At 42.1% G+C, this 72089-nt stretch overlaps 1 protein-coding gene across 3 annotated transcripts; it reads left to right on the top strand.

The window, feature by feature from the left end:
* The first annotated feature begins 21204 nt into the window (after window positions 1-21204).
* DSP (desmoplakin) lies at window positions 21205-60535 on the top strand. 3 transcript variants are annotated; one of them, XM_015619770.3, is made up of 24 exons: window positions 21205-21606; window positions 30503-30605; window positions 32298-32446; window positions 32782-32956; window positions 35559-35687; window positions 36836-36886; window positions 37891-38052; window positions 38985-39089; window positions 40271-40366; window positions 40580-40705; window positions 41532-41684; window positions 42771-42925; window positions 43326-43452; window positions 44019-44223; window positions 44731-44948; window positions 45683-45849; window positions 46161-46299; window positions 48334-48527; window positions 49372-49534; window positions 50125-50208; window positions 51114-51221; window positions 51859-51957; window positions 52808-53305; window positions 56631-60535. In XM_015619770.3, exons 1-24 carry the CDS (start codon window positions 21398-21400, stop codon window positions 59823-59825), a joined length of 6810 nt encoding a protein of 2269 aa, XP_015475256.1. In that variant the 5' UTR covers window positions 21205-21397; the 3' UTR covers window positions 59826-60535. The 3 variants fall into 3 exon arrangements, with proteins under 3 accessions (XP_015475256.1, XP_015475255.1, XP_015475253.1); XM_015619769.3 differs by having other exon boundaries at window positions 21398-21606; window positions 52808-53773; XM_015619767.1 differs by having other exon boundaries at window positions 21398-21606; window positions 52808-55099.
* The last annotated feature ends 11554 nt before the right edge of the window (window positions 60536-72089 follow it).

Below are 72089 nucleotides of genomic sequence, written 5' to 3'. Positions count from 1 at the left end.
CAGGACTAGTTGTAAAAGAGTGTGTTCATCCATACCAAAATGTACCATCCTAGTGAAAATATTCTTGTAGCAAAGATTTATCTGGCCAGCTTAACTAGGAGGACCTTACTGGGAATTGCAGTAAGCATGGATTTTCCCTTCTTCCCCCTTTTATCTGTTGTGTCACTTGTAATCTTTACAGGCAAGAGACAATGTCTAGCTTGGCTGAGATCCCTCTGTGATATAAAAGCTATTATTCAGTGCTCATTTTCAGTATTGTTTGCTTGGATTATATTGTATTTTCAGGTTGAATACACTGTACATTTGTAAGTACACAGTAATAAAAAATAACAAATAGTGGAACTATAAATATATTTTGGACTCTTCAGCTGCTGTAAATTATTCTGTATGTACTGAAAACTCCTGATACAGTGCTGCCTTTAGACATGGCATAGTAAAATATATTTTAAGCAGGTTTAGGAAGAGACATCATTAATAAAGCTAAAACCATGTGACAGGCAGTTTGATAAAGTAGCTTTGAATAAAAAGCTTTCAACAGAGGTATTCAGCAGGATGGGTTTATGAGCTCTCTTTCTGTGCTGATTACTGCATGAGTTTTTTGAGTCAGAAGGAAGGCAGGATTAAAACCAGAGCTTGTCTGAGAACCATGTTGAAGGATGACATTTGGTATTGGCAGGAGGCAGCAACATTAAATTCCATTAAACACCTCACACCAACCGTGTTGCTTCACACAGAACTCCTTGGCGTTGGTTACAAGGCACGAATTGGGCACAGAGTCCTTCCCTGAGCTTCTTACCTTTTTTTCCTTGTCCTGGTATGCTAATGAAAGCCCTGGCCCTGCTCTTTCATCTTGTCCCACATTTTCCTTTGTTGATGTGGAAAAGGAGCAAGGGAGGGGGCCTGGACTGGAGAAGGAGAGATAAAGCAAGTTTGTTTTTGGCTGAGTCAGAGGACAGTCAGATGAAGAGTTTTCTTTGTAACTTAATAGCTGCATTAATCACTGGGACTGCAGCTACTCCCACTGATGGCCAGAGAAGGGCTTCAATTCCTCACAACTTGGCTGATACCAAACGAGTTCTCTGCAAAAGTGCTCTCCTAGCAGGTACAGTTAGAGTGCTTTAATAGGCATGCAGGACATGTGGAAAGATTTTTTAATTATATTGCATTAAATACAGCCCAACCTCACAACAGGAACAATCTCTTTATGTCATTTCAGATTAAGTGAAATTATTTTGTATAGTAGTGATGTAATGAGAGCATCCCTGGGCAACTGGCTAAGATTGGCTGTTTCTTTAAAGGAAATAAGGTCTGGATTTGGCAGTGCTAGGTTCATGGTTGGACTTCATGATCTAAGAGGTCTTTTACAACCTAAATTAGTCTGTCATTCCATGATAATGCTAATGCTTTATCACGCTGCATGTACTGACAAGGGGCTTAGTGAGAAGCAATCATTTTGGCATTTTGGGTGAAATCATGGGTTGAACTTGCAGAAGATTTTGACTGTGTGTTGTGGTTTAAAACTAATAACTAAGAAAATTACTTATTTCTTGCTGTGAGATATGGATTAGAATAAGGGCAAAACAGGCATAAAACTTAAAAGGAATAAAGAAAGTTTATTGACAAACAACAATAATAAGAACACCAGAATAAACTTCCAGAAAAACCTTTTCATTTCCTATCTACTCACTATTCTCTCGTTCACATGACAACAGAGACAAAAACTTTGGAACTTTGGTGGTTAAAACAGTCTCAATTCTTGCTACAGTCTTTTCACCTGTCTTTGTAGAGAAACAGAAGTTTCTTCCTGTTAATTTATGGAGTTTCTCACACGAAAACTATTTTTGTTATAGTTTTCCATTGCCCTGATGTCAGCTGCCCAGAGCTGCTGTTATCAGAGCCCACCCCTCCCATTTTCACATCACTCTGAGGTGTGTATGGGTCATGAGTCGAGGGATAGCATTTTTAAGGATGAGTATTCAAAGGTAAAAAAGTCTTCTTCATCTGTTTCTGTGAGCTTCACTAGACAACAGTTTTCTCATTGCCTCTCAAGGCTTCAAATCTCTCAGCACTTCACTATACCATAATTACTCAAGTTTACACTTTGAACACTTTATTCCTCCCTACATACTTATCATGAATTAAAGGAGTTCTTTCCAAGACTTCATTGTCCATCTCCATAATCTAACAGAAAGATATTTCAGCTAAATTAAAGCATCTTCTTAATTCTCTACTTTTCTTGAAGCTTCTTTTCTTTCTTGTCACTGGTAGTTTATAAAGTCTCTTTTCATGTTGATCACTCTCCTTTTCTCTCTCTGGATAAAAAAATTAATCCGCAAGTCTCATCTGGGTAATGAAAGAGTTAAAATCTTGCCCAGGCTGTTGTAGGTAGTTCTGTGGTCTCGGCTGGTGCAGGAACTGGAGCCGTCTGTGATGGAAAGTTCCTCATGGCTGCTCTGGAAAGTGTGGTCACCGTCTCTGCTTGCTGCAGGCTCAGAGCCCCTCTCCTTCTTCACTCGGCAGTTTCTGGTGAATTCCATCACGGCAAAACCTGCAGCCAAGCCAGGAACCGGCCCGGCCCAGACAGGGCTCGGGACAAGCCCCCCGCAGGCCCCATCTCCCAGCCGGGAGATGCAGCAGGCCCGGCCCGGCCCCCGCCCGGCCGCATGGCCGGGCAGAGAGCGAGAGGCCGGACCTCTGCTACCTTTCACCGCCAGGAAACAAAGAGAACTCAGAGAGTTCTGGTTTTACACTTTAAGGTAGGGTCCACAAGTTGATCCCACTTTTCAATAGCCTAAACTGCTGTCAATTCTCAGCAATGACCGATAATTGGTCAGAGAAAAGACTCTAGGCAGTTCTCAGAAACTTTAACTTTCTTAAAGGTAAAGTAACTCCATGACACTGTGTTTAAACATACTTGTGTCAGGATAATGTAAATTTTTCCCCCTGTTTTCCTTTATGAAGAAAAGAAGGGAGAGGTAAGATTTCTTTGATGAACAGTTTATCCCAGTAGAAGGAAATTCAGCACTTTACCCTGCCGGGCTTGCCTGTCTGAAGATTTTTTGGCCCCTAACTTTCATCTGGATCCATATCCCTGGTTTCCAAGCAAAGCTTCTCTAAAATAGCTGTCTGAGTAATTATAAAACCTAGTGAAAACAAATGGGACTCACTAAGGCATCTCTGAAAACTTTCTTTTTAAACATAGGAACACTTTCCTGGAGGAACAAAATAAACAGATTATTCATTTTTCTGAATGAAAATAGCACAAGAATAAGGAAAAGTGGAGTAAAAGATCACAACCCGCTGAATTATCCTGAAGTCCTACTCTTTTTGCCAATGCTACCAGCATTAGATCCCCAAGGGCTCAATTGTCCCAGTTTCTTTTTGGGTGTGCTCAGCCTCTGCTGTGGGCAGGGATAAGTTCAGAGCCTCTATAACCAGTTCCTTTAATTTCTCCCCACTGGGTCTCCTGTCAGTGCTCACACAGGGGGCCAGGTTGCAGCAGAATCTTCCCAGGTTGACCCTCCCTCACCTCTTTGGAGCTTACCCTCTTCTCCCTGGCACTGCTGAGAGTTCTCACCTAAAAAAGCCTTAAGGCTTTTCTTTCTGTCTGCCCTGTGTTTGCTGGAGCTGATGTAAAGTGAATATGCACAGCACACAGGCTCTAGTTCCTATCTGCCTGATTGTCCAGAGCATGTGGGGCTTTATATCGCCCTGTAAAATTTATATCTTCTCAATCTCCTTGGGTCCCACAGATGAAGGCAGGAAATCCCACCTGCTCCTAGCACCACAGTCTGGCAGTGCAGGCATCACTCCTATCCAGCCCCATTGCTGCAGGGTCTGTTTTATATCACCACAGGCTTTTTTGGTTTTTTCACCCCTCTCTGTCTCTCTCTCCTTTTTGTTGTTGGCAGTATGATTGCTAACCTGGGCAGTGATTTTCAGTCTGGAAGGCAAGTGAATGTCAGGGAGGAGCTGGAGAGTGTGCAAATAGAGAGTGGCATACGTTCCTGGCTCGCTGGTACAACACTGAGGCAGAAAGGACCTGTAGCTGCCAAGGGAAGTGGGCATTTCCTCGAGTGTGGAAAATGGAAAGCTGACTGGATCCATGCTGCAAAGAACTCCCTTTCCACTGGTGGTTGTCCATGTGGGTTTATTTTCAACATTTATTGTGGTCCCTTCATAATCACAGCTTGCTAGACCTGTAAAAACAGCACCTTGTGCTCTCTGCAGGGCAGGCTGATAATTACTCGCAGCCACCAGTGGCAAAACCGAGGCAGGCAGCCAGCAAGGGGGCATGTTCCTACCTGTAAGTCATCCAGGGGATCTGTTCCTACCTGTAACTCATCCAGGGGATCTGTTCCTACCTGTAACTCATCCAGGGGACATGTTCCTACCTGCTACTCAGTGTGGAGGATGGTTTATTGATAGTGAGGGGATGGGAGGGTAGGAGCTGCCTGCCTCCCACACCCATTGCTTGTGCTAGGGCAGCTCCACGGCAATTGTGTCAGGGATGCATGTGAGAGGCAAATTCTCTCCTCCTGGCCCAGGAAAAGTCAGATGCAGTGTGACTTTGGAAAGAGTCAGTGGGAAATATCTCCTGGGGGAGTCTGTTTGGCATGTTGATGTGGTTTCTTGTAAAGGTGGCTATACTCTGAGACAAAACTCTTGGCTGGTCAGTTGAAAGTCCTTCACAACTAAATGTGATGGGAATACCTGTGAACAGCCTGTGCTTTAAGGTAAAGACTTGGAATACATGAAAACTTGTATGTGTAACCTGTTCATCTATTCTTTGCAAGCTTACACTGTAGGTTCTCAAATATCACCTACCAGAGGATTGGCAAGATTCCTTTCAAAAGATGGATTTCTAGACCATGGACAGTTTCAGATCACTTCTCATTAACAGAGAGGAGAAAAGGAAAATGATTCCTTCTGTTCTCTTGAAAAAACACAGGATTCTTAGCACTGTTGCAATCATATTCACCATAACATTATCCAAACTTATTTTTCATGAGCAATGTTTCTTTATGAGGATCACTGCTGGAAGAAGAGAGCTGGAACTGGATGAACAGAAAGTCTGGGCAAAATTTGAAGCCTCTATGCTTCTTTCCCCATTGAATGTGCTCACCCAAGCTTTCTACTTTCCACACTGATGTACTTTCCTAGCCTGGCAATTCCACATGGGGATGATGCTCAATAGCATCACTCCAGCAATCACATGAAGAAGGGAGGTGGGCCAAGGCCAGCAGGGCCAGGACAGTATAGACATAAAGGAGATAAACCCACACATATTTGAAACCAGCAATTTCTGCTATTCAGTGGTTAGCTGCAGTGCAGCAAATCCATTCCTTGTGCACAGCTACTGATATCAACAGATTTAAATGCAAGATGTGTTGGGCTCAGTGTGTGGAATCAAACGTTCCTCTAATCTGGTGTTTTTCAGATTAGCATCAAGGATCACAAGTTGCAGAGAGAGAACCCTATCCTTCTTGGACCTCCCAAGCAAGTTGCAGGAACCTGGGGAACAGGGCAGGGGCCTCAGCTCTCCCAGGTGATGCAAGAGGGGGCAGAGGATCAGATCCCTACCCTCTTCTCATGCCTTTTAATTAGCTGGAAATCAAACAAACTAACTGAAGAGTGGGATAATTTCATTTCATATGTTGGGGGGTGCAAACCTGCCTGTATTTCCCAATTCTTTAGGACATGTGTAAAAATAACAGATGTAACAGAAGGGGCCATGGATTGAACATCCTGTGAAAAAAAGGTAATTGTCTTGATGAGATTGCAGTTTATAAATATAGCAACTCCATCATCTAAAAGGGAGTTTCTGTGCCAAAGCCTTATATGTTAGAAACAAACCTATTTCATCATAAATCAAATATTTCTCCAGGCATCATATTTGTACAAACTGAACTTATTTGCCAGTCACTAAAATTAGTCTGCTGTTCTTTTGCACCTCAGGAGACCTTGGTTCTACTGTGCATAAGTGGAAGAACTAAAAATTCTGCCTGCAATGTGGATGGACACTTATATTTCTTAGTCTAAGTCAAGAGATTTAGGTACAAGAATTCCTAGCTGGTGTCAGACAACACTTAATCTTCTGCTTAATCCTCCAAGGCACCATAAGCATGGAGTGCTATTTCACAGGATGAAATTAATTTCCTTTTCTTATGCCAAACCAATCCTGCTTGTTTCAGTCAGAGCTCCTGGAGGCAAAGGGATCATGCCACAAGAGGACCACTGCGAGGATTTCTCAGTTCTGGCCATGCCCCATGTTATTACCACTTTTCTTTTCAGGAGGTGAGTTTGGCAAGAGCCAGTTTTCCAGTGTGCCAGGCCTCCCTCAGGATATGCCGCCTGGCAGGGTTGTGAGGGGAGGGGAAAGGCACAGCAGCTCTCTGTTGAGGCAGCACCACTTGAATGAAGCATGCCTGAAAAATTCCTAACCACAGATCTGCTGTTAGCTGCAGCAAGATAAAAGGCATATTTTGTGAAAGTAACACATTCCAGTGTTGCGCGTGTGAGTCAGGAGATGGACAGCACGCGCATGAGTGCTTGCTCTGTTTGTTTGAGTCCACCATTTTGCATCTGTAGGATCAAATGTCTATTATTTCTGCTTAATAACATATCTTGAGACCATCCTACCTGGCTGTGAGCCACATAATAAGGGTTTAATGTGCTTTGTTATTTTACTGTGGTTTTCTCTTTTGTTGAAAGGTATTTTTTTGATTATGTTATTTTTCTGAGGTCAAATGCAAAATGCAGTAGTAGAACTGTGGTAGCTGGGATGATTTAAGGGTAAAAGAGAAAAAAGCTTTGTTTTTTTGATTAAAAATATTTTGTCAGGTCAAGTAATGTGGCTGGAAATATAGACAAGATTTCCACCTCAGTATCCCTTTGTCATGTCTCTTTCTTTCCCACCTCAGCTTTCCTAGCTGGTCCCATACAAGGTGCCAATTCTCCCATAGCAGAGCAGGACTCAAGTGCTGTCACACTATTTGCTAATCCAGGGATAAGGGGAAGTCAAACTGTCATCTCCATAGACCTGTGATCCAAAATGATCCTTTAAAGATGATCTTTCCCTTTTGAACTTGTTAACCACCCAACATACAGTTATCCGAAGTAAAAGCGGAATTGCCTATCTTTCCAAAAGTTATGCTTTAACTCAGCCACGGAATGTAGGTTTGATAAAAGATTAGATTTACAAGGTGAGATTGCATAGTTTGCCCTGTGCCAGGGACCAATTATATTATCAAACTGGTTCCTTCTGGATTTAAAATTTAATCTCTGTGAAAAGTAGCCCACTGTTTTAAGCTATGGCTGTATTCAGGGTAGAGCATACTTAGAAAATGGTCTTTGTTGCATCTCTTTCAGCCATCTCATGCTGGCATATCCATCTGTTTGTTGTGTTTCCTGTGTTCCTGCAAGGCAGTGCTTTGCTGGCCTTCTGACGGTGTCTGAGTGCATTCACAGATGAGAAGAAGGTGTGGAAAAAAAATACCCTTTACCTGAAGCAGACCGAGATTCCTGCAGTTGCAGGGCTGGCAGTCCACAGCTGGATGAATTTCCCCATTCTCTTGTGCTGGAGGCACAAGCTGCATTTTTGCAGGCTGTGGGAGCCATGGGATCGTGGGTCTCTGTAAACCTGCTGGGTTTCAAGCAGCAATAAAGTCCACTTTGAGCCATGTCTATCCATGCCTGCATTGCTCCTGAACATCCATGTTGCCTTACAAAGTTTTGCTGCCAAAGCTCACACTGTACCAATTTCACTGAAGTAAATCCTTAATACAGGACCAAATTGACCTCTGTTAAAAAAATTATAACATTCACAGAAAATATGTATATTGTATGTAGAAATATGTCACTCTTTTTTCAAGAAGTGACCAGCCCTCTTCTTTGCAGGTATTAAAGAGAAAGATAATATCAATAGGTCTGGAGAGGTAAGGTCTGTAACTTGTACACAGACATTTTTCCTTGAATCCCTTAAAAAATGACAAAATGTATTCTTCAAGCAGAAATCATCAGTGTTTAAAACTTGCAGGAAAAAAACCAAAATGGTATTTTTGTAAATCCTTGCTTCACATCATGGATTATCCTAAGTGCATCTATTGCTGAAGTCAATCTTCCCTCCTGCCACGCTGCCCCCTCACAACCCCCTCTCCAGGTTTTCCTGTCTCTCTGCACTGAGTTTGAGCCTCTTGCTTTCACAAGTGATGCCCTTCCTGACCCCTGTCTCTGTATCTGCTCACACATTCCTCTCTTATCTTGCTCTCAGGCTGCTCCAGATTCCCCCCAGACCATAGACCATACTAGACCACATGTGTTTACAGAGCCTAGCTTGGTGCCTTCTAACAAAACTGGCTTTCATCCTGACACTGAGTCATATGACCTTCCCCTCTTTTTTCCAAAACCTTCTGTATATGTATGAACCCTTTAAACAGCGGCATCTGAAATGTTTCTCCATCCATCTCCATATTTGTAAGTCTGCATATATGATCAATGTTTATATTAGGTAGCTGTTATGCTGTTCTGAGTCTGTTCTAGCTTTATTTTACCTAGACTGTGGTGACCTCTGGGCAAAGGCTCTGCTGTGCATGTTTCTAAATCATTAAATACGCCATTGATGCTCAAAAAATAAGCACATTATTCATCTTTGAAAAGACTTTGAAATTAATTTTATGTGTGGAAGCAGCTTAAGAAAAATCTGTGGGGTGAGAATTTAGTCAATAAAGTCAATGGGAATTACGCTGCAGGGTGTTTCTGAGTACAGTCTTAAAATTATTGTTATCCTCTTGCAGGTTTAGGTTATTAGTTTGCTTTGACTTTATTTTAATATTGATAAATACATGAAGTTCCCTTTCTCTCTTAAATGTCATAGATTCAAATGTCTTCTGGCTTTGTAAAATTGAAAAATTGACTACATTTTGTTTGTTAAAATAATGTGGCCTCAGTGAAGCATATTTTTTTCCCCAAATGGGTCACATGGGGCAACAACTCCTCTTTTAGGGCGATACCCAGCTCCAGGGAGAGAAGACTCTAAAACGCACCGAATGTGTGTTGCTATAACACGCCTATGCCTAAATATGTGGTGCTGTTACAAACTTCAGCCCTGTAGAAATCCTATTGTTTATCATTGTGAGAGGCTCCACCCAAAACAGTAATTAGGGCAAAGCTCCTGTCATAAACCCGCTGGCATCCCAAGTGAAGTCGGTGTTCTCTGGAAACAGAGGTTATCTCCTCCTTTTGCTGCTGGTCCTTTGAACTTCCTGTGGTCAGGGAATCCTCCTGGTTTCAGCTAGAATAACAATTATGAAACTATGCCTGCTCTCCTGGCTGGGGTTCGTGTCTAATTAACTTTAACAGGAGTCATAATTTTAAGAGTGATTTCTCAAAAGCCTTATAACTCAAGACAATTAAGGCTTGAGAGAGAGCGCGCGAGACAGGGAAGGGAGGAAAACAGAGGCACTCCTTGGGGCAGGGCACTTCATGCGTACTAAGGAGACATGACTCATTCCTGCCTCTAGTCCCAGCAGAAGTAATACCTTCTGAATAAGTTCTGCATGCTAGATAAAAACTTGTTTGCTGCTGCAAAAATTGTATCGCGCTTGTTAGAACAAGCACCCTGATGGGCTATTCCCATCAAAAACAAGGGCACGCAGCAGTGGGTTTTTCAGTATGTTGGTGTAAATTTTGCACACAGTTTTCAGCTCATCAAAGTCTGCAGAAAAAAGGGATTAAAGGGAAGGAAATGCAGATGAATGAATGAATGAATGAATGCAGTCGCTCTTCTGGAGAAGGATGTTTTTATTCTTGTTATGCATGAAATATGTGGTAGTGCATATAGAATACACCCATCAGTCAATTTGATAGGCAAAACCTGATTTTCTTGAGGACATGTGAAACTAGAAGGGAAATTATGGCAAAGCAGAACATGAAAATCCTGGGGACCTCTAGGTCTGACTTTTTGTGTGTTTATTTAAAAGTAGCTCTGCATGCAGTACTGTATACATGATAGATGTTATCTTAAACCAGGGCATCCCACAGACCTCTCACAGAATCACAAAATCTCTCATGGGCATGATGCCAAGGAGGATAACGTGCGTGAAGGATGTATGTTCTGCAAACATACAGGAAATCAGGTTTTGTGACAGAAATCTGAAATGCTTGTTTGAAATCTGAAACGGTTTTAAGGAAAACTCCTGCTGCTACTACAGGGGTGATCCCTCTCATTACTAGTAGCATGATAATTCTAGAGGAAACAGGGTGCTTTTTTACTACAAAATTGGCTCAGAGCAGGTTTAACCAAACAGAGCCAGCCAGAGTACAAAAAAATCCTAACTGATGTTCCTGGGGATGGACTGTTGCTAAATCCACATGGACTATTTCACTGAAGGACTGTATCCACAGTTGTCCCTAGAGCAGCCTTCCAGTATCCCTGCAGAAAGCTGTTCATCTGCTCCAGATGAAGCAACACAGCAAAATTCATATCTCAGGATGACAAGAGACTACGAGCAAGCCTTCACAACCCGTGGTCTGCTCAGGAAAGAAACCCTGACCGCCTTGGGAAGAAAAGTCTGACCTAGGCAGCGGAGTATCTTGTGTCCTTGGAGCTGAGAGCTGGGAATTTTGTGCCCTCTGGGAGGGAGAGAGTTGATTTTCTCAGTGTAGAAGCCTGGGGGCAAACCAGCATATAAGTGGTATGGACAATCAGGGGCCCAGGAGTGAAAGAGGGAGCAAACCACAATGACAGTGTAGATGTGTCCTAAGGATGATGTCTAATGGTTTTACAACATATTGTTGTAAACAATGAACATTAATCTTCGTCTGTAAATCGGCTTGTTTGCCATTTACTCATAATAATTTTGCATTGTTTTCTGCTTGTTATATTTCTAATGTTAGCACAGCTGTTATGTTGTCTCATCTCATTAGATTTTTGGCTCATTTAGCACCTCCCAGAGATGCCAAAATACAGGGGAGATTTTTGGAAAGTATTTCATCACTATTGTTACTGGCAAAATTATGACCAGCTCTAATGTTTTAGCATGCTTGAATGTGAATATCACTAACACTTGAACACTTGGACACATCTATGTCCCTTATTCTTCCATCATAAAAACAACGCTGACAGCTCCACCTTCTCCTAGCTGCTATCATCCAGCAGCATTTAAAAGGAAAATGAAAGGAAGGCTAGGAAAAGCCTTGTCTTTTTCCACCCAAAAGGCAGAAGTATCAGGGTCTCTACTGAATCTGGCAGAATTTGTGTGTATGCTACTGAATGACAAAGAAGGTGATTTATAACCTTTGGAACGAGGACATTCCAGGGCAGATTGGTGTGCTCAGGCTGCTAGCAAACCTTTTTGAGGGATGGTGGTGAATGCAAAAGCTTTGTTACTTGAATGAGAAGGTGTTGTTTTGGAATAGTCGACATGGATTTACCAAGGCTGGATCATCAGATCACACAGGCTTTGCAGGACCTCTAGAGGTCTCTCATCCCACCCCTCCACAAAGTAGTTCCAGGTAAAGCAGGTTGCTCAGGGTCTTGCCCGGCTGGATTTAGAGTTATCTCCAGGGTGGAAACTCCACAGCCTCCCTGGGCACCTGCTCCAGTGTTTACCCTCATGGTAAATTTATTTTCCCTAATATTGACTGGGAATTTCCCCTGCTTGACAAAACTGATTGCTCTGTGTGATAAGGGAAGAAGAGTGGTTGTTATCTGCTCTGAGTTTAACTTAATGTTAGGCATGATTTCCTAGAGAACCCTCATATCTAGGTTGGAACATTCTGGTCTGAACAGGTGGATAAATAGGTGGGTGAAAAACTGCCTTGTTTCTTGAGCTTAAAGGGTTCATATTCTACCTAGAGGTTTTTATAAGCAGAATTCCTCGGGGATCTGTTCAGGCAATTTAATATCTTTGTCAGTGATGTGAAAGTGGAGACAGTGTGCACCCTCACCAAGCCTGGAGCTGACACCAGACTCACCAAAGGAGAGCAAATAACACGTGCCAGGACCTCAGACTCAGAGACCTGAGCAGCTGGAGGAAGGGACCAACAGGAACCTCATGACATCTGACAAGGACAAATGTGAGGTCCTGCAACTAGGGTGAAGCTGCTCCTTGCAGCAGTACAGGCCTCTGCTGAGCTCTGCAGGCAAAACTCCACAGCCAAATATGTCCAATACACATGAAAGTCCCTTCCTCCTCCTGTCCAGCGCCGCTGCATAGGAGCTCTCCTTGGGCACAGCTTCTCTCTCAAGCCGCTTTCCGTGTGCCCTTTGCCCAGCTCACAGGAAGGTGGAGCAAGCCCTGAGTGCTCCCACCTCTCCCAGGAGAGCCAGGTTGTGCTTCCTCTTGTTCTTGTCTGCATCAACAAGGTGTATTAGCTACAGGAGCATAAGAAAGCACAGTCTAGTTCATAATTATTATTTTATTGCTTTCTTGCAGACAAAACTTTTTTCAAGGATGTGGCTAGAGTCTGTCCTGCAGGTGAGGCCATACCAGTCATGCAACTGGCAGGACTGGACTTCTGCACTTGCTCTTAATTGAAACTCATGCTACATTTAACAGCGTGGCATGGGCAAGTCAAGTTTCTGCTTATATTGAAGGAAATATATACAGTATATATTATATTATGTATACAGTGTATATATTATATAATTGTACAGTGCATATATATACACTATATATATGGTATAGTATATATAGTATATATTATATATGTATACAGTGCATTACATAGTCTTTCATATTGAGTGGTTTTATGGTATCTGTTCACAGGCATTTTAAACCCTACTTGAGCACACTTTTGTCCCTGATACCTATGCAAATGGCATAGGAGGCATCATCATACAGTGAGCTGATCTGAATTCCTACAATGCCATTTGGAAGTAATTTCCTAGGAATCCATGCAGAAAAAAATTAAAACTCTTGACCCCTCAGTGCCAGCATAGATGCTCAGAGCTATGCCAAGAAAGTTAACACAAAGTAATAATATTTTTTCCTTGTTTCCCATAGAAGTTGTTTTGTATGTAGAGGGTTGATTCTGGCTGGATGCCAGGCACCCACCAAAGCCATTCTACCACTACCCTCCACAAGTGGACAGGAGAGAGAAAACAGAACGAAAGGTCATGAATTGAGATAAGGACCAGGAGAGAGATGTCTCACTGAATATTATCATGGGCAAAACAGATTCAGCTTGGGGATATTAATTGAATTTATTACCAACAAAATCAAAATAGGATAATGAGAAGTAAAATAAATTTTTAGAACACTTTCCTCCGTCCCTCCCTCCTTCCCATTTCTACTTCTTCTGCCATGGTGGCACAGGGAGACAGAGAACAGGGTTTATGGTCAGGCCATCACAGGATGTTCCTACTGCTGCTCAGTGAGTAGCTTTCCCTGCTCCAGCTTGGTGTCCTCCTAGAGGAAACAGCTCTGCATGAACTTCTCCAGTGTGAATCCATCCCATGGTAACAGCTCTCTACAAAGTGCTCCTACAGGGGTCACCTTTCCACAGGGTGCAGTCAGTCCTTCAGGCACAGCCTGCTCCAGCATGGGTCCCCTATGGGGTCACAAGTCCTTCCAGGAGACCTGCACCAGTGTGGGCTCCTCTTTCTACAGGTCTACAGGTGGAAAGAGGAGTCTGCTCCAGGGGGCTTCCCACAGGTTCACGGGCATCCACCTGCTCTGGTGTGGGCTCCTGCATGAGCTGCAGGTGGATCTCTGCATGTCTGTGGTCCTCCATGGGCTGTAGGGGCACAGCTGCTTCACCATGGTCTGCACCACAGGCTGCAGGGGAATTTCAGCTCCTGGAACACATCCTCCTCCTCCTCCTCCTTCTACACTGATCTTGGTGTCTGTAGGGCTGTTCCTCTCACATATTCTGACTCTGCTCTTCTCTGGCTGCAAATTACTTCTGCAATACATTTTTCCTCCTTAAATGTTATCACAGAGGTGTTATGGTCACTCCTGATTAACTCAGCCTTGGCCAGTGATGGGTCTGTCCTGGAGCTTTCTGGCACTGGTTCTGGAGAAACTTTTGGCAGTTTCTTGTAGAAGTCACCCCTGCAGCCCATCTGCTACTGAAACAGGCCATGCAAACTCAACATAGTTATCAGCCTTGCTGGTTCTTGTGCTGCTAATCATGCAAAAAATGAGTATTTTTATGGAGACAGCTGATGTTTCCTAAAGGGAGCTAAATCACCCTAGCAGAAAAGTGGATCTAAACAGAAAAAGAGGAAATTAAACAGTAATTTTATTTCCTATATATCTTACTCAGACCTACTTACATAGAGAAGATATTGTAGATACCCAACACATCCAAATCAGATGGAGAACTGGAAAGAAAACACTGATGCAAAGTAGCTTCTTTAGCATCTCATCATATTAGGACTTTAATTTTCTGGTCCCTTTATCAGACTTTTATAATTACATGGAGCAGAGAATGAGAAGGCAGAAAATTAAATGCAATTGATTCTGCTATTTGAACTACAGGGTTTGTGTAGGTGTTTGGGGGGAAGAAGCAAAGCACAGCAGCTCCTGAATGCTGAGCAGCAGAACTACAGCGATAAGTGAGGAGGAGGAGAAGGAGGAGAATATTGCAAGTCTGAGAGAATCTTAGGCAGCACTGGAATTTGGTCTAGACTGGAGAACACTTCCACATTTACATCGCCACAACTTGAAAGCTGCAGAAATCACAGATGTTTCATGATTCCCAGTGGCTGCCTTGTAGTATTCTTGTCCCTCTGATGACAACTGCTTGAGGTTTAAATGAGTTCTAGCAATGGTTGTGCTTTTATAATGGAGGAAAATACAACTGGAATAAAAGAGATCCCATTTCTGATCGACATGACTCAGCTGGAGGGAGGAAAGAGGCTGACTTCAACTTCTCGCTTCTGAATTTGTCATTAGAGAGTTAAGGGTCATGCGTGAGAGAAGGCTGCCTCTTTTTCCTTTCTTTTCTCACTGGTAATGCAAACTTGATAGTAATAAAATCCCCTGTTGAATGATGAGAATAAAAAGGACTCTTAGGAAACTTTCTGAAGTCAAGTTTTATTTATTTGGAAAGGTTTTTTCTGCACCCATCAATTCTTAAAGCTGCCTTTGCCAAGTAGTGCAAGGTTCCTTTGGTGTGGTGAGCTCTTGCTGGCTGGGTGAACAAGCACGCACAGCTGGAGCACGCAACACTGCGATAACATCTGGAATTTGTACAGCAGGTATCTTGGTAAGGAGGTTTCCAATTCTACCAGAACATAAATTGCCCTCCATAGCCTCAGGGTTTTGGAGAACAAAATATTCCTTTAAGGATGACACCTCCACTCCTCAGCTGTGAGAAGCAGAGTTTTTGGCACAGTAAAGAACTGAATCTTTACTTTCCTTGGTTGTTATCAAAGTAGTTGTGGTATGACCCACAAATTGAACATGAAATGACAGGTCTGCTTGCAAAAACTAGTGCAAAGTGAGTTAATTGGCATTCCTTTATATTAGATCCAATATATATATTCCTATATATTAGATCCAATTCTCCATTATCCTCCACAGTCTTGGATGTACTATAAAAGTTCAGCATAGGGGAGTTGTACATGAAAACCTCTTCATGAAGTTTTACCCTTCCCTCTTCCATTAAGTTGCTAAAGATGCTTGGAACCTTTATAGCTGCTCTGAACTGGTATTCCCTCTTAAAAGGTGTTTTAAATTATGGTGGTTACATTTTAATAAGGCTATCAGTGCCTCAGGCCAGTGCCATAACCCACAGTTATTTGAGATGCTGGGATGACAAACATCTGTTACGATGTGCAACTTTGCTGATGGAAGATTCACTCTAATGAGGGGGAACCCTGGGTGTCTACAGGGCAGCTGTAGAGGCTCCCATTTGATCCTTCACTTTCATTTCAAAGAATGAAGGCACAAGCAGAAGAAAGGGATGGGTGTCAATAAAATCATGGTGCTCCTTATCCCCTTGGGCTTGAAGACACCTGGGTGTAAATTAGAGCAGCCTCAGTGTGAAGCAAGTGTCAAGATCCCTTGAGAGCTTCTACTGTCCTACTTCTCACCTTTTGCTGTGTGTGGCTGAACAGCTCTGTGGTATCTAACAACAATTATCAAAATGTCTGAATAATGAGGAGCAGATGCACCTTGCCAAAAGTTCATATTTTTAAAAAATAATTAATCTTCGTAAATGAATGCATTTTGCATGCATGGTATATGACTGAAAAGATTGCTGCCCAACTACTAAAGAATAATTAGTCAGAAATAGCCTGGTATTGCTCTCAGCACTATTAAGTATCTTGAGATATGTTAACTTTTCAAGCTCTAGCAAACATCACCAGGTGTTGGTGAAAGAAACAGAATGGTGAAGTGAGACTTTAAAGGAACCATAATAATGTAACATTAATATTTGACCTTGTGCAGTCACTGTTTGAGTGCTCTACTTGTAGCAACATGAAATCAAGAGCTGTGTAGAAATGCTGTGTGCATGCTCTGTGGGTCATGGTAGGACCATGCTGGGAAAACAATGTCCCATGCTGGTCTCCTCCAACTGAAGCTGAAGAGTGAGGCATCCTGAAACTTTTTGTCTGAGTAGTCAGTCAGGTTTGACAAGACTGACACATCCCTTACCACACCCTCTACTTTTGCATGGTATAGAAGGAATTGTGCAGTCCTAAGCTTCATTCCTCTTGATTAATTCAAAGGCTTTTTTTTTTTTTTAACCCTGCCAGAGACTTGAGATGGTAATATTCCAGGGACTGTCAGAAAGGAACACAGAGGCTGTTCAGGGACCTGGAAATGACAGCTTTCAGCAGTCAGTCCTGGACTTGGCTGGACACAAGCTCACAGTGAGCACACTGTATCAATTGTACCCTGCCCTCCAAAAACTCTCCAAACATTCACTGGGGCATATCTGCATTTTAAAGTGAATTTTGCTGCAGGGCCCTTTAAGTCATAATTAGACACTATTTGAGTGTATTTAAGATGTATCTTCCCTGTGACAGGGATACAGCTAAATAAGATGTCTGACCCCTCTCAGTTTGTTATTAATGACATTTTGGACCACGTCTACTGTTGCTCAGAGGTCTTCCTACTGGCACCAGCCTCGCTTCACATGCATGGAACAGCTCAGACTGTGGAGTGCTAACTGTCAGTTTTCTGGGGAGAATTCTGCCTGAGCAAAGGAAGGAAGTTGAAATTCCCAGGACTGGCTTTCACGTCATCACAGACATGGACTTTGAGAATGCTGCCACTCAGTCCAAGCTGCCTCTTCCCAGGCAGCCCCTGCACAAGAGGAGTGGTGCACATCAAGCGCCTTACAAAGACACAAGGCTAGATTAGTGGCTTGCACGTGAAAACTTGTCCTTACTGCCTAAAACCGTGGGAGTTAGGAACACAAGAGTCACATACTGGTTTATCTGGATGATTTGATCTGTTTGGAAGGCCAGAGATGATTTTTTTGCAAGCTACAATAATGGAAATCAGTTATCAAGTCATATTCAGATTTGTACTTTGAATGCCAGATGTCACTGGTTATCAATGTATTTCAACAACTTTAAATTTATTTGGTTCCTATCCAGGCAAGGAGAGCATTAAAGAGAGGATGCCATTAGATAAGCTCAGAGGAGGCCACGTGAAGTAGGAGGGGCTGGCAACTACTGCCAAAAGCAATGAATTAAGCCACTGAGGGGAAATTCAGTGTGCCCCCAGGAATTCAGTTCTTAAGTAACATACAGAGGTTTCCCTGGTACAGACAGGGACCGACACAGCGTGTTAAGTTCAGTTCAGGTAGTGTCCCGGGTAAAGACCCACTATCCAGCAGCCTAAGCCCTAACCCTAAAATAGGGCTTTTGGGTCTACCATTTGGGGTTGGAAATGAGGCTTTCATTAAAATTAAAGAGATATTCTAAATAAAACTCTGTTTACTGAAGCAGTCATCAGCTGCTGACATTTTCCCTCTTTGGAACTGCTGTCTCCCAATTCCCTCATAGTGTCTGTAGTTCTAAGGGAGGCACATTAGGAGACAGGGCTGCAGTGTGGACACTAGCTCTGGCTTGGGTTCAGGTGCTTGTAGGGAATATTATATCTCCTTTAGCCTAACTAGTTTAAAGAGGGGCTCCTAAGATCTAAGCAATTTTAATAGAGCCTTACCTTAGGAGACAGAACTCTGCTAAAGGAGATGAGCTATAAACACCAAATTACCACATTTTATTCTCTCCTGCATGGAGTTTTCCTCGGGAGGAAAATTATGGTTTGGTTTGAGTGGGAAGGGACCCTAAAGATCATCTACTTCCATCCTCACTGCCATGGAGAGGGACACTATGAGACTGCGGTTTGCAGTTCACTGGACATTTGCACTCAAAAACTCCTTGATGCCAAAGAAAGTCGAGTAACTTAGGACGTGGCCTTAGGTGTATCAGGACTGGGCCTTTCCAGGAATAGCAGAGTGAGGTTTAAGTGAGGTCATCCAGCTATTACACTGATATTTCCATGCATTTAGATGAATTTCAAGCAATACCTATGTGACTTCAAGATAACTGAGTCCAGCTAGGGTAAGGACCCAAGAAACACTGACTGTTTCAGCAAATTTAATTATTTGTATCTATTTCTTTAATTTCTCTATGTATTAAAACATCTAAGATAGGAGAACTGTGCTGCTCCAAGTATCATCTCAGTCTTATCCTCTCATCCTCATTTTGGTGGGGCTAATTGTGCAAGTAGGACCACCAGAACCCAGTGATTATTTAAGTATTTAAGGATTTTTTTCTACCTGTCCGGGTAGCAGTGACTCATCCAGGCCTCTGGGTGTATCTCACACACTCTGTCTCCATCACAGATAATGGTGTGTCTCACTGAGCTGGCACACCAGTCCAAGCTGAAGGGTGAGGCTGATTGGGGGTGGTGCTAAAACTCAGCAAGAACCTCAAATCACTGTAATACTTTTGGATCTCTAAATATACATAAATATAAATGGACAGCTTTCAAAGGGACTTGCTGGGAAAAAAAAAAAAAGAAAAAGAAAAAGAAAAAGCTTTATGTTTGTATGTCTAAATACAAATTCCTGGCTTGATACACCACCATGCAAAAATCTGACTTTTATGTATAGTGGTGGAACTGATTCAGAGATCTGTATTTATGTTTCAAAAAGTTTGAACTGGAGTATCAAAGCACAAAGTTCAAGTTTCCCTCATTTTGCATTTCCTGCCTATTCTACATCTGTTTTCTACTATTTTCCTTCCTTCTTTACAGCATTAAGCCTCTATATTTGTTTTTCTTACTCATCCTTATTTTGTATTCTGCTCCCTTATGGCTTTGAAATGTAATGCCAAACCATCCAATCGTGCAGATGTAATCTGTATTCAAAACAGCATCCCAAATCCACATATTTACACAAATATATATGTATGTCTGCATACATATATATTTGCACTCATATGTAATGATTCACATTACATATAATACAGCATATATATTACAATATAAAAGTCACTGTATGACTTCACATATAATAAGCCACCTTGCATTCTGCCTCTTCGTAGTGCTCTTTACAGCTCCAGGCGGTGCCACCAGGATGCCCTTCAGGACCAAGCAACCCCACGTTTGCTTGGAGGAGCTCTTATGCCTCCTCTACACCACACTTTGCCCATCACCTCCAGCAGCAGGACAGGTTCTCATGTCACCTGTGCCATGGTGCTCCCACAGAGTCCCAGCAGTTTCAGTGGCACTGCGGAGAACTGCACTTGTTCGGTTTTCTTTGGAATAGTTTAGGAAGTCTTGTCCTTTAATGTGTTTACCTAGTTGTTACTTACTGTCCCATGACCTATCACTTGGATTTGAAATGCCAGGGAAACGAGGAGTGCAGAAAAGACAGGAACAGGCCCAAGAATTTATGCATGGTGTGGACTGCTAGTAATCTCACACAAGTTTAAAAACCTTCCAGCAGGCGTGTTGTCACAGAGCATCAGGTGGCTATACGGCTGGCTCATGTACTACATGGCGGGGTGAAAGCCTCAGGATCACCTCAGAAAAGCCTGGCACGGTTATTCATGAGTGGCTGCTGCTTCTAAAAACCTGGCCATCTTTGTTTTCCCACACATGGACGAGTGGCCAGACCAGCTGAGGCAGTGCCACTGAGACTAGCTGGGAAACGGTGCTCAGTTGACACTTGAGACTAATCCGATGGTCACCGGCTGGCAACAAAGGCCCCTCTGGGCATCCTACGGCAAACTGCCTTTGCCGACACCCTCTACACGCATGAATGTGTTAAAATTACTTTGTCCCCTAAGATACAGCCTATTTGAAAATTAAACACAACTTTCAGAGCACCAGAGGGCGGGAATCAAGAAAATCTGAGGAGAAAAGACAAGTTTAAATGCCGTTTAAATGCCTGTTTCTGAGTATATTCTTTCTCAGGCACAAACGCAGCCAGCGCATGGCACTAGTCCAACATTCACGCACTGAGGCACAAGTTTCAGCCCTGCTTCAGAAATGCATTGGGCTTGGAGTGCCCAAAGCCCTCCTGAATGTGGGACCCTGTGTATTTTGGAATTGATGAAAGACGCACGTCGTTTTCCCGAAGTGTATCACCACCCTGTGATGTGCAGGGCAGAGGGCAGCTGCCAGCGGACCAGAGCCATCCTCGACGGAGTGGTGCCGATTTGGCCAGCGCTGCCTTGCTCAGGTGCCGGGCTCTTTCCGGAGAGGCACGAAGGTGTTTGGTGTCCAGGGCACGCTGGCCCCGTCCATGTTCCCCAGCCCTCGGGCGAGCCGCCCCCCGCCCCGCGGCTTCGGCCGCAACTCCAGGCAAGCGCCAGCCCGCGAACACTGTACAGGTCGGGAGGAAGTTCCAGCGGGCTCCAGCCTCCGCTGGCGACTCCGGAGGACAGCACACGCACCGGGAAAGGTGGTGGAAACACCGGTGCGACGGTGACAGAGGCCGTGCGGTGCCCGGGCGGCCACCGGGGAGCGATACGGCTGCGGGCGGGGGGCCAGGGCGGCGGAGGAACCCGGGGCGGCCGCCGAGGAGGCGCGGAGGACGCAGGCGAGGCGCGGCTCCACGCCCAGGAGCGCCGCTTAAAACCACCACAGAAAGGTGTGGCCTCGCCTTTCCTCTGCCGGCGGGGAGGGGACGGGACGGGACCTCCGCTCTTGCCGCCGCCGCCAGCAGCCCTCGCCGCCCGCCCGGCTCCGCAGCGCGCTCCTGCCCTGCCCTGCCCTGCCCTGCCCTCCCCTCACCTGCGGGCCGCCCCGACCCCCGGCTCCCGGCCCTTCCCCGGCCCTCGGCCGACTGCGAGGGAGCGGCGGCACCGCGGCGGGCGCTGCCGGCCGTGAATGCCTTTCGTGCCGTCGGGTCCGGCTCGGTGTCCCGGTCGCTTTGCCCCTCGCCCCGCGTGGTCCCGGGCGGCTCCCCCGCTGCCATGAGCATCAACGGCGGGTCCCACCCGCGCATCAACACCCTGGGCCGGATGGCCAGGGCAGAGTCGGGCACCGACCTGCGCTACGAGATGAGCTCCCATGTCGTGGGGGGCGGCGGCGGCGGCGGTGGCGGCGGCACCACCACTCACACCCACAAGACCTACTACTACCAGAAGACCTACGGGGGGGACTACGCCTCCGACGGATACGGGTAGGTGCGGGTCCAGCCGGCCCCCGGCCCCGCTCCCTCGGGGCCGCCTTCGGACAGCTGCCGTGAGCCCGCTCGCGGCGGGATTCCCTAGGTGCGAGCTCGAAAGTTTCTTTTTCCTGTTCCTCCCTGAGGCGTCTTAACTTCTAAAAGGCTTTTAAATGCAAGCGAAGAACTCACTTTTCAAAAACCGCTGTTGGTGTTGACTCTCCTTGAAGAGAGTAGCAGGACTAAAAACAACGATTCCCATTTGCACCGAGGGCTGTAAATGGGTCTGTGCCGGCCGTGTTGACCCAACAGTTCCGTGCTGATAAACCCCCACTCTGCTCAGTGACGCAAAACAAGCTGAACTGAAGCGAATTGCTTTATACCCCATACACCCAGGCTCTGCCTTCCCCAGCTAGTTGCATGGCTAGGGCTATAAAACCATTTTAACTAGTGGGAAATATTCTCTTGTTAATTTTTGAGTTTGTTTCTAGTTTGTGCGCGGCCTTGGAGTTTAAGCCGTGATCTTTTACAGAGCAATCCCTGACATTTGGTGGCAGGGGGCAGAGATACATGACAAGCAACATCGGTCTGCTCTCCTTGCCTCTTACCTTTCTAACTTTCCACTAGCCCTGGCGCTGTGAGCGCAGTCAAGATCTTGTAGGCTGAGTGCCAGTTGTGAATCCTGGCTTGGGGAATGCCTGTTCTCATGGATGCAGCAATCTGTGCACATCAAGTCTGACAAGGACCTTCTGCAGAGTGCAATAAACATGAAGACTTCTCCATTTATCTCCTTGTCTGGGAGTTCACAGGACTGAAAGCAGGCAGCAGTTACAGTCACTGAAGGAAGAAGTGCTGGTGTATGGTACAGCACCATCACAAAGCACAGCTGGTGATGACTGGTTTCTGTGTGTGGAATGGCTGTATTAAGTCTCTTTGGTCTAATTATGGATGGCACTGACTCAGGAATTGATGCAGAAGCCCTGTCATGTATTTTGTGTTAGAATTTAAGGCTTAGATTTATGTATAGTACACAATTAGATTGCAAAGGGGTGAGAATTAAATGTACATCATAAATAAACAGCTGATGAGAAAAGGCTTTTATATCAAACAGATCTATTAGTGGCTGTAGAGAATTAGGGCTATCCTAGAAAGTGCAGTGTGCTCTGCTTAGGTATGTCAGAGCAGTTGCTAGAGGACCACTGAATGAATGACAAAACTTGCATTCTATGGACTTTTTGTTTATTACTTTGCCCAGTTCTTAGTTTTAGTTCTTTGTTTGACTTTCGGTTTGTTGCGTGCATAGGTAAGTTAGTTACAATGAATTGCAGCTAGAACACATCCAGTTACCAATACGGTAGTATGAAAATATCTATTTATTGCTATATCATAAGAACAATTCAGTCCTGTAGCATTGGGGAGTGCACACACTAGGACTCCAAAATGCCATTGCTGTGCTGCCTGTGTGAGGATTTGTTTTGCTAGTGGTGCTTCATTGCAAATACCTTTACTATTTACAGGAGACAGCCATGAAAAATGAATGGCAGTGAATGTTACTTCCTGGCCATGCTCTTTTTCCTCACTTTACACTGACGCAGCTCTATTTGGATTCACTAGGGTGATTTCCATATCACTCCTGACTTTCACTAGAGGAGAAATGCTTTCCTTTAATTTAGCATTCTTTGGCTATAGTTACATGTTTTAAGCCAGTCTGTAGTTCATTGGGCTCTTTCTGTAGCATTCAGTGGTGCTGTAGCAAGAGTGGAAAGGACAAGCCTGATCAAGTGGTTACAACCTCATATGAACATTCTTTCATTTGCTTTTTGTAACATAATATTCATATCTCCTTTCTGGGAAGGTATGTCTTGCAAAGGAGGTTGCAATGAAACTTCCTATTCACTTTATTGTGAGATTTCTGAGTGGAACTAATGACAATTATTATTGAGATTAAAAAAAAAATAGTAGGTATTTACGTATTTTTTTAATGTGAAAAAATCTGACCATACCAAAGACTTTTAACTATTTTTTTACAACAGAGTATGTGTGTTTCCCACCTTATTGAGTTGCATAGGTTTGTTTTTTTTTTAAGCAGTGATGATGTGAATTAAAATGTGTCTCAGAACAAGTGATTTATTGTCAGTTAATGAAAAAAGAAGTTTTGCCTGACTTTGCACATGTTTGTGTGCAGAAAATCCACTAAATGCTCTGCATGCTGTGCTATTTGGATCAGGACTGTCATCTATGGAACTAGTTTTATTAATTGCATTTAGCCTGACATTTTCAGTGCCGAAGCTTAGTGGCATCTACTGAACTCAGAAAATGGAGGCTTCTTTTTAGGGAAGATCACTCTACCCTAATTTTTAAATGCAGCAGGATTCAAGTTAGGGTCTAGTCTTGTAAGTTTTGGGGCGTATTCTGCCGAACAAGTCTGTGCTGAGTATTACATTACTCACAGAGCAATATGAGACGCTCCCTACCCTGAGGGCTCAGCAAGGTGCTTTTACAACATTCCCGGTTTCTTCTGGCTTGGGAACTCAGGATGAGCTTGGCCCGGAGTACAGATACTCAGCTTGACAGTGACTCACACGCTGCTAAACTGCCAATTCATCAGTCAAATATTTATCAATGTCTTTGCTATGGAGATAGAAATTCTGATAAACCATGAGAGAAAAGAAAAGAAAAAAAATATGCAAACTTGTGCAGTTCTATTTGTCATTGCTGAGATCAGGGCAAAAATAGCCTAGGATTCATGGTCACGAACATAAATTAATTTACACAGTTCTGCTTAAGGATTCATGTAACTTCTGCGCTTCAAGTTAGAAAAGGAGTTAGAAAATTACCTCCCCTGCCCTGAACACTACTTTGAGGAACCAAGAAACAAAGTAAACGTGGAGAAAACCGACTCAAAGCCACACTTTTGACTTTCCCGTCGGTCTCGCAAGGATCTGTAGAGTCCTGGCTGAGCTGAGTGCTGGTAGAGCTGGCGTGGTAACTTGTCCTTTGAGCCTCTCGGGCGGCGAGGGAGGAATGTGTGTGAATTGCTGCGGAATACCTGCCCTGCTCGGGCGGGCAGCGAAGCGGGGACGCTGCCAGGCCGTGGGAAGAGACTCCGGCTGTTCCTTTCCCAGGGCTCTGTTCCGTGGCGACGAGCAGCTGTGAAAGCCTCTGGCAGGAGAAGGGGGCTTGCTGCGTTTGGAGCGGCTGCTCTCCAGCCGAGGTGTATTTCCATGGTCCAGAGCCGGTGTTTGGCACCTCCCTCTCCCAGAGGCGAAGGTGGGAGAGGCAGCAGATCTGCCTGCATGGGGCAGGTACGGCCTTTGGGAACTGTTCTGCTGCTCCTGGTGATTCATTCCAGTGGGAAAAAGCATGAGGACTTTCTGTGAACAGGTGTGGCACTATCCCTCGTGAAACCCTGCCTGCTGCGATGGCACTAAGCCTCGGGGGTCCTAATAATTCAGTAATTCACTTGTGACTACTGGATTTTTGCACATTTTTGATGCTATTTAGAGCCTGATTGTGCCAGATGCAGAGGTCTTTTGAGGTTTCCAGCCATCACGGAAACCCCAGTCTATGTGCATCCCTTGGCAGATGGGACTGGTTTGGTGAGGCTGTGGTGTGCCAGAACAGGTCCTAGTTAGAGCAGCAGAGACACATGGGGAGAACTCTTGATGGTTTGACAGTTTGTATTCACCTTCTTTGAGGTGGGAGAGGGAAAGCTGGACTGTAGCATTTTAGCTCTGGTAATATTCTTATGGATGTCGTGATTCACCACCTTTCTGCAGTTGCGTTTTGCAGCGCACACACACCCAGCTGGCAGGTGGTGGCGGATGGGCGGTGGTATGTGCAGGCTCTGTGCTGGGAATGCAGATTCCAGGTCAGGTTTTTCTTCTGACTTGCCTACCCTGGGCATACCAGGTAATCCCTTTATGAATCTTTTGCTTGTTCAAACAAGTTTGTGTGGAGGGGGATGGGAAGTGTGAAGAAAAAGAAGCGCTATTTTTTTTTTTTTTTTCTCTTGTTGAGTTATGGGAATCATTCAGTATTCTGGATCTGCTAAAAGACATTCTTTTAAAACTTCATCCATTTTTTGAGTTGATAAAAAATATTTTAAAACTTTGAATTTTTAAAAAGATGGAAGTTTTGTGGAGGGCTTGGAAAATCTAACAAGGATTTTTCTAATTTGTTTTAAATAGTATCTTCGGGACAAGAGCAACCTCTTTGTGCTCCCAAAGCTTTAGGGAGCTGTGAAGCTGTGGGAAGTCTCCTCAGAGTTGCTGGATATGTTTCTGTGTCTCCTTTGCCCTGCTTCTGTGGGCACAGATGACACCCTGGACAACTCAGCAGCCTCTGGATGTGCAGTAGCAAAGACAGACACCAGAGCAGCCCCCACAGTCCAGCGTTTGTGCTGGGGGTGTGCAGGTTTTGCAGCAACAGGAGGCAGATGGGAAAGCAGAAGGTAGCTTCCGTGCCCCTTGGGTTCTGCAGTGATGACATCAGCTCCCACAGTGGGTCTGTGGGGGTGCAAGCTCAGTGTCTAGAGAAGGTATTCGGTTTCTTTGAAATGCATCACTTGGGATGATTTTTTGACTGCTTGAGTAAGTTTGTGCCGGCAGTACTCAGCCCTGCTGTGTTCAGGGGACGTGGGCACCTCTGACATGTCTGTATCTACTCTCATAACTCATCATATGGCCTTGAGCGTGTTTCTCAGTCCCTTTCAGGAAAAGCAGGAATAGTTCTTTCCTGTCTCAGTAGAGCTGGGGGTCTTGTAAGGACCATGGGTACTGCTCAGCAGTTAAAATCCTGGTTCAGACATTGAGGATTCAACACTAAAGTAATGGCTGGATTTAGGTCAGTTGGAGTGTATTCCAGCAGGGAGGTGTTGCCTGAGCTGCTATCCTGCCCAAATCCCAGTGGCAGCAGGGGTTGGGCTGTCCTCTCATTTCTCAGGAAGAGCAGGAGGGTAGTGCAGTATAGCAAAGGAGCAATGTGTTCTGCCTTGACACGCACTGAAAAGGGTGTCTCCTGAAGAGAATGACGACAGGGACATGCTATGCCTTTCCTAGGGCTTTCCTGACAGTGGAGAGCAACAGGCCTGCATTTCAACATCCCAAACAAAAGCAATTCATCTGTGTTTTGAAGTGTTTTCATAATTTTAAAATAAAGACTCTATCCCCTTTTGTTTTCCTTTGTTCCTTTAACAGCTAATGACCATTAAGTTATTTTAATAAAGAGCTCTGCATAGTAGGATCTTTTTGAAATTCATGAGTTGCCTTCCAAATAAGTGCCATGGTCTAAAATGAGTTGTCAGGACAAATACATAGTTAAGGTCTGAAGCAGTCCAGTCTGTTTCACTCAGCACTGTTCTGCAGGGTTTACAAAACCAAAGCAGCAAATAGTCAGGTTATTGCAAATGTATATATTTGTTAGTAGTGGACCCTCCACTCTTTTGTTACGAGTCCTGCTAAAAGACCAGCCTCCAGTTCTTCCCATTTCTGCTGGAATGGTTGATAACATACACTGCATCTGCAGGGGTGCAGTAAAACAAATGAAAAATCTGTTTGTATTTTCACTGCATGGTGTGCCTACAGTGTTGGATACAACAGGATCCCATTCATAGGTTGGAGGTTTAGATGCTGTCAGAGTTAAATCAAATTGTCATAGCAGCAGTAGATGTTACAATGACCAAATGTTACACTAAACTCATTCAGTTTCATGTAAACAAAATCAGACAAAACAAGAGAGACGCTGCCAAAATACCATGTAAAGTAATCCACTTAATCTGTGTTCTCTGTGATACCTGTTGTTATCCAACATTTTTCTAAAGGACATAAATACATTTTTATGTAGCACATAGGTTACATGTTTTTTAAAAGTTCAGCTTTGTTCTTGCCTCCATGCTATGATGCTGTCCAGCATGTTCAGGGTTTGCCTCATTGGTCAGTATTTTCTGGGTTTGGTATGGTTTTACTTTGGCTGTCTGTTTCCCACTGCCTCAAGCCTGATTGTCTTATTAATCTGGAGTTTCTGCTTTGATCTGCTTATCCCCATTAAAGGCCTGTTGGCTTCATTAAGAGGTAGATAATACTGAAGGACTTTGAAACTGCTGATGAAGTACCTTCCTGTCACATGGGTGAAAAGTATTGAAGATGTGTCCATGTGAGATTGTGCTAGTGCCATCCCATGTATCAACATCAGTATATTTCTGTTGAGGTATTGTCTTGCTAAGTATTTTTATTTTTAAAGTTCAGAGATTGATTTATGCCCTTGGGCATGTTTGTACAGCTAAATCCCCTTCAGATTTGAAGTTCTTGATTCCTGTTGGCTTGGTGGAGCTATGCCATCAAACATCAGCTCCTATGCTGGCATCTGCTTTTTCTGATTGTGCACCAATAACTCCATGTAGCTCTGTTTGGTCTTCTGACAGATTTGAAAGCCAGTGCCTCTAACTGGCCATGACCTTTTTAACGTTATCATAGGATTTATCTCTATACTTTTCACTCCCAAAACTGGTTACATTTTTAACAACAAAGGAAGCATTAATAAAATTTCTCTTTTCAATTTGTTTAGCTCTGGCTTCTGCCATTATTTTGGTTATATCTTTATCTGCTGGACTGGCGAGCCTTAAATATGTGCTGCTTTCTTCTTGTGAAGGTCCCTGTGAACTGTAAACAAGTAACTTGTTGTTACTATGTTTGAAGACCTAGATAGGGTGTACTTAAGACTCTCATTTCAAGGCCTCTCCTCCTGCTTTTGAAACAGTTTTGTTCATTAAAATTTAGCCATTTTAAGGTTTTCAATTTTTTTAATTATTTAGGCAATAATTATAAACGTGGCATTCAAACATCATTAGAATGTACACAAAATGCTCGTATTTCTGCTTCTCTATATTTTAAATTAATAGTTTGATTTATTTGAAAACAGCTTTTCTTCACAGTTTCTTGCCATGTTAACTATAATAGCTATTGTTTAGACCTCTTGTCATGGTGGAGTAATGTCTTTGAGTTCAGCAAAGTTAAACTGAAGCCACTGGAGGTAGAGTGACTGCTTACACTATAAATCTGGTCACCATCTATACTTCATTTGGCTTTAATGGACACCCAGCATTTGTAGCTGCCAGAACATGATGGAAGAATTGATTCAAGAAAAAATACTCTTCCAAGGTTCTAAAAAGAGAAAATTGCTCAGAAGGTTCCTCTCTCTTCTTTTTTATGTTTCATTCATGAGAATAATTGTGGGTGTAATTAAATGTAAATTTCAGATGCAGTCAGATATTTCTATATCTAAACACAGCAGTGATGCCTAAGGAGAAGGAATGATTTAGAAAAGGAAGCTGACACAAAGCCTGGCACAAAATCAGGCCCATATGTTATTTTTCATAATTGTTCTCTTTAAGCCGTTTCCAAGATACACAGGGGTGCATAGCACAGTGGGGCGCAGCGTTTGTGCAGCCAAAGGGTCACAGTACAAGCCGGGGGCTGCATGTGTACAGCTTGTTTTATGTCACCCAGTGACTCTGTAGTTTTGCCTCTACTCCTCTGAGGGTCTGTTCCCTGGTATTGGGGAAGCTGCTGAAAAGTTGCTCAAACCTTTTCTATTCGTTCCAGATGAGCTGATAGGAGAACGGCAGGCTGCTGATGCATCAAAAACACATACTGCAGAAGGGCTCTTAAAAATATTGAATATTTCTCACCACTCCAGTGATTTTGCCAAGGACAGTTCTGCTTTTTCATTGTCACAATTCCTTTTTTGAAGGATGGTCAGAGTCTGTTTGAGTCAGAGGAAAGATTTCCATTGAATCCAGATTACTTGCTGGTTCTGAGTTGGGCAGGTTCGCACTGGTACTCTTGTTGGCATTAGTGTTGTAAGGAATGTTTGTCTCTTCAGTGATTTGTAATGGAAAAGGTTACCTACTGTGAGCACAGGAGTTAGAAAACCAGGCAAGGCTTGGAAACACCTTAGCTCCTACTGTCTGTTAGCGGTTTATTTTAGTTTCAGGTGTTTGGGTTTAGGAGCCGTCTGGGCTTGCTTGGGATGTCTGATCCCATCACCATGGAATGGTTCCTCACTTGAAGCACCTCACCCCCATCCGACTACAGTGGCTCACTTTGATGGCTGAATCCTAAATGCTGGAAAAGGCAACATTCTGGCAGTATGGATGCTGTAGATTATGTGTAAGACAACAATAATAACCCTGTTACCTGCCTTGTTTTTTCCCCCCACTAGTGTTTTTAGTTCAGGAGTTTTACTTGGAGACTCCAAATTCACACTTTATGTATTTGTAAGAAAGCATGTCCTCTGACTCCAGGCCCTACATCTATTTTTGTAGTAGCTTGTGTATCTTGCAATGAATTCCTAAGACACTGTACTAGCTTTTTTACATTTCTGCTGATAAAAGGGCCTTTCTTACACTTGTGTGGACTTGTGTGCTCCAGTGCTTGCCTCGCTGAGGATCCTGCTTTCCTTGTGTGCCCTGACATTTGATGGCTGGTGTGATAACATGAACAATTACATCACACAAAGGCTATGCTCTAATGTATTGACTTTAACAAAGATTGTGAATAATTTATTCTCACTGTAATGATGCCAAAGTTTTGTCTATCAAAGCCACAGATACCTGAAGAGGAAGAAAAACTTTCTCCTTTATGGCATGCCAATTTCCATGTTTTACTTTATCCTGTGGCAAAATCAGTCCATGCCTGCTGTTGCAGGACTATGAAGTGGCTCTGTCATCTTGGAATTGTCATTAAAATTTCACAGTGCAGTTAATGTGTGTGTGTGTCTCTCTGTGAACCTGTACGAGGTGGATTATTCCGTGTAACTTCTCTTAACTGTTCTGAATTTGTGTTTCTTGTATTTCTTCAAAACATGCAATTGCTCTGTATTTACATCATCTTCTTCTTCTCCCTCACAACAGCCAGAATGGGACCTGTACCATGTCCAGACGCCAGAACACCATCCAGGAGCTTTTGCAAAACTGTTCGGATTGCCTGACGCGAGCTGAGCTCATAGTACAGCCCGTGAGTGCTTCTCGTTCTTCTTATCCAAAGTGATTATGAATATTATATACATATTCTGTGTTGTTATCTGGACTCACAGGCTTTGCTTCTTCATCTCCTTTATCCCTTTCAGCTGTTTGTGTGAGGAAACAGGGAGTGGAATATCATGCATCCTTCGTAGGTGTCCTTCTTCCCACTGCACTCTGTTCAGTAAAACTGATTGAAATCTGTCTGATTAATAAAAGAGGTCTTCTTGATATAAAAAAAACCCCACAAAACCTACCCTCAAACAGATTCTACTGGATCTTATTTTTCAGTTTTAGACAGGACCACTGTCAGTATTAGCACCTGCTGCTAATGGCTACTTATACTCTCTTAGTGTGTTCTGTAGGATATTATCATCATTTTCAGGGCCATAATGACCTGAGCCACCTTAGGAAATACCTTCATTACCGCTATTTCATTTTTCCAGATGATTCTAAAGAGGTAAATGAAACTAGACTAAAGTCTTCCTGGCTGTTTCAGCTCAAATACATACAGATAATCTCTGCAGTATGCTACTCTGGTACAAAGCCAGAGTGCCTGGGGGAGGGTTACTCACTGATCCCAAATTCATTCCTGGCGAACATGGGGTGTCCTCTGTTCCTGCTGAAGCCAGAGGAGGTGCAGGGTGGTGAGTGCATCCTGCTGTTGAGGCCACTGAGATGTGAAATGCTTTCTCAGTTCTGGCAGTAGATGTGATTTAATGTGCACTTTTGGACCCTCTGTGGACAGAAAATTCTTTCAGAAATGAACTCTGTGGTTAGGAGTTCATTTCCTTTTCAGAGATACAGGACGTGTGAGCGTGTTTATATAAAAATCAATGCCAGAATAAATACTGCCTTTTGTTCAGGATTAATATTATTCCAGTGAAGTTGAAAGAAAGAGATGTTTAGTTCCAGCTTGGTGCCACAACATGCATTGCTTGCTTTGTTTCTTTCTTTTCTTTCTAAGGGACAGAGCAATGAGGTCCATAATATTTTATTTGCAAAATCAGGTCACAGCTGCATTATGTGCTGCCCATAATGGCTATGTCAGTGTGGGATGAGGTCAAAGAGCCTGATTTGATCTTCCTGGTTGAAAGACCATGATCATGCTGGTCCAACTGCACTGAGAGGATGCGTGGAGAATTTGCCTAGACTTTGGGTGATAAGGTGGGATGCAAATGTGATGGGGCATGGAGCTGGGCCCAGGCAGACGGTACTGCTCGTGTTTTTGCAGGAGGGGAAATTCTAGAACCTCAGGGAACCTTGTGGAAAATCAGGAACAGTATCTACCATCTCCTACTAGTGTTTCCTTCTCATCTTCTAAACACAAAAGCATAATGTCTTAAGAAGTTAGCACACCATGCGAAGCCTGGGCTCCACTGAAATAAACATTAAGATGTTTTATGGAAACATAACTTATGTTTCATTTATGGAAAGTTTTGTTTGATACTACATTTTAATAATTTTCTTCTGTATTTTATTTTAATAAGGACTTTCCAGTGACTGTGGATCCTTTGCTAGTCAAAGTTAAAACTGGCAGTCAGAGACATGGCAGTTGAAACTTATCATGCTTCCTGAAAAAAAAACAACCTGTCCTCACATCTCTTTTAAGACAACCAAAGGAAGCTTATAGATGATGAATATTTAATTTAATCTCCCATTCTTTTTTTTTTTTTTTTTTCATTAGGAATTGAAATATGGGGATGGTGTCCCACTCAGAGGGAACAGGGATCTGGAAGATTGTTTTGCACAGGCAAATGACCAAATGGACATCCTGGATGGGCTGATCAGAGAGATGAGGCAGATGGGCCAGCCCTGTGACATGTATCAGAAAAGGTATTGTCAGGGAAGGATTGGGGTCAGGAATGTGACTGATAAAAGTTTGTGGTACCTCAAGTGCTCACCTTCCCTGGTGTTGCAGGATGTAATAGAAATCAATAAGGTGGGACTAAATCTGGTTCACACTAACGTGGAGAAGGGTCTTGCAGTAACATATTTCTAATAGAAATTCACACCTTAGTTGTCTCCATTAAATCTTAGTATATTTTTTTCCATAGTCTGTGCTATTTAGTTTTGAATAGTTGGTGGTTCATTAGGAGAGATGAATTGCATTGTTTGTGTGTTTTCTGGGTGTTTTGCTCGCAGGCACTAAGTGGTTCCTTCTCTTTCAGGCTGCTTCAGCTCCAGGAGCAAATGCGTGCCCTGTACAAAGCCATCAGTGTTCCCCGTGCCAGGAGGGCCAGCTCCAAAGGTGGTGGCTGCTTCTCCTCTCAGAGTGGCTCAGGCTGGGATGAGTACACGAAACGTGTCACAAGTGAATGTTTAAGCTGGATGAGGCAGCAGAAGGTAAGTCTGTGCAAAACCCAGGGACAATGCTAAAACTTGGTGTTGTTTCTGAACGTCACCTCATATGTAGTAATGTTTTAAATGCCAGTAGAAAAGTAATGGTACACATGAATGCTTGCATGCTATTCCAAGTTCCTTTTTTTCCCTCCCACTATTGTACACATAGTGAATTCTCACTGAGATACAAACATGGATTGGGGTCTTCTTTTGCAGAGGAAAAGGTGTGGAAGTTAGATTTGAAAGCTAAATGAAACACAGGTGTTAACATGACAAAAGGCATATTTGTGTTAGAGATTATTGTGCTCAATATTTCCCTCCTTCCTTCCTTGCACAGATTTCCTTTGATTCATATTTATTTTAACCCTTTACACAGACAGGACAATTTTCACAGATTTAACCATTGTCCAGTGTTTTGCAGTTGTTCTCCCCCTCTAGTCTGTCTTTATCACACAGAGCTGATTGTCACGGGACTAGGCTTTCAGAAGTCAGTGGTGAAATGTACACAGAAGTGCTGAAGCTACTGTTTGTTGCATTCTGAGAACAAATTTACCAGTTCACAGCTGTTTGTGATGTAACCTGGAGTGGAAAATAAACACTATTTTTGTGCTGAGGTGAAAGTTGTGTGTTGAAGTGAAAGTTGTGAATTTGTGGTTGGACAGCCTTTTCTGAGAGACAGGTAGGGAGGATGGAACAAGGTGGCTGAATTCACACTTTGCACAATCCTTGTAAATTGAAATTGCATTTTTTTAATCTATTTTTATTAGGTTGTTGCTTTGCGATTCTGTCATTACTATCTGCATATGGCATTTGCCAGGTGGTTCTTATGCAAACCAAATGAGGAGGGTAGGGCTTTGTAGAGTTGCAGTATTTTTAAGTGAGCCCTACTTATAATCTAGTCTTTCATTGTGGCATGCTTTAGAGGAGGAAGGGGAAGTGGAGATGCACTCTCTGAGTGGCAGTGTGTGTAAGCATTGTGCCTGGACAGTAACAGCCAACATTATTGCCCTACACATGCTGTGGGAGAGGAGGCTGATTGTCAGAGCTGCCATGGCTTGAGGAGTGATGTTAGACAGACTCTGGGCATGCTTCCAGCGATGAAAGATGGTGAACAGGCTGCACCTCGCAAAGACACCACGTGACGCCCTGCTCAGACACCCCTCGCTAAACACAGGGAGCATAAGCAAGTGCTTCATAGCTGTGTTCCCACACTAAACCTCCTGTGAAAGTAAAAGGCTCTCTCTCTTCCCCTTCATCCCTACAGCAAAGCTGAGGTGGGGCCAGTAAGCACTTACCTCACTGGGAAAATTTATTTTGAACTTGCCACTTGCTTCTTTCCGTTGTGCCTTGCTGTGTCCCTTTACTTGCTCACATTGAGACTAAGATAATGTTTCCCCTAGTAATGTGGTGAGAGATGTGGGAAAAAGTTCTGAGCAGCTGCAGTTCTTGCTGTTTTTCTGGTTTTTGTCTTGATGGTTTGCTGGCAGGAGAATCAGGTGGTAGAGAGGGCTGGTCAAATTTCCAGTGCAGAACTGGGGAAAGTGCAGTGAAATCCCAACAGCCTTTGTTTGCACATGGCAGCCAGCCACGATTGCCACTGTTGCTACAGTCTCTTTAGACTGTTTAAATATAACGAGAAGGGTCAAAGTCCTCTAACTTAAATGGCTGAATGAAAAATGGTTTTGTTTCTTGGATCGTTTTCAGCACTGCCTTTGAACCCCTACGCTTGAGTTCTAGCTTTATTGTCATCTGTTGACTCATAGCGATCTGACTCCAGGCTGGTAATTACCAAATTCAGTCCCAACCCAAGATTAGGATACCTGTTTCTTTACTGGGCATGTACACAGACAGGCATTCAGACAGAGCTGTAGTGTGTCTTTGCAGCATAAAAGAGGATTTGGAGTTTGAGGAGATGAGTTTAAAGTTAGGTGGCTTTTAGTATTTGAAAAAAATGAAACAAGGAACTGCAGTCAGTTTTTGGGTTAGTGATTAGCAGGCGTATTACTGTTTTTCAAGGCTGTTTCTAGACATTTTCACTTGGCATCCTACAATGAATGTTGCCAAAATGCAAGACAAACAACATGTTTTCTAATAATTTAATTTTATCTTCTGGAGTTTTTTTTTAGCGTAACTGCATTTAACTGAGGTTGTTGAAGTTTACATGAGCAAAATGAAAATGGAAGTCTGGTGTACTGGGCTATAGAACTTAACTGGGCATTTTTACATGAATTGCATGAATAGCATTGTTTGATAAAGTCATGGTTTGTTTTCAGAGTGATAAGAAAGTAATTTTACTGTAGAACATAAAATAACAGTTTGGTCCAAAGTAAACCAGATGAAAATACACTACTGAGTCTGCTTCATCTAGTGTAACTATAAACAACTGAAATATTTTTCCTATTTTTCCTTTCTTCTGCTTTGGGAGCCTCTCACACAGTTTAATTGTTGTCAATTTAAAGAAACTGTAACCCACTATCCTGATCTTCTCTTTATTTCAGTTTTACTCTCTACCGCATACTCTGTTTCCTTCAGTTCAATTCCTTTATGCTTCAATTTTGGCAGTAACCTTGGAAATGAAAGTACCAGTCCTGTTTCTTGTTCCTAGGTTGAAATGGAGCAAGTAAAGTGGGGGTTCGAGGCAGCATCCATTGAACAACAAATTGCTGAGCACAGGAGAACTCACAATGCCATCGGAGACTATCGTTGGCACCTGGACAAAGTCAAAACAGATCTGGTAATTACTGTCCTCCCTTACACATTGCTTGGTCTAGGTATACAGCATTGGCTTACTGGTGTTCCACTACAGAAAAGGAATGTTGAAAAGTTCATCCTCTCTTCAGAAAAGACTGGTGTCATGATAGCAACTTTCAGCCCTTAATTCCTTGATAATTTTGTGCTTCCTTTCTTTCCTCAGAGTTTTAAAATAAAAATTTAGTAGCTATTTAGCTTTTTGTTGTGCACCAAGGCTGGCAAATAAATATTGCCATATTATTTGTGAGACAAATGACCAAGAATGATTATTCTCATTTGCTGTCTCAGTATATTGACAAGGTGGAAGAATCAGGTGGGTGCTCAGATGCAGCCTTGAGCCATCAGGGTTTTTTTTCTGTGAAAAATGACCAAATTCTGTGCTATGATTTAAGCTTTTCTTAAGTGTTGATACTACTTTTCTTTATTTTTCCTCTGAGACTTCTTTTGATCTCTGAATTTTGGGACTGGACTACAGAAGTGACTGAAAATGCAGTATTAACTTCCTCTCCTATCAGCCCAGCAGTTAGGTATAGGAGAGACAAAGCTTTTTTTATTTCCATTCAGCTTTTCTCCTAACTGGGAGGAGAGAGCTCAATCTAAAGAAAAGGTAGTCTGTTCTGGAGCCCTGATCTCTCAACCTGAACCTGAGGAGTGAAAAGGATTTTACTCTCTTTTCCCTCCTGCTTCAAATAGGAAATGTGATAATCAGCCCTGTGGAATACCAGTTCCAAGACTGGGCAGATTCTCAACCATAGAAATGAGGATGAAGACTGGAGCTGTCTGCTCACATCGTAATTTATACTAGTTCATAATCTCCAAAGCTAGCTCTAGGACTGATCTAGGAGTTTGGTGCAGAAAGAAGTCCAGTTTCGAGTGCTGTTTTGGTATTACAGATTATGTGCAGACTTGGTTGTATACAAAGCATCCCTGAGCATAGGGTAAGTTTTTCCAAGCCGTGGTTTTATACTTCCTGAGTCATCCAGGGGAGCAAATCTGCTATTGACAGATGTCTACTGCAGGCATTTGCAAGTTACCACCTGCAATTATTATGATATTGACACTGTAAAGGAAATACCAGCAAATAGGCAACTTGTAAAAGGCTCACTAAGTATTTTGCTGTCTCTGTTCCAGCGGGAGAAGGCTGCTGTTCATCAGCTGGAGGAAGAATATGAAGGCCTGCTGGTAAGCATGGAATGTGGTCATTTCTTAGACCCTGTTTTCCTTATTAACACCTGCATGATTGCCAAGGGACACTTCAGGTTTTGACAGAGTGACAGAGGCACATTTAAATAATATTATTCAGCACTGAAATGCTGAATAGAATTATTTAAAATAATGAAAATGAAAATGCTTTGTAGTTTCTGAAAGATTCTTATTGAGTCATGGACTTGAGATGAATTCATTGCCTGGTGTGTAATTGACTTATTCAGACAAGGAAGTTTCTAGTTTGCACCTGGTGAAGGGAGTTGGTCACTAAGCAGGTGAAGAGTAGAATTCTACTTCCTTAATGGGAGTAAATGTAGTGATGAAATTTGGCTGTATATGAAGCTTAAAAAGTTATTCAAAGGTGGGACTAGAACCAAATTCTGTGTAGGGCTGTGCATCTTCCCTGCTGCGGATCTTCATCTAAAACACAGCGAGAATCCTTTGCAAATGGTTTATTTAACACTTGGGATCAGAATCAGATTCCTGGCAAATCAGATTTCAAGCAACAGGATGTGTATTTTGATGTGAAGACAAAGAATTTTTTCATGAAGTATCAACTGTGCATAAGATGATGCTATAACATCAAGATGAGCAGAAAATGCAAGTAAAAATGATGTTAAATATTCAGACATTTCTTGTACTCCCCTCCATACATTTTTTTTGCTTTTTTTGCTTGCCTGCCTACATGTCTGCTGCACATGTGCTTGAAATAACTTTGAGAAGCTGCTGACATTGGGTTCCCATTGTTCTATAAATCCTGACACGTTGTCCACTGTCCCTTGCCAACAGGTTTCATGGTTCGATAAACCCAGGCACATCTGCAGTCCATTGCAACAGGTTTTACAGACATGTGGGTTTTACTGGTATTTCATTAAAAACAAAAACAACCAAAAAACCATGCTGTGCTATTGGCTTCCCTTCCTCCACCCAGCTAAGGCATTTATGTGTTTATACCATCTCACTTCTGTACTTCCTTGCAGAAATATTCCTTTGAGAGAATGGATCAGCTTCGCCAATTCCAGAACCTCATCCAGGCCACCAGCAGAGAGATCATGTGGATCAATGACTGTGAGGAAGAGGAGCTCCTCTATGACTGGAGTGACAGGAATACTGATATTGCCAGGAAGCAGGAGTCCTTCTCTGTAAGATAGCTCAACCTCCCCGTGCTTTCTGTTGACCCTCTCTTGGAATAGTCAGGGAGGAACAGCCTCTCTTTGGAGAGACTCATCACCGGGTGTTTCTTCTCTCTTTTGAAGTTCCTGGGGGTTTTCATCAACCGTTTTCAATAAAGTACTGTGTAATAACTTTTGACTAATGACTTTTGAGTCAGGACAGGACATTTTTTGGAGGATTTTGCTCCCATTCAGTGAGTTATCATAGTTTATTTTGACCTTGGAATGTGGCCTTCTTGGTATATTCCACTACAGGCCAGCGACCACCTACAGCTTGTGCACACAGTCATTGTGCTGGCATGCCAAACTAAGGGGGCTTAAATCAAGCAGTTTTAATTCTCCCTGTTGGGACTATGCAGGGGCCAGAGGTCTCTGTGTTTGGCCCTGATTATCTGCCACCAGTAAGTAGAGCTATGCTCTCTTCCTCTGATGGTTCTGCCAGCAGCACAGTGCGTGCACAGTGAGATGTAGTTTGCCCTGCTCCTTGTTGTCTGTGGGTGTGTAGGGAAGTGGAGCATGTGTTTGTTTAACTAGAATTGGTGCTGACTGCCAAATTGAAAAAGGAATGAAAGTTCACAGTATTATGGAGATGCCTATTTCTTTAGTTCAGTTGTTCTGGATGTTGCCAGATGCAGTCATTTTTGCTTCCATCATTCTTAAAAACGGTGGAACTTTGTGTGCTTTGCTTGCTGAAACAGCAAGCCTAGACACTGAAATTGAGATGATTGCACCTTCTTTGATTCTGCTGTCTTAATAATTAACTTCAGTACATCTAATGGAAACACTTGATAATGTTAGAGGCGAGAGTTTTACATTATCACATCTATCTGGGAAATTTTAAGCAAGTCATCCTGTGCAGTGTACCTTTGGAGTTTGTTTAATGCTGTGTTTTGGTTATTTAGAAACGTATGAGTGAACTGGAGGTTAAAGAAAAAGAACTCAACAAGCTAAAACAAGAAAGTGACCAGCTAGTGCTCAATCAGCATCCTGCTTCAGACAAAATCGAGGTGAGTTAGACTTAGTGCGATTTCACTTGTTCATTTAGTTGCTACATGGGAAAAGTTCTCAGTGAAAGTTCATGTAAAAAGTGCTGCATTTGGGCTCAAGAAGGGTTTGCCTGCCCAAAATCATGTCCATTTTACCCAGATGTATGAACTGCTCTAATAAATGTTACTACCTTCCTCTACAAACCTGGCCATTAACAACTGCATGGTGACGGATGTAAGTAAAAATTAATTCTAAACTTAGGGAGTTACCTGAGTGTGTTGAGATTGCTGTATCTCCTTTGGGCTGACTACAGTGCAGCAGAATTTATAGTAGGAAGGCATGTCATTGCTGTTCTGCCATCTTAGTAAGCATGTTTTGAAAAAAGCCACACCCTTTGTTGAGGGTTTATGTTTTATCCAGGTGTAAATACTTTCTGCAGCTGAAATTTATAGTGCCTTTCTACAGCTCAGCAAAGATACTTTTGCTTTCACAGGTACGCTTACTTTTTAGTTGAAAAGGCTGCAACAATTTGGAAGACTTCATTTTCTTAGGAAATGCTGTAGTTGTTGCAGTTTCAAGAGTGCATAAGAACTCTGCAACTGAAGAAGCTAAAAGGAAAAAAAAAAAAAAAGAAACCTTTCTGCCTTTCAGTGTGTTTACTTGGTTAACTGTTACCATATTCTGTAAAATCCTATTTCTCCTGTAGTCAGTTTCTCTCTTGAAGGAAAGATTCTTTTAAGCTCCAGCAGTAAAATGAAAGTTGTGTGTAGTTTCTTTAAAGAATATACATTATGGCTGCTTGAGTACTTTGAATCTAAAAACAACCAGCATAAAATATCATGTTTGGAGGTGTTCTCTGAAAGAAGGAGAACATGGCCATTTGCAGTTGAAATACTTTATTTGCACTACTGTTTGCACATTTTGCCCCTTTTTGTTAACACACCTGGAGGTTTATATTGATCAAACAAATTCAGATTTCTCTTTGTTTCTCACAAGCAGATATTTAACTCATTTCAGTTAGGTGGGTGCTTAGAAGTTGTGAAACCATTTTCATGAATTACACTGCTCTGGTGTGCACGGATTTGTTTTAGCAGATTTTTCACTTGTATTTGTGTGGAGCGTAGATGATTTTGCTTGCGTCTAGGTGTGGGAGAGAGATCAGTGTGGTGGCCTGAATTCTGTATATTACTGTTTTCCTTAGGCCTACATGGATACATTGCAAACACAGTGGAGCTGGATTCTTCAGATCACCAAATGTATCGATGTTCATCTGAAGGAGAATGCAGCTTACTTTCAGGTGAGTAGTGATGTGGAGAATTTACACTACTTTTAAAAAGAGTGTGAATCCCATCAAAGATATATTTATTGTGCATAGTACACTGTTGCCATCTTACAAATTCTACCACTGTGCTGGAGGTAAACTGGGATTTCTTATTAAAGGAGTCCATAAATTTTTAGCAGACAGTTTTAAGAGCTACACACAGCCAAATTCACAACTTTTCTCCCACAGTTCTTTGAAGAGGCCCAAGCCACAGAGTGCTACCTGAAAAACTTACAAGACTCTATCAGAAAGAAGTTCATCTGTGATAAGAGCATGTCACTGCAGACTTTGCTGGAGCAGATCAAAGAGCTGGAGGTACTGCCACACTTGCCTGACAGGTTATGTTCTGCTTTTCTGGGAAATCAGCTGCCCTCTTTAGATACCAAATGTAAAACCAAGTGCACTGCAATGTTTAAGTACATTACTGTATGAACTTGAGACCATTATATTTTTAAGTCTGGAATGAGTCCAACAAATTCCCAAGTTTCTGACATGCTAACAAATGAAAAAAAAAAAAAAAAAGAATACTTTTATTCCTTTTTATTCCTTTTAATTTTATTTATATTTATTTAGGTGGTAGAATAGATTTTAACTCAAAGGATAAATGCATTTGATAAATGATTCATCATGTCACTCTATAACTGTAATCTCTTTGAAAGGATAGAAGTCAGCTTTTTTAGCTTGTTTTCTTATCATGAATTAAGCACTACAGTCCCAAGTTGGAGAAAAAATGGTCAGTGTTGTAAAATTGATGAAGTCAGGTTTGAAAGTGTAATTCTTCCCTTTTTTGTTAGTATTCATTTCGTTAGATTCTTTCAATTTTTGCCTGTGTTTTTTAAACACCACTTTAACCACATTGAATATCTGTATGAAAAACCTGCTGTTTTTCAAACAGCAAAAAGTTTGCAAAAGTTTTGCAAACTTTGCATCTTTGCAGAGCTGGAAAGATACTTAGTTAGATGTTTTTCTACTCTTTTTAAAATTGAAGTTTTGCATTGTAGGCCAAAGACTTTATCCCACTGGAGCTAAAGTAAGTTTTGCCGACTATAAACTCCAGATTTATCCTGCTCTTAATAAAATAGTAGGAACTAGATGCCTTTTCTTTTTAGAATAAACTTGTAACTATAATTAATCTTTGCAGAATGAACGAGAGAGAATTCTTGAGTACAAGAGGCAAGTGCAGAGTTTGGTGAATAAATCCAGGAAGATTGTTCAGCTGAAGCCACGTAACCCAGACTATCGAAGTAACAAGCCCATTATCCTCAAGGCTCTGTGTGACTACAAACAGGATCTGGTATTGTATCCCTTTTTGGCTGAGAATGAACATCATGTAAACTAGAACATTGCAAATTACTTAGTGAGCAAACCATTGAGCTGATAGGTGTAACCCCTTTATCTGCTTTTGATCAGCTTGAATTTCTTTGGCAGAAGAAGCTCTGCCTTTCTTGCCATTATGAATAAACAAGTAGGTTCTTACTGGTTAATAAATCGAGTCAAAATTACTACTATTAATCTATTAAATAGTATTTTATTATATAAAATCTAGAAATAGTATTAAATAGCAATACTCATATTCCAAATTAGAACATAAAAGTCTTGTTGATAATAGGATTGAAATTGTTGTACAGATGCCTCTCAGCATCCACACCTTTTTTTTTGGTGACTGCTCAATTTTCCAGTGCCTCTCTGGATCCTTAGGTGAACAATTCATCTAACAAAAGTCAGGAATATACAGTTATTCATTGGTATTCCCATTTCTTTTCTGGATGGGCAATGAAATAAATGGTGATTTTTTTTTTCCTTCTTCCTCAGTACTGAGGCTGCTTGGGTTTATTTCTGTATTTTTTCCTTAACAGTAAACTTAGGTATGCTTTCTGCTTATGCACTTTTTCCTGCACCATGGCCACACCCATGGCTGCCTGGTGTCAGGATTTCTGGCATTTGGAGCTGGTGAATCTGGCTCTGCCACACTCAGTCCCAGTCCCTTTGCAAATATGGATGCAGCACCAAATATCCTCATGCCTTCAGCTCACTGGCTTAAAGCCATGCATGGTTGCATAGCTTACCGGGCCATGTGTCCACATTCAGTCTTTGCTGGGGCAAGCCCCAGGTCTGATGATCCACCAGACTGGCAACTGCTCAGAGTGTTCCCTGGCTCACTCTTGGGCTTTCTTGGGTTTTCTTTATGTGGAAACCAGATTCAGGGAGAAGGGGTTGATCTGTACTGATCTACTGCCCCAATATGAAGCTGAGATGCACACCCAGGCCCAGCAGCTGGGAAGCACTCCTGCTTCTGTGATTTAGGACTATCTTCCTTGTCTGTCTCTCCTGGAATCCCCACGTTACTTAATTAAGGAAAGATGTTCTGCATCCCTTACAGAAAACGGTGCGCAAAGGAGATGAATGTATCCTGAAGGACAACAATGAGCGCAGCAAGTGGCTGGTGACCGGCCCTGGAGGAGTGGATATGCTGGTGCCGTCTGTCAGTCTTATCATACCACCCCCCAATCCACTGGCAGTGGATCTTGCTTCCAAGTGAGTTTCTGCCTGAGTTTGGACACTTGCCACTGGGATTAGAGCTCAAGCAAAATAGAAACCAGTCACAAAATATGTCCTGTGCCTTGATCAGAGTTCACTCCCCCTGCCCCTAAAGGTGGGGTATTAAGGACAAGACACTTGACTTGAAGAAACTCACTTTTTTGAAACTTGCTGGGATCTAGGTTGGGGCCTAGAAATTTTAAATTTTAATGTCTACGGGGTTTTTCCTCATCTGTACTAATGAAAGTCATGTATAAATTAATTTCCAAGATTTTTTCAAGTAGAGAATGAGCCTGAACACACTCCACATCTGGTGGATGTTTCTTGGGATGTTTTGTAGCTGTGCTACAAGGACAGATGCATTTTGATCATGCCTATTTTTTTTCTCTCATGCCAGAATTGAGCAATACTATGAAGCTATTTTAGCTTTGTGGAACCAGCTGTATATCAACATGAAGAGCCTGGTGTCCTGGCATTACTGCATGATTGACATTGAGAAAATCAGAGCCATGACTATTGCCAAGGTAAGACACCAGTTGGCCTTTCCTGCAGACCAGAGATGACCTGATTCAGACCGTCCATGACCTGATGTCTGCTGTCCCAAGCAGACCCTGCAGTATCCTGTGCACAGTATCCTGTGCACATGTATGTTTTACAAAACCATGAGCCTTCCTTTTGCTAGGTTGCACAAAACCTCACACATATAGAAGTTGTAATTTTATTAAAGGAGAGACAAAGTGCTTTCCTACTCAAACACAATGCAGATAAGCAGGAAGATTAGCTAAGAGAATTTATTACATACTTGCTGTACTTGTTCCCAATGTACAAGGGCATGGATAAACAGAGTAAGAGGTAGAATTTCAAACTGCTCTTAAGGTATGAAATGATGGTAACAGTGATTGAATAACTCAGATGGTACTCAGCACTATACTTTTAGAGGCAGCCTAGTTAGGATTTATTCCAAAGTGTGATTACTGTGGGTTTTTTGTAGGTTTATTAGTTTGTTTCTTAATGATTAATTAATCATAAAACTTCCCCAATTGTTTTTTTTTCCCCTTTTATTTCAAAATTCCCTTCTTCCTTATTTCAGCTGAAAACAATGCGTAAGGAAGATTACCAAAAAATAATAACTGACCTGGAGATCCATTATCAAGAATTCCTCAGGAACAGCCAAGGCTCAGAGATGTTTGGTGATGAAGACAAGCGAAAGATCCAGACTCAGTTCACGGATGCTCAGAAGCACTACCAAACCTTGATCATACAGCTGCCTAATCAACCACGACAGCCACAGCCAGGTTTGTTGTTTTCTTGGCTTTGGTACAGTTTGGATTGCTGGGGTTTCTTTGTCCAGAGGTGGTGGGTGGTACATTATTTTTTGTGTGAGAGTGCTCCCTTCAACATGAATGGGAATATGTTCAACAACTGTTCTGCTGTCTCCCAACATAACAAAACTGGCCATGCACAGGGGAAGATTTTGTTCTTTCTTCCTTTGGTGGGAATCTGGGAATAGTGCTCCAAAATTCATGGAACTTGCTGGGACAATGATAGGAATTTAGTCCATCTGATATGTTTTTCTGTTATTAGGAAGCAAAATCTCACTGCTGCATTTTAGGAAGCAAGTTTATATTTTTGTGAAGGAGACATTTCATTCCCTGAAACAGCTGCATGAGGGCCCAGATCTTCCACCCATTCTCAGTTCTGCAGATTAACTCAGTGCTTGAATCACTTGGGCACTGCCTTGGCTTCCTACATGTTCCTGCTCAGTTCTCTGGCAGTTGATGCTTACCCAATTGATTTTACAGTGGTCCCAACTGAGAGCTGTTCTGTGGGTTCCTCAAACACCATTATTGTTAATGAGAGAAACCGAGAACATGAGAAGCAGGAAGCCTGGCTGCTGATGGAGCTTCAGAAACTTCGGCGTCAGATTGAAGCTTCTGAGATTCAGATGGTTCAAAGAGCTCCTCTTGGAGTGGATCAAGGGGCTATGCACGACTTTTCAGTCAGAATAAAGGACTTAGAGGTAACTGTGGATGTTTGTCCTTGAGCATTTAAAGCTCTGTATGACACTGTGCTGCAGTTGTTTATGATCAGCTGGGAAAGACACACATCCTGTGCAGAAAATTCTCAGTTGGGAGCTAACCATAATGATTTGGATTAGAATTTACCTTGTGGGTAGAAAAATTTTACTCCTGAATTTTTGAAATAAAATTCTGCCAGGCAAGGAATACAGAAAGACTGATGTCAGGTGACTGTGAGTTCATGTTAAGTCTCACCCAGAGTAAAGTGCCATTAGAATCCTTTTCCAAGGACACTTAACCATCTACCTGTAAAATGCTGTCTGTGGGAGAGAGACTGGATGCACGAGACTTACTATCCCTCTCCTAGCTTTTTAGATTTGTAGGAGACCATGGAGAGAAGATTGATGCAAAAAGGTAACAGGTTCAACATAAGAGAAATTTCCACAGTGCAATGAGGTTGCAAAGGTCTCAAAAGCAGAAGGACCTTGGCATGTCAGAGTTGAGTTTTGGAGTGGAGATGCTCAAAAAGACATATGACCTATTTGGACAAAAAAGAAAGTGATCAACAGTGCTTGCCCTGAAGAAAGCAAGCTCAGCCACTTCTTCAGTCCTCAGTCAAGCTGGTTATGTAAGAGCAGACTGCTTGGATAAGGAGACCACTTTCATATGAATATAGAATAGAATGATCATTCAGCCAACGAAAAAAGTGTAAACCAGGCATTCTCTTTTTCCTTAGGGTGTGCAGAACGACTCTCAAATAATGGCTGAAACCCTCAATAAGCATAAGGACTTGCTGCCTAACTTCAGAGGCTGTGAGAAGTATGTGTACTTGCAATCAGAGATAAATGCCCTCTTTCAAAAACTGGAAAATATTAATGGTGTTTCTGCTGGCTACTTAGACAGGTAAGTAAATTGAGGCTGTAACAATAAATATTCACTTCCTCCTATAATTCTTAGTCCAGAAATCTGCCTTTTGTTACCAGCAGTGTAAAATTACACCTTCTCTGCAAATTGTGTACATGTTGATAGAAACAGACACTTATGTGAATTTCTTCTCTTTTCTGGAACACTTTAAAAAAGCAAGTGAGAAGCATGGGTATCACAGAAATTTCTTGTGTTACCTATTCTCTTTAGACAATCATCTGCAATTAATTAAAAATATCACTGTTCCTTCCTTAGTCCATAATGGATTTGCCTTGTATCATTTTTTTTAGCTTGAATGCACTGAGGTGTCTGCTCCAGGTTATTCTGCAAACAGAAGATGTGATCAGAGTTTTTGAAGTCAGACTGTCTGAAGAGGAGACTGTTCCTTTGGATCTTGATAAAGCAGAGGCTTATCGGGCTTGTCTGAAGGTGAGGGGCCAAAATCCAAGGACACAGCAAAACAACATTTGTAACTGCCAGCACTGATCTATTGAGCTTCCAAAACCACAGGAGATAGAAATGTTGAACCTGTTGTATTTTATTATATATATATATATATATATATATATATTTATATATAATATAAATATATATATTTATATATTGACATACAATTGTCCATCAGGCACAGTAATGCTGGTTGGTCAGGGGAGGGGATAGTCCTGCTCTGCTCTGCACTGGTGCAGCCTCCCCTTGAGTTCTGTGTGCAGTTTTGGGTGCCACAATATAAAAAATACATAAAGTTATTAGATAGCATCCAAAGGAGGGCTGTGAGAATGGTGAAAGGGTTTGGGGAAGCTGTATGAGGAGCGGCTCTGTGGTCACTGTTCAGCCTGAAAGAGAAGACTGAGGGGAGACCTCATTTCAGTTACAGCTCCTTCACAAGGGAAAGAGGAGGGGCAGACACTGATCTCTTCTCTGTGGTGATTAGTTACAGGACTCAAGGGAAGAGGAAGGAGCTGTGGTAGGGAAAGTTTAGGTTGGATATCAGGAAAAGGTTCTTCACCTGGAAGTGGGTTGGGCACTGGAACAGGCTCCCCAGGGAAGTGGTCACAGCATCAAGCCTGACAGAAGTCAAGAAACTTTTAGACAATGCTCTCAGTAATGTAGTGTGACTCTTGGGTCTCCTGTGCAAGGCCAGGAATTGGACTCAATGGTCCTTGTGGGTAATTTCCAACTCAGGAAACTGTGATTCAATGAAATTATTGAAAGTAATGTACAGGCTATTACTTCCTCCACCCCCTGGTTGTTGCTGCTCCTGCAGCAAACACAGATGCATGGAAGGTTTCTGTAACCCATTTCTGTGCACTATTATCTGTGTTTATTTTATATCACTGATGAATGTGGATTTGAAGGCAGTATTTCCTTTCTTGCATACAGGCTTGTTAATTGCCCTTGTTGTCCTCTAGGTGTAACAAGTAAATTCGAGTGTTATTGAATGTCCTGGTTTTGCTACAGAGTCTGTGTCAAATCCTAGGGTGAAAAGTATCCAGCCTGTACAAGGGGAAAAGGGAAATAACTGCTTTGCTGAGCACAAAGTTGTCTTGCAGATCCAGTCTTTAATCCACCTTTATCTGCTGGTCCTTTTGTGCACTGAATGCATTTGAGAGCACAAGAACTCTTTCATTATTTTCTGTTCTTACCTTTAGTAGGGAAAAAGTGTGTGGGTGGTGCAAATGGAGCACAACCCAATTACCTTTTTATCATGTCAAATGAGAGCTGCAGTTCAGTTGCTGGGAGTTGTTCTTAGATGGTGTAAATTTGAACTACACACGAAAAAAAAAACAACAAACCCTCCAACAAAAAAAGCTTGAGCATAACACTTTAGGCTGTGGCCATCCCCAAGAATGGGGGATGCAAGGCAGACACTGCCTGTGCTGTATATTCCATTTGGTGATGCCCATATATGTGAGTATGTGTACCAAAATATGTGTGTGTGTGTGTGTGTGTGTGTGTGTGAAGAAATACCTCTATGGAAGATATTTTATAAAAATGTAAGTAGAGGGAAAAAAACAATCTGTGCAGATTTTTAGGTGTTTAAAAACTGGATATGCTGCTCCTGAGGTTTGATTTCACAGCTGTTGCAATTGCAAGAATCTTTTATACTTCAGTGGCATTTTCTAGTCAGTTGTTTCTAGGAACAAGCAAGACTCTTGTTCTGCTCTGGTAACTGCTCTGCAGAGTTCTGAGAAACTGAAATGTTTGCTTCAGCATATAATAGCAGAGTGCTTTGGTTTAGCAAATTATTTAGTCTAACCCTAAACACATTTTTAAGCCAAACTATTTACCAAAATAGGTGTTTCACTTTAAATTGTTTAAGTCAGCTGACATCACTATAGATACGTTATGGAGTTAAAAACAACACCTTTAGATCCCAACATAATGTGCATGGTGTTAAACTGGTTAAATATCAGTATCTTCTCAAGAGTAAATTAAATAACAACATTTTGTTCTTTTCTCCAGAAAATGAAAGCAGACCTAAATATGAAGAAGTCATTACTGAATACCTTGGAAAATGAGCTGCAGAGAACACTTCAGATTCACTCACAGTCTTGCCAGTCATACACCCTGTATGACATGGACATTGGAAAGTACTGTGACAAAGTTACCCAGCTGATAGACCGCTGGCAGAGGGCTGATAAGCAGATAGATAACAGGTTTGTTCATGTTTTCATAGCGTTTTCCTTATTGCTGTTACTGCTATTGCTACCAAGATCATCTTAACAGTGAAGGCTAAGAGAACTGATGTGCACCAGTCTTTGCTTCCAAGGGACAAATGGTGACTTCAGGGCAGTAAGACTCGAGCAATTGTGAATAGGTTGAACATACTTCAAAAGGAATTGTGTAAGACCAAGCCAAAAAATGTAGTTAGCCATGCAAAGAGTGTGCTAAAGAGTTGTTCTGATTGTTTTTATTTTTTAATTCTTACTAATGTTCTTGGATTAAGTTCTTCCAGGCATCATTTTCCCCTCAAAAAAGCAACCATACTTATTCCTCAGCACCTGAGGGTTAAAAAACTGACACTAAGAATTGAGTAACAAAATCAAACCTTGAATCTGAATCATGAGCTGAAGGCATATTCTGATTGTTTGAGGGGGAGAGGTGGAGGTTGGGGTATAGCTTGTTTTAGTTTGTTTTATTTTGTTTTTATCTGAGGACAAATGTTGTCCTAACTGGTTGCTGGCTCTTCAATTGAGAAACAAGAGTACTGAAGTCAGTGAACTTGATTTTTATCGCTGCATAATAATCTGCATATTTTATTAGTCCCTGACTTTGACAGGAAGGCTCAACCTCTGTGTATTACAGAGTTACTCAAAAGTGAGGTATTAAAACCCCCTATTGGGTGACTAATAACCAAGACAATTCTCATTTCTTTAAATTTTTTGTTCAGAATCTTCTTTTCAGAGCTTCCCATAGTTTTACGCTGTGTCTTATTTCTGAAAACTGTGTAGAAAGAGAATGCACTTTCCATTTTGACAGGTTTTGCCTTTTTCTTTCTAGATCATGGGATTTAGAAAGGCAGATCAAACAGCTGAAAACCTACCGAGATCTCTACCAGGCTCTGTGCAAGTGGATCTGTGATGCCAAGCGCCGGCAGGATTCTATTGAGTCCACGAAGCTGTGTGATTCCAACACTATCATGAGATACCTACACGATCAGAAGGTATGCAGCACCTGAATGAGTTGTCTTCAGTTATCTGGATTTTAAATTCTTTTGCTGTACAGAAAATGTCAGGATCAATGCAGTCTGCAATATAGTGGCCTGTTTTGAATTATAAAGTATGCAAGCTACCAAAAAACACCACATATGTAGAAGGCAGGAGGGAGGAAATATTACTGTCCTCATTACTTTCTGTCAGCACTGCAACAGATTATGAACAAGACTGTGTTTGGCTCCTACACATTCACTGACACTTTTACACATCAGCTTTGAATTAATTCAAAGGACTGTAAGATGGTGCAGCTTATGGGACAAATTAGAGCACAAAAATAAAAATCAAGTAAATACATCTAAGCGAAAGTCAAGGAATTCTGCCTGCCCCCAGCTCTGGGGGTTTTTCAATTGCTGGGTGTTCTTATGCCCAAAGAGCTTGCTGTTGTAGAAACTGCCCAGCTACAGGTCATTTCATGTCTCAGCCTCAGGGGCTGCAGTTGTCTCCAGCTGCAGGTGCTTTCTGATGGAGGCAGCGTGTACAGGAGGAAATACTGGTAAATCTTGCAGGAGTGTTTCACCGCTCACTTTTCTCTTGACAGAACTTGCACAGTGAAATCTGTGGGAAGCGAGACAAAGTCGAGGAGCTCCTCAAGCATGCAGATCAGTGCTCAGCTGCAATTAAGGTACTTGGATCTCAGCATTTTTGTGGGGTGTGGTTTTTCATGGTCAGGCACATCCCATTGTCTCTGCTCTGCTGACGGGTGAAAAGTCAGCTCCCTGATGTGTGTGCACAGAAATTGCTGGGGTGAAGTACTTCTTAGTACTAAACACAATGAAAGCAATTTGTGTACTTGCCACCTGAAGACTATGGGATCATGCAGCAGATACCAATGAGAGCTTCTCTTCAGGTGAATCAAAGCCTCCTTCTAGTCAGACCAAACTTTCCAGTTCCCATGTTAAAAACATAAGGAAGTCAAGAACATATTGGTACTGAATGAATTAGGTCTGATTAGGACCTGATTTAGGAGGCAAAACAAATTCATATTAGCAGGAGGAATGGTGTGCAATAGCCATGAAAACCAGTAACACACAGAGGGAATGGTTTTGTGGTCCTTACATTTTTATGTCACTTCTATATCCATTCTTTCTCCAGATCAGTCTTGCTCTCTGTGACAAAAATTTTGCTATATATGTGACATGGTGTATGTGATACAAGAGAGCTCCAGAGACTGTTATTTCTGATGAAGTTTTGGTGGATAACAGTACTTAGACCAGTTACTCCCATGAATCTTTTTCATCTCCATGTAGCCCTCAGCTTACAGAAACTGTTGTCTTGTTTTTTTAAAATGTTTTTTGTCTTTTTCCCTTGTCATTCTCCTCCATGAATCTCCACAGGGGTACTTGAACTTCTTTTTATGACAGAGGATCATCTGTACATGGTCAGAAATACAAACAAGGAAAAAATATAGCTTTTCATTAAGGAAGCAAAACAAAAAACAAAACAAAAAACTTGCATTTTATGACATAGATTCACAGAGAATTCTTTGGCAGCTTCTAAATGGGTCTTGCTTTTTGACTTGTTTTTCAGGATTATGAACTACAAGTTGCTTCCTACAGTTCGGGATTAGAAACATTGCTCAACATACCTATCAAGAAGAGTGTGGTTCAGTCTCCTGCAGTGCTGATTCTACAAGAGGTACCTTTCTTTCCTCCCCTTCAATCTTTTGAATACATTTGTTTGTCTGTGTGAGCACTTGTGAGTCATACCCAGCTGTATTTTATTACTTAGCACCATCACTGGTAATGTGGGCTAAGCACATGAGCACAACAAATTAGTGTAGAATAGTCATTGTGCTGTAAAATCAGACCTGGGCTTGTTTAGACATTAGATTAGCCCTCAGGAATTTACCTCATTCCTATGCAGTGTCCACTGCATACATACTGTGAGAAAGGTAGATTCATGCCCCATGTAGTTTAATCACTTTCAACCTGGGAATTAACTGCTATTAAATATCTAACTTGTGTTACTTGTGACTGTCACACAGGAAGAGTGTGATGAACCAGGGGATGAAAGCTTGAATTTAATATCACATCAGCAACTGGGGGTAAATAATCCCAAAAAACCAAAAAGGGTGTGGATTCTTCATAAGGAAGAATTTACACTTTTGGGGTCCTCAGAAAGTTGTGTGAATTTGTGAGGAGGAGAATCTGCTTTTTTACTTTGTCAAGTGATGAGTTTGCTCAAGTAGATTGGAATCCTTTAAATGGTCTGAACAGAGGTATGTTCATGTCTAACTCCAGTACAAGCTGTTAACAATTTGTTTCTTTTCAAGGCTAATGAGGCTCAGTCTCGCTATATAGAGCTTCTTACAAGATCAGGAGATTATTACAGATTCTTGAGTGAAATGTTAAAGAGCATGGAGGATTTGAAGGTATTCTAACTCTTTTATTTTCTGTAGCTTTCATTTTTATCACAAATTAGAAAACTATCACAGATCAGAGGCAGAAAGTACAGTGTAAAATAGGTCACAAAACTATATCCAGAACTCAGAGGTGTCCTACAAAGGAGACATATTAGAAGTGTCATGCATCTTTTGCAAAAGAGTACAGTGTTTTACAAAGTTACCTCTAAGGTTATGTGTGAAGTGAGGTAGAGAACTGGTCTCCTTGGTAATTAAGGAGGTTCTCCTCAAGGCACATGAGCCATCCTTCCCTGCCCATCCCAGCCTTGACTTCAGTGATAGCACAGCTACCTTAATGCTGAAAACTTGCTCTTCGTGGTTGAGGGCACCTCATTTTAGACCATATTCTAAAGTGTTTCAAAAGAAGTAACTTCTGATTTGATACAGCTCAGTGAAACAGAGAGGCCCATTAAAGAAGTTGCATATATGGAATGTGATTTTCACCTGTTTGAAAACTGGGGAGGTTCTAAATGTGGCAATTTCATACTGTACTGGAGAACTTCTGCTGCAGCACATTTTACTATCAGTAACGCACCTCCCTCCCCCTATCAAGTATCTTTTCCACTCTGAAAGTCATTATATGCTGATTTCCAAATAAAGTTTGACTCTGAATAAACAAAGATTCCAGAATTTGTCTTGGTGACATTAAATAAAAAACGGGGTTTATCTCTCATTGAATCAGCAAAAAAAAAAAAATAAAAAATTTAAGTTGTCAGTGTTACAAATGTATATTTTATTGCATGTGATGATTTTGAAACAGTTGTCACAAATATTTATGGGAGTTTTTCTGTTTGTTTGTTTTTCTGTTGTCATGTTGCAGATGAAAAACACCAAAATTGAACTCCTGGAAGAAGAGCTCAGGCTTGCTAGGGATTCAAATTCAGAGACAAGCAACAAACATAAATTCCTGGAGCAAAATCTGCAGAAGTACCAGATGGACATTTCTCAGCTCAAGGCAAAGCTGATGAGTTTGGAAGAAATGAAAAGACAAGCTGAAATGGATGGAAATTCTGCTAAGCAAAACCTAGACAAATGTTATGCCCAAATAAAGGATCTAAATGACAGAATAACCAGGTTGACGTATGAGACTGAAGATGAGAAAAGGAAAAGGAAGTTGCTGGAGGATAGATACGAGCAACAGAAGAATGACTATGACCAACTGCAAAAAACAAGGCAAAATGAGAAAGACAGCCTTGGTTGGCAAAAGTTAGAGTCTGAGAAGGTCATCAAGGAGAAGGAGTACGAGATAGAAAGATTAAGGGTTCTTCTTCAGGACGAAGGCACACGGAAGAGGGAGTATGAAAATGAGCTGGCTAAGGTAAGAAACCAGTTTAGCGAGGAGATGAGTAATTTAAAGAACAAGTATGAAACAGAAATTAATATTAAGAAGACAACAATCCAGCAGATAGCTGCACAAAAAGATGATGATGCAAAAGGCCTCAGAGCCCAGGTTGACAGACTGACAAGAGAGAACAGAGACCTTAAGGATGAGATTGTGAGGCTGAACGATGCCATTCTGCAAACAACAGACCAACGGCGGAGGGCAGAAGAAGATGCTCTCCAGCAGAAGGCTTGCAGTTCTGAGGTGTCACAGCAGAAGCATCAGTTAGAGCTGGAGCTGAAACAGATCATTCAGCTTCGTGGGGAAGATAACTCGAGATACAAGCAGGCTCTTGAGGAGGCTGCCTCAACTATTCAGGATAAAACTAAGGAGCTGGAAAGGCTAAAGCTTCAGCTTCAGGAAGAGGCTAAAAGCCGATGGGAACTTGAAAATGAATTGGCTAAGGTAAGAAACAGTTATGATGAGGAAATTATTAGTTTAAAGAACAAATATGAAACTGAGATTAATATCACAAAGAACACAATTCACCAGGTCACCATGCAAAAGGAAGAGGAGACAAATAATTATAGAACACAGCTTGATAATGCCATGAGAGAAAATAGGAATTTGTGTGAGGAAATTAGGAGACTGAAGAATACAATAAGTCAGACAACAGATAACCTACGGAAAATAGAAGAGAATGCTCAGCAGCAGAAGGCAGCTGGCTCGGAGCTTTCTCAGAAGAAACAGCAGCTGGAGATTGAGCTAAAACAAGTTATTCAGAGACACTCTGATGAAAGCATGCGGTACAAGCAGTCACTTGATGATGCTTCTAAAACCATTAAGGAAAGAAACAAAGAGATTGAAAGGCTGAGAAAGTTGTTGGATGTAGAAACAAGTCAGAGGAAAGAAGTGGAGGATGAGAACAGTCAGTTGAAAAGAGTCCAGTTTGACCTGCAGAAAGCAAACACAAGTGCAACGGAGACAATTAACAAGCTGAGGATCCAAGAGCAGGAACTCGCCAGACTGAAAATTGACTATGAAAGAGTTTCACAAGAGAAAAAAGGCAGGGATCAAGAAAGTGCAAAGTTCCAGAGCACTGTAAAAGACTTGCAGATCCAGAAACATAAGCTGGAGGAGGAACTTTGCAGACAGAACAAAAACTTAATGGAGGAAACATCCAGGAGGAAAAAACTGGAGGAGGAAATAGAAGGCATGAGGAGATCTCTGAGAGACCAATCGGTTAAAATAACTAATCTCACACAGCAGATAGAGGAAGTATCTATTGTAAAGAAGAGGAATGAAGATGACCTTAGACACCAAAGAGAAGTATTAGATGGTCATGTGAGAGAGAAGCAAAGATACATGGAGGAGTTAAGAAAATACACATCTGATATTGAAACTTTACGTCGTCAGTTGGTCCAAGAACAGGAGCAATTGAAACAGGCTCACCTACGATATGAGCACTTACAGAAAACCTCTGAGGAAAAAAGCAAAGCCTTGAATGAGTGCAAAATAGAGATCGAAAGGCTTCAGTCTCTCACCGAAAACCTTACCAAGGAACACTTGTTACTGGAGGAGGAGCTGCGAAATGTTAGATTGGAGTATGATGACCTCAGAATGGTCAGAAATGAAGTTGATGAGAAAAATACCACCATTGCTGAACTAAAGAATCAGCTTCAGATGAGCAGCAAGCAAACCCTGGAACTTCAGGGGTTGCTTAATGATTTACAGAAAGAAAGGGAAAAATTGAGACAGGAAATTGAAAAATTCCAAAAGCAAGCTCTAGAGGTATTCACACATATTTTGATCCCAGCTTTACTGTTTCTCAAATATATAATTAATTGCAGTGTCGATTTGAACAAATTAATTCACCCTTTGCTGTTTGAAGTCACTGTACTTGTGACTAACATCCCCTTTATGACCCTTCCTCTTGGTTAAGTTTTAAATAAGAATGGCAGGATTTGGCCACTTCCTTTGCCTCCTTACTCCCTGGGAATTGTTCTAGGGAGCCATAAGCTCTCATCACCTAGGAGAGTCTTGTTCTCAGGCCCAGAAGAAATCTGTGTTCTGTGTCAGTGTCCAGCAAACAATCCTAGGGAAAAATGGGAGCACGTGGAATACCACTTGTGCTTTAACAGTTCCCTGCTGGCTGTGTGCTTCCCAGGCTGTTTCAGCCAGGATGGGTTAAAGCCGTCTTTTCAGGATGACCTGAGTGCTATCACAAACTAAACTGGCTAAAAACCCCAGAACCAACAAGCTGTCAAGGTGCTGATTAGCTGGGTAAGATGTTGACACCAAGCGAGGATTAAAAGTCATGTTGTCAGCTATACCTAAGGTACTAAAAGCCTATCTTTCATGGACTATTTTGGGGATTTATGTTCCTAAGTCACTAAGGGCATTTGCAAATTTTACTATTGGCCCTTATTTCTTAAATTTTAGGTGACAACATAAACAAGTGAAAGAAAATATTTTTAATATTTTGTTCTTCTGCCTGGTTTCTTGTACAAGGATCTGGTCTTTAAATATACACAAGTGAGCACTTGTGAAAATGTTTTTTTTCCTAGACTTGTCCCTTATATTTCTTTTCTCATATCCTTTATTCTAAAAATCCTAATACTGATATGAAAAAAATACTAACATTTAGGATTATATAACACCTGTGCATGTATATATATGCACACACACATATATATATGCATGTATTACGAGTAGATAAACTTATATTCAGTTTAATATGCTCTGCATACAAATGTGCATGCTTGTGGGTGTTTGTGCATATGCGTATATGAAGACACTGCGTGAATTAAAAGGGAAGGCAACACAGGTAAAATTGTTTGGAATGACATGTGAAACTAATAGGAAAGCACAAATTGAATCATATGTTTCCTTTTTATCCATGCATGACCAGTCCTTAGCTGATGCAAATTCCCCTGGATTAGTAGGACTGCCAGGACATCTGCTGAGCATCAGGCTATTTACGAGTCTTAAATGCTCTGTGTATTTGTCAGTGTACTGTAAGAAGTATCAAAAAGTTACAGAGAACTAAGTCAGCTGGAGATTGAGGCTGTGGGTAACAGAATGAAGTCTCTTGAGCCTCTGGCAGTACTGGAGACACAGTAAGTGAAGGGATAGTGTGCCTTCTCTGGTTTATGTGTGCCCATAATCTTGGGTAAGGCACTGCTGTGACTAGAATTTTTTCCAGTGGGAGCTTGCTGCAGGTTAAATTACAGGCTGGAGAGCATTGTGGCAGAGGGCATAACTCTAACCAGCACAAACTCTAACCATCCTTTCTTGGTTTATTTCTCCTCCACAACTGTAGGCATCCAGTAGGATTCAAGAATCCAAAAATCAGTATAGTCACATAATGCAAGAAAGAGAAACCCTGCTGATAAAAATGAGTGCTTTGGAGCAAGACAAAGCCAGACTGCAGCGATTAGAAGAGGAGCTGAACCGTTTGAAAGTTACCCTGGAGTCAGAATCACGTTTGAAGCAACGCCTGGAAAGTGAGAAGCAACAAATTCTGAACGACCTCAATCAGTGGAAGAGCCAGCACTCCCGAACAGAGGAATCCATAAGGAAGATCCAGTGTGAGAGGGAGAAGAGTGAGAGGGAGAAGAACAGCCTGAGGAGTGAGATTGAAAGGCTGCAGATGGAAATCAAACGGATTGAGGAGAGATACCGGTGCAGACTGGAAGAGACCGCTGTCAAAAACCAGTCAGAGTTGGAGTCAGAGCGTCTCAGGCTGCAAAGAGAGATTGAGAAACTCAAGCAGCGCCCATATGGGGCTCACAGATCTACACAGACCGAGGAAGACTTCTGTATCGATGCCTCCAAGCTGGTGTTCAGTGGGCTGCGGAAGAAGATCACAGCCATGCAGCTGTATGAGTGTCAGCTGATAGACAAACTCACACTGGATAAACTGCTGAAGGGGCAGAGGTCGGTGGAAGAGGTCACAGCTGACATTGAACCCTACCTCAAAGGGGCAGGTGCTATTGCAGGGGTGTCCCTTTCACCCAGACAGAAGTACTCTTTTGTTGAGGCCAAACGGAATCAGCTGCTAACAGCAGAAAATGCAGTCCTACTCCTGGAAGCCCAGGCAGCAACAGGAGGTGTGATAGACCCACACCGAAATGAGATATTAACAGTGGACAGTGCTATCGCCAGAGATCTGATTGACTTCGATGATAGAGAGCAGATCTATACAGCAGAAAAGGCTATTACAGGATTTAAGGATCCTTTCTCAGGCAAAACTGTGCCGGTATCTGAAGCCATCAAGAAAAACTTGGTTGACAGAGAAACCGGAATTCGTCTGCTTGAAGCCCAGCTGGCTGTAGGAGGGATTGTTGATCCTGTCAACAGTGTTTTCCTACCCAAAGAGATAGCTTTATCTCGTGGGTTGATTGACAAAGACCTGTACAGGATGTTAAACAACTGCCAAGGCAATACAAAGAACTTCATTGATCCCACCACCAAAAAGGCAGTCACTTACATTCAGCTGAAGGAAAAATGCAGAATTGAACCACACACTGGTCTGCTCCTCCTTCCAGTGCAGAAGAGGAGTATGTCATTCCAAGGGATCAGGCAGCCTGTCTCAGCAGATGCACTGCTTGAGGCTGGAATAATTAAGGAATCAACAAGAAATGACTTGGAAAGAGGTGCAATTACAGTGGAAGAAGTGAGTGAGAGAATTATTGATTTCCTTCAAGGCTCTAGCTGTATTGCTGGTATCTACAACGAGGCTACTAAAGAGAAACTTGGCATTTACCAGGCTATGAAAATAGGTTTGGTTAGGCCAGGGACAGCCCTTGAACTCCTAGAAGCGCAGGCAGCCACAGGGTTCATAGTGGATCCTGTCAGCAATGTGAGGCTGCCTGTTGAGGAAGCTTACAAAAGAGGCCTTGTTGGAATTGAATTTAAAGAGAAGCTTCTCTCTGCTGAAAGAGCTGTCACTGGGTACAAAGATCCAGAAACTGGAAACATCATTTCTCTGTTCCAAGCAATGAACAAAGAGCTCATAGAGCGAGGCCATGGCATTCGCCTGCTGGAGGCCCAGATCGCTACTGGAGGGATCATCGATCCCAAAGAGAGCTACCGCTTGCCAGTAGAGACGGCCTACAAGCGTGGCTACTTCAATGAGGAGCTCAACCAGATCCTTAGTGATCCAAGTGATGACACCAAAGGGTTCTTTGATCCCAACACAGAGGAAAATTTGACCTACTTGCAGCTGAAAGAAAGATGCATAAAGGATGATGCAACGGGTCTCTGCCTTCTGCCCCTGAGAGAGAAGAAGAAGGTGGTGCACACCTCACAGAAGAACACCCTTAGGAAGCGCAGGGTGGTCATTGTAGATCCAGAAACAAACCGGGAGATGTCCGTTCAGGAGGCATACAGCAAAGGCCTCATAGATTATGACACCTACACAGAGCTAGCTGAGCAGGAGTGTGAGTGGGAAGAAATAACTATCACAGGATCAGATGGCAGCAGCAGAGTAGTCCTTGTCGACAGAAAAACAGGTAGCCAGTATGACATCCAGGATGCCATTGATAAAGGCCTGGTGGAGAGGAAGTTTTTTGACCAGTACCGTTCTGGCAGCTTGAGCCTGACCCAGTTTGCAGACATGATTTCCTGCCGTAATGGCACTGACGAGGTGTTCCGGCATGAGTCAGTGACTCGGTCTCCCACCGTGCTGAGTGTCAGGAGTTCTTCTTCAGTGATCAGGAGCGGTTCTTTCTCAGAGACCCCAGATGAGTGCAGTCCTATTGCAGCCATATTTGACACGGAAAACTTGGAGAAAATCTCCATTTCAGAAGCTATACAGCGGGGCATCGTGGATAGCATCACTGGGCAGAGGTTACTTGAAGCCCAGGCCTGTACTGGCGGCATAATATGCCCTACCACTGGCCAGAGGCTATCGCTCCAGGAAGCCACTAACCAAGGCATCATCGATCAGGATATGGCCACACGTCTCAAACCAGCCCAGAAGGCCTTCATAGGGTTCGAAGGCATAAAGGGCGGACGAAAGAGGATGTCAGCAGCTGAAGCAGTGAAGGAAAAATGGCTGCCTTATGAGGCTGGGCAGCGGTTCCTTGAATTCCAGTACCTCACTGGAGGTCTCGTGGACCCAGAAGTGCGTGGAAGAATAACTACTGAAGAAGCCATTAGGAATGGATTGATTGACGGTCGTGCTGCCCAGAAATTACAAGACACCAACAGTTATCCCAAAATTCTGACCTGCCCCAAGACCAAGCTGAAAATATCCTACAAAGATGCAATGAACCGGTCAATGGTGGAAGACATCACTGGGCTTAAACTGTTGGAAGCAGCCTCTGTTTCCTCTAAAGGCATATCCAGTCCCTACAATGTCTCCTCGGCACCTGGCTCTCGCTCTGGCTCTCGCTCTGGCTCACGTTCAGGCTCACGCAGTGGGTCTAGGAGAGGAAGCTTTGATGCCTCAGCAAGTTCTTCGTATTCTTACTCATACTCAGCCTTCAGCAGTGGGTCTATTGGGCGCTAATAACAAGGGAGGGAATGTGTCTGCATTTTATTATCATTTAGATTATCCTATATTCCGTTTACTAAAGGAAAAAAAAAAAAACCCACCAACAAAGTAACTCAAAGCAAAGCCTTGAAGTCTTTTCTGGGTGTGTTACACTTTTCTTCTGAGAAAGCTGTAAAATGCTTGAATGCAAGCTTATAGAATATAGATTAGGGAATGCAAAAGTAATATTTGTGAATTTTGAGTATCAGTTCCAATTTCCTTTTAGTCTTTGGATTGCGATAGGTCTCTGTATATTTTAAATACTGTGTCATATGCCTTCTCCTGTTATCCGTAACTATCAACCTATAAGGTGATAACTGAGGTTTGAAAGTCTTGCAGTAGGTAACTTTTTATCCACATAGACCTTTTCCAATTTGCTATTATGAAAAAAAAATATATTAACAATATGGACAGAAAATGCCCTTAATACTGGTTTAGGATCTATACCATAAACATGAAACTGTCTTTCAGATGTTTTACTTCTTTATGTTTGGCTAGCCATTTTCTGAAGCATAACTTGGTGGATGTAAAGGGCTATTGTTAGGCTGCGCTTTTGTTTTACTGTTAACCCATATACATTTTCTACTGTTTTGCTTGATTTCCCTGTAACACAGAAAATAAAATAAAAAAATCTGACTGTACCATGTGAGCTATTCTGGACAATAAACTTCTGAAGTTTTAAAGTGTTTGGTGTGTACTTAATAATTTTATCTGTGGGCATTCTTGGAAGTGCAAGTTAAAACCATTTTAAAAAGAAGCAGTCGTTGGCTTTGTTGTAAAAAGTGTGCAGGCACATTACATTTCATGATGCTGAGCTGTCACTTTTATGAATAAGGACTTCTGATTCTGATTTTTCAGTAGGAAAATGAAAATAGCACCAATAATGGAAGCTATGCCCCAGAAGCAGAATGCCTGTTTGCACACTTGTTTATATAGTTGATAATGATAATAGGAAGCATATGTCTTCTGCTTGTGACCCAGCTCATTGTCTCTGCAGCTACAAGGGACTGAGTCAGATTCTCCCTTACACATCCTTGCAACTTTGGACAATGAGCAGAATAAAAAAAACTGGGTGGCTTGTCTGGCCAGCTGTGGCACAGAACATCTTTCAGAACCTGAACAATTGCCCCTTGTAAGGTCCTTCTGCCTCTTCTGTTGACTCCTGAAAGCCTAGGCTGAGAAAACCATGGCAGTGTATCAGTGCTTGCAAGCTATCTTGCTGTCATCAGTTTTATGTAGGCTGCTGGCATCCTGCTGACTTCTTTTATCTGAGCTGAAAAACCAGAGGACTTAATGACCACAGTATTAGAGGACACAAGAGTAATTTGAAACCACTTCAGCCAGTGCAGCAAATTACTTGTATACATGGAGGCTGTCCTGTCCTCTGCCCTGTGTGCCACAGGGCAGATACCTCCGGGTAGGCACGATGTTTCTCAGCAGAGTGATTGAACAGCTACAAGAATTTAGTATGGCTTTATACAACTGCCTTTGTGACATTCTGTGGTTTTATACAGCACTTTAGTGAGAAAGCTGTTAGTATAAGTTGCCAGTAGCCGAAATAATTTCTTCCTTTAAGTTGTTCAAAGCACATACCTCCTTGTAGCCTTGAACTGTGTAGGAACCCGGCTGCTCTATGAATTTTAGTTGCTATAGATAGAAAGAAGATGGGCATAAATGTTAGTCACTGTTAATTATGCTGCCTAATTTGTAGACTGTTTCTTTTCTGAAGTAAGGAATAGCACATGTTCTGATCCTGCTGTCTCTGGATAAAATTTAGCCTCTAGTCTAATAATCATTTCGAGTGTTTCCTGAAGATGAGGGCTGTGTATAAAATCTCTGCCATATATAAAGTATCTTCAGTTACTGGACTGAGAAATTACTGGCACTCTTACAGGTCGGTTTTGGAGACCTCCACAGAAAGTAGATGAGAAAGTGCATCCTGTCTTCTAGGGAATCTTCACAGCCTTGAAGATTTCTCTCTACAGCTGAGTTTATTAGCTGTACCACAGAGGGAAACAGAGGACCACTGACAGAGGAGGAGTCAATGTCTGAAAGGCTTTCTGGCTGCTAGGGAGAAACAACTCTGAAAAAAAAAATTAATTAAAAAACATTTTAAAAATCACTGCTTAATTGAACCCCAGACTAATTCTGCACCTTTAAGTGACTGTGGAGTTCCTAGGGTCTACATTAAGAGTAAAGCTGGTCATTACTAAAGGAAAGTTCACTGTGGGGTGTACACACCCCTGCAGTTTGCATGGGCTGAGATATCCTGCACACTCCACAAGAGACTGGGCTTACTTTTTTTTAGTCAAGGCATTCCTAGCATCTCTGTTACGTTGTTTAAAGCTCCATCATTGCTTACTACCTTTCTTACTACTCAGTCAACATTTTGTCCTCATAGTGAATGAAATAGGAGACAATATCACAGAAATTATGGTGACAGTGCTTTCTCCTTGCACAGCAAGCAGCTGCTAGTGTGGTATTAGTGATGGCTTGATGTGGCCAGAGATGTGTGAGATCCAGGTGCTCGGGGTCTGAGTAGCAGCTGAGCCAGAGTAGGCAGCAAGTGAGGCAGGACACTGCTGAAGTGGAATGCTAAAGAGATACGTGGGGAGTTTTCCTCCACCATCAAAAGGTGCTGAGGAAGGAAGTTTGGAAGAATCTCTTTCTTCCATTTGCAACCCTGTGGGGAGGTCAGCTGGCAGAGAGAGAGGCATGACAGGTGAGCACACCCAGCAGGGCAGTGTGGAGACTGTGTTTGCAGCAGTGCTCAGCATTTCTAGGCTAGGAGCACCTCGCCTGGGGGTTGAAGAGTAAGAAGGCTGTGGTTTGTTGTAGTGGAGTGTACGGGAGCACGGGCATGAGCTGGGGGCTACTGCTGTGTATTTGAGACAGATCATAAGATCTGTAGCTCTTTTGCACCAAAGGTGGAATGAACTCTATTCATGCGTTTTAAAAAGAAAGACTGGCAACGTCGGATGGTCTCTGCTGCTGAGGCAGTAACTCCTTGATACTGAAAAGCCCGAGTGTACCTGTTGGTTCAGCCTGTAGCTGTGAGCACTTCCCTGTTCAGGAGTGCTGAGCTGGGTGTACTCACTGACAGCCTCATACTTTCCAGCCACTCCTCTGAATTTGCTGCCTCTTGCTTCTTTCTTGTGCCTCGGGGCAGGTGATTCTCACCCTGTTCAATGGCAAATGCGTGCCAAATGTGTGCTGACTCGGCCGAGGGGGCTGGGGAGGGTTCTCATTAGCGGGCTCAACTCTTTAGAGAATTGGTCTTTGCTCTGAGCAGGATAGCAATTCATTCATGAGGGTTTTACTGACTAATTTAATGGCTTTGATGTTGTGAGTTTGCTGTCCTTCATTTTGAGGCTGGGAAATGACTACTGGTTAGGGCCCAAAGTGTGTAATGCACCATGAGGTTTGCACAACACAGCAGACATAGTCTGTCTTAGGCTATTTGGAAATGTGCACTGCCATGCACATTAATCAATGCATGATTAAATAGTAGTCCAGCCTTATGAATATGGGGACGTTTACAAAATAGCAGCAATATTACTTAGTATGACAATGATTAAATTACTAGCAAATAGTAAGTATTTAGGCAGAAGGTGGTTTTTGGTCAATTTTTGTGTTGAGTTTTTCACATTTTTTATACATTTTTATAATATAAATCTGGAAGAGTTATTTACTTTGTTGGCATTTCAGTGATCCACAGGTGTTCTGAGATAAACAGAATTTACATGCTGTGTAATGCTCTCAGAATACTCAAAAATATTTTTTTAACATGGCCAAAAAATATGAGACTAATTCCTTCTGCTTTGACCAGGAATGACTCTGTGAGACAGGGTGAAACTGTACTAGGGTAAAATTTGAGGAGGATCCAAGTCTAGTACATGCACATGAGAAATACCAGTGAGGATCAGGAGGTCAGTGGAAACAGAGCAGCAAAACACTGGGTAAGGGCATGCCTTCTCTTAGATTCTCCAGGATGTGCAGCACCTTCCTCATGCAAGTCACAGAATCACTGAGGACAGTAAAGACCTCTAAGATCTTTGAGTCTGGCTGTTAAGGTAACACTGTCAAGTCCACCACCAAAACATGTCCCTAAGTGCCACATTTAGGACTTTGGGGTCATTATCACTTAATCACCATAGGGGAGATGCTTAAGGGAGAGTGTCTGGATTCCCTGGCGATGAAAAGGTTTCTGGGAGACAAAGCATCTTTCTCTCCCTTTCCTTCAACAGGCACACTTGTGCCATTTCTCTCACCAATGCCTAGGGACACATCCCATTATCTGACTGTGTGGTGGGAACTGCCGGACAAAATCGGTTTCCTACAGAGGTTAAATGGGTAGGGACATTGCAGCACAGCTACAACAGTAAATACACGAAAACTGCTGCTAACTAAGTACTGTTACTTGGTTACAAATAAGCCCCATACTGTATACAAAGCTTTCCACTCCTAAAGCATTTCATTTAATGGTTGAATTGATGGTAAATAGAGGATGAAAGTATTCCATAAAAGGTGGCTGTGATCCAGTGTGAATATTACCTCCAAGCCCGTGGCATCTGTCTAAACCAGAGAGACCTCTACACAAATTGCTCTTTTGCCTCTTACAGCCTTTGTCTCTTGTGGGACACAAAACAAGAGGAGAAGAATATCTGGCCACAACTGTTCTTTGTGAACTGACCTTAGGGGTTTTAGGATTCCTACCTGCTTTCCCAGCTGTTTGTTTCACTCAAAAAATTCCCTTAGGTCCTCTGGGGCCAGGCTCACCATTAAGTCTATGCAGATTAGGTTTGTCGTTTTAAAAATATTGCAGATTTTATTTATTTTTTTTTAATTAGGCCAAGAGTAATATGTTTTTGTTTTTGTTTTTTTTTTCTCCTATGAGACCAAAGTACTGGAAAGTTCTTTACAAGCAGCCAAGGATAGAACTGGGATAGTGCTTGGTTTCTTGGCTGAGCTAAGGAGTTTAAAACATATTCCAACCTTTCTTTTTCATATGGTTTTATTTTTAAAACTTTATTATTAAATTCAGTTCAATTTTAAAATGTTGCTATAAATATTTACATTTAGGAAATATCAGGAAAATCTTTAAACCTCTCTAGCTCTTTTTTCATCTGTAAATCTGTTCACAGCATTTAGCATGTGTTTCAAAATAGTTGTAACTGATCTAGCACTGTCAGTTTTTCTGGAAAATTATTTGAGGGGTGTGCATGGGGGAGAGTAGGAGGAATACACTTATCTATAGCCTGGAAACTTTAGAGCCTCTGTTTATTTCAGGTTGCTATTAGAGATTACAATCTAATGTTGCCAAGTGTATTCAAGTGTGTTTACCCTTTACTGTGCAATTTGGAGGAGGAAGGGGATGAGTCCCAGCATTGTCGAACACATTTGACAACATTGACCTTCACAGATGACTTGGTTCTATTAAGTGAATCTTGGGATGGAGTGCAAATTTTTTTTTTTTCTCAAGTTTTATAGATCTCTTGCTAATGGACAGACCTCAAAACACATGGGGAGAAGTGCCACAGCTTTACCTCTAGCCTGCAAAAGACTCCTATGTGAACAGTGGCTTTCTGGTGTGGGCAAAATAAATGGCACATCCCTCAATATGATTGATCTAGATAGTTCCAGAAAAATACCTTGGTATACCTATATGTGGACCCATGAGCTGGAATATCTAAGCTGCCTCTTCTAGAAAAACTGAACAGGTGGTAAAAGCAGGGTGAGCAGGCTCTACTGAAGCCATTTGACAAAGGGGACATCTTGAAGGGATGTACTATCCCATGACTGATGTACTTAGCCAGCCAGGTTGATGGGAAAGCCGTGCACCTACAAACCCTTGATTTGGCAATTTGAGGGATCAGGGCTTGGTTACCCTTATCTACCTGTGATGCCATCCTGTATTCCAGCACTTGGGATGGATGTCTGGGTATTGCCACACCTTCTGGAGTGGTTCCTAATGTTCAGGTCCAGAGTCTGCACCAAATTGCTCAGTTGTCAGATGATATCACAGGATTGGTCATCTGGTACAAAGAAAGAGTTTGAGCAACCATGACCTGTGGCAGGTGGAGATTAAGAGAGAATTCCTTCTATTTGGGACCTGAGAGCAATCACGATGATCTCAGAATTTGTGGGTAGTGAGGAACTAGTCTTGGGAGATATCTTTGCCAAAGCTCATCTTTCCAAGGCCGTAAGACTGGCAAAGGCAGGAATTTCTGAATGGAACCAAGTCGCTGTGTTGCACATGGGGCTGTGCGACTGCGAGCTTTGGAAGAGATAAAATTAGTGACAACTGGATTGAGCATCATTGGGGCATTTCTCTCAGAAAGCCAATCACTGTGTTGCAAGTAAGCTATGCCACATTTCTGGCAGCGGGTAGGGGGGACACCAAGAACTCTTGGTGTTCTCGAGCAGAGGGTGAGACTTGCTCACATATTAGAGGGTACTGCCCTTCAGTTCAAGATGGAAGGGTGAAGAGGCACAAGCAGTTATGTGAACATACTGGCAGAGGAAGCTAAATAATGGCTAATACTTCAGAAGTCACTTTTAAAAGACCACAAACATTAATTATATAAACTTTAAAATTAATTATATATACATAACCTGCCAAGGCAGATCAGGCTTTCTGGTGGACATGACTGTTAGATATGAGAGTAAACCTCACCACTTGCTGATGCAGTGATGAATGGCTGAGAATTCTACATCTGGAGGAGTAAGTTATGGACGTGGCAAATGCCAGTAATATAAAACCCATTTGATTTCTTATAGGTACATTTGCAAAGTGCTATGAGGGTAATTACAGTCTAGTAGCTGAATTAGTACTCTCAAGTTCCCAGTAAGCAAAGATTTCCCACTGTTGTTTGAATTAGGCTCTATTGACATCTGTGGACATTTTATATACATTCACAAGTCAAGCAAGAATTATTTTCAGTTCTCTGTTAACCAGAAATTAGACCTGTTCCAGAGGATATTAAACAACAGGCAGTTCTTGAGTTCTCCACTGTGTGCACAGAGGCTTCATAAAAGGTCAGTTATACATTTGCTTGATTTTACTTGACATTAACAGTGCATTAATTTTCTTTAGTTATTTTTATATATGCTTAGTGAGAGGTTTTAAGTTTGCTTTCCATCCCTACCTCTTACTTCCCCCCCGTATGACACTTTTGGTTTATTCTTCTTCTAAAGGTCATTTTTGAGCAGATTTTCTGAGATTTCTCTGCTTTGCAGTCCTTTAATTTTAGTATTTGAAATATCTTATAGCCAAATTCAGACTTGGATCTTGAACTTCCTCAAAGTTTTGGTGAGCAGGTCTCCAGAAATATTTATGAAGATCTTTCTTCTTCTCACCCTGCTTCTGAGAACAAAAGTGGCTCCTAAAAATAAGGCTTTCCCCTTCTACTGGAAACCTCGTAAATACCTTGTGTTAGCAATTCTCATCACACCTTGTTGAGCTCTGAGTGTTGCACAGTGCCACGTGCATCTGCTCCAAGGGTAAGTAGGACTCTGCTTGTAGCAGGGATGTTTCCCTTTGTCCCAGCCATATCCCAGATATCCACATAATTCACAGGAAGATTCTAGTTATGTGCTTCCCTGAGAAGGTGCTGTTAGGCCTTAGCTCCAGGGCATCTTCCTGCCACCTGCCACTATCCTCCAGACATGGATTTTTCTGCTGGGCTTTGCAGCAGTCTGGAGATGGTATTTGAAGAAGTAAAAAAAAAATATTAAAAACGCTGCTTCCTACTATGTTGGCACATGACAGATGCACTGTCACATGTATTGGTACCACACTGGGACCTAAAACTGGTACCCAAGTTCCACTACTGAAGATGCAGGCTGTGTGTGCTGTGTAATACAATAAATCCCAGTCTTCCTGGGGAGCCTCCTTGGCCCTGCTCACTCTTACCTCCTTCCAAGGCAGTTGAAAACATCTGGGATCATTCACTTCTAGAAAAGAGCAGTTAATGGCAATAGACTTTGATACAAGCTCACTATGCAGTTAAGGTGAATCTTAAGAGAGTTTTTAAGCCAGAATTATCATGAATTATGAAACTTCTGTTTATTTTTCAGTTCTGGAGGAACAATAAAATACCTATTTCTAGTTAATTTTTACAGCAACCCTGACTAGCAGGAAAGGAGAAGCTTAGAAAGCAGTAGCCAAGGATATTACTGGATCGGGTGGCAAGCCTCTTGGTGTAATCATAGTAAAAAATTAGTCTGTGAAATCATCTGGAGTTCTTTAGCCACTATCATCAGATTTTTGGCAAGGATTTTTGCAGTAAGTCAGTTGTGTAGTGTTGGAAGGTAAAGTTTTGGAAGATGTTACTTTCTATAATTTTATTTCTTTTTGTTATTCATTCCAGTTATTTTGAGTACTAAAACTGATTTAATGTGTCTGCCACACTGTATTGTCTTTGGGACCCAGAATTCCTTTCCTACCTCCTAGCACTGTGATTCCTGGGGGATCCTGAGCAAACAATGAAATCTTTGCCAGGATAAGCCTTTTTGCCTGAAAACTGGTTTCTTTAGCATTTTGAAGCAAACCTTAGCTCACTTCCCTGAACTGCCATCCCCTCCTGAGATCCCACATACCCTTCATCACTGTGAAAATGACAAAGCACTCCAAATAAAGCTCCTCATCATGCTCAATATTTCTTGGTGTTTCAGAGGATCTTTTTGGTGTCATTTGTATATAAGTGAATTTAATCCTGTCCAAAAATCTTGTTTCATACCACTAGATAGTTATTTCCAAAGCAAATCAGGAACTGCTTCAAAGCTGGAGGTTTGCCCATAGTGTTCCACTCACATTTTATTTAGACATCATCAGGAACAAGAGTATAACTTCGATTTCAGGCTACCTGAACAATGTATCAAACAGGTTTTTTGCTTCTCCAGTTCATGGTCGCCCAAGAAAAGGTGATAGCCTTTCAGGGAAAGGTATTTTCTGCATGCCATCATGCCATGGACTCCAAGTATTGCAGTTCCAGGAGTAAGAATAAGGTTCTCTTTCACTGCAAGGATGTTGGCTACTTCCAAAAAGGTGAAAAACAGGGTAAAATGTTTGCATTGTGGATCCCTAAAAATCACTTAAATAAAAAAAATATGCTTGCTCTTCAGAAATTTCTGGCACCATTGATATCTATGATGTATCAAACTCAAAATGATCTTGTTTAATATCATATGTTCACCTTCTCAATCTCTCCCGTATGTCCTATAAAATCTTGACTAAAGCAAAATTAAAGGACTGGTGCTGTAAATGAGTTGCCTGAAACTTTGTGTGGTACAGAGTACACGACATCTGAATAAGATATCCTCTGAATAACAAACATTAGAATATGTTATTCAAAGAACCACAGTCAGGACTGATCACCCTGTATAGTAATAATTTCCTTAATTTTTAGAGTAATGAGTAAAATAATCTCAAGGCTGCATGTATCATGTATATTTGAATCCTGCCCTTTGGCTGATGAAATCAGATTGCCCAAGTGCACTGTGTCCTTCCTAAGTAATCTGTGAGGAAACAGCAGCCTTAGGAGTAAGCAGCTTTTGGTAGTCCTAGTCATTCAGGTAAGCCTGCTGAAAACCACTGAGCATTCCTTAGTCCTGCTGGAACCAGGAAGACTCATTTTTGGGAAAGGTATTGCCATGAGTGAGCAGGAATAGAAATTTTTAAAGGCATTTTTGTTACAGTGGTGGGGTCTAGAATGTGTTTGGCTTATTGACACCTCTGTGTTTGGCTTATTGACACTGGGAGCACCAGCACTGGGATAAATCCTACATTCATCCCACTTTTGCTGACTTTCCTTATACAGCCTGAACAGAGAAGAGACACGGCTGGAAACCAATGCATTAAAACCCATTACCCCCCACCCCCCAAAAAAACCAACCCAAACAACTGCAACAAAAACACACACACACACAAAAAGTAAAGGTGTATCTGCTCAGGTATGGTGTGGATTCAGGACTGGCTGCTGCTGACTGTAAGCCACACCTGAGGAGAATATGTCAGAGCTGTAGTGGGTCCCAGTGGCTGTTACAGGTACTTAATGAGCAATGATGTGTCTCAATGCACTAAATCAGTGGAAGGTGGTAAAATAAATTGTCAGTTGCATAGGGTTGAAGACACACTGGTGTTTGGACTGAAATTTATCCTAAAGATAACATTTTCAAAAGGTATAATAATGAAATGTCTACTTATATTGAAATGTTACTATTGAGAATACCCATTTGCAAGCGAACAAGGCACTTGAACAAGGGTGGGATGGTTATGTACTAACTAAACAACTGATACTTAGTATTAAAGTTGAGATATGAGGCAATCCAAAATATTGGCTTTCCCACCATGAGGATCAACTTTACCTTTTTCTTCAGGTAAACAGTTACTCATGTGGACTTTTTAAATATGAGTAAGAACTTTCAAACCTGTGTAAAGTGTGTTAAAATGTCTTTCTCTCTTTTGGAGCCATGCAAACCCAAAACTGTTGAAGTCCAACTAACTGGTCTGCCTGGTACCTGGTATCTGATAAAGAAAAAGGGTACTATTTAATGAAGGGAACAAAAGAACACGGCAACTGGTATATGCTTTGTAATTATGTGTGTTGTTCAAGGATTCTGATCATTTGCCCCATGTCTGAGTAGCCAGAGGACCTCTCAGAGTCTGCTGGGTCTGAGACAACCAGTGAACCAGAAAGCAAATACTGATTGGTAACTCTGGAGTAAGGACATCACTGATGAGATGAAATAACTTTCAAGATGATATTCTGGTACCTGAAAGATGGGAAAAAGATAAAAAGTGCTTCTGTGAAAGGTAGTTCTACAGCAGTTGTTGGCCAGTGGTAGTATGCTTTGCAGTAACTCATACACATCACATGCCTTATGATTTTCTGTATGTGCAAGTACTAGGCTGGTCTAAAAGCAGGTTGATGGGAAGGGAAATAAATAGAAAAAGAAAGCACCTATCTTTAAACCATAATAGTCTTCTAATGTTTCAAGGAGAGGCTGTGTAAGAAACATACCTGACATGTCGGTTGTGGATGTTCTTGGTGCTGAGCCAAGCCACCAGACTTCGCTGTTTTGTACTAGCAGTCAGAAGATAAGGATTACTGTCTGATTAAGAAAGCACTCACTACCTAAACACAGAGGGAATTTTGGATTAAAAGCTGTCCAGGAAAAGTCAATGAATGTATTGAAGGGATGTGTGGGTCATGGGGTGGAGAAGTGGGCAGCTGTGTCAAAAATGTCATTCTGACTGCTATCACTGATTTCTTGTAGTATCTGTTTTTTTAATAGTCATTTTTAGCATTTCATACATTTCACATTATTAATGGGCCCTATCACTTTCAGTCAGACGCAGTTCAAATACAAGATACTGTCTCATATCTGGAATAAATTTAGAGCATGAAAAAGAATTTCTGAACATTTGACAGATAAGTATTATTTGATGTTCCTAGGTGTGACTACATGGTTGTCTGTTGCAGTCAGCAACCTCAGGATCTTGTCCAGGGAAGCTGCAGGATTCTGCGGACCAGCATGGAGCACCAACGAGACGGGCTCCTGTTCATGAAACCATTTATTCAGCATGGCAACAAACTCAGGTCCAGAACAGAGAGCCCCGAACAGAGGCACAGCAGGGGTTTTTGAGGGACAGAACTTTTGAGGGTCTCCACCCTTGAGGGTGGAGTTCAGGGTCAGGGACCACTAGAAACACAGCAAGGGAGAACCCCCCAGGGACTCAAACCCAATCACAGCACCTGGGCCACCCTTCACAAGGGGTTTGGGGTGGGACAATGGAACTCTTTGTCTCCCCTGAGGCACATTGCCACAGTTGTCGTCCCGACAATTGTAGAATTACAGAATAATATATAATGTACTAACAACTTGTTGTCTTTGATATTTATGACTTCTTCTCCCAACCCCATGTATATCACTCTTGATAAAAACTAATGTGCCCATGAAGACTTAAGAAAAATATTCAGAGTCTAGGCTTCTGAAAATTTAAATTTGCAGTGGCTCTAGAGCTGAAATTTACGCTTGGGTTCAAATACACATCCAAATCAGGGTAGCCACAACTCTTTGTAATATTAGGTAAATTAAGAGGAATTAGAAGTACTTTGATTTGCAGCTATAAAGAGAGAGGCTTTGCCTCCTGGAGATCTAGGATGAAGTTCTGGCTCTACAGAAAGAACAGGGAACAGACTACTGATTCCAGTGGGACCAGTTTTCCACCTTAGC

This window comes from Parus major, chromosome 2, assembly GCF_001522545.3.
Source record: "Parus major isolate Abel chromosome 2, Parus_major1.1, whole genome shotgun sequence".
NCBI lineage: Eukaryota > Metazoa > Chordata > Aves > Passeriformes > Paridae > Parus > Parus major.
The sequence above is the reverse complement of the archived record's forward strand: the minus strand, read 5'-3'. Positions and strand labels throughout refer to the sequence as shown.

Coding starts and splice junctions, on each gene's coding strand:
- DSP (XM_015619767.1), top strand. CDS start 21,398: ATGAGCATCAACGGCGGGTCCCACCCGCGCATCAACACCCTGGGCCGG. Junction 44,224..44,730: donor ACCACGACAGCCACAGCCAG/GTTTGTTGTTTT, acceptor TTGATTTTACAG/TGGTCCCAACTGAGAGCTGT. Junction 48,528..49,371: donor GATAAGCAGATAGATAACAG/GTTTGTTCATGT, acceptor TTTTCTTTCTAG/ATCATGGGATTTAGAAAGGC.